This window comes from Microtus oregoni, unplaced genomic scaffold (assembly GCF_018167655.1).
Source record: "Microtus oregoni isolate MIOR12 unplaced genomic scaffold, Mior012 000030F_ref0000283, whole genome shotgun sequence".
Lineage (NCBI taxonomy): Eukaryota > Metazoa > Chordata > Mammalia > Rodentia > Cricetidae > Microtus > Microtus oregoni.
The window spans coordinates 29,195,167-29,267,255 of record NW_024543089.1 but is presented as its reverse complement, the minus strand read 5'-3'; the positions used below and the strand labels follow the sequence as shown (position 1 = coordinate 29,267,255).

General features: G+C 37.2%; 4 protein-coding genes and 1 pseudogene across 5 annotated transcripts; 3 read left to right on the top strand and 2 right to left on the bottom strand.

Annotated features, from left to right (window-relative positions):
* The first annotated feature begins 23,525 nt into the window (after positions 1 to 23,525).
* Positions 23,526 to 24,443, top strand: LOC121465401 (olfactory receptor 5AC1-like). The gene has a single exon (XM_041678642.1). It carries the CDS (start codon positions 23,526 to 23,528, stop codon positions 24,441 to 24,443), a length of 918 nt encoding a protein of 305 aa, XP_041534576.1.
* Positions 24,444 to 34,819: 10,376 nt separating this feature from the next.
* LOC121465385 (olfactory receptor 5AC1-like) lies at positions 34,820 to 35,740 on the top strand. Its single transcript, XM_041678625.1, has one exon. It carries the CDS (start codon positions 34,823 to 34,825, stop codon positions 35,738 to 35,740), a length of 918 nt encoding a protein of 305 aa, XP_041534559.1. The 5' UTR covers positions 34,820 to 34,822.
* A 5,993-nt stretch (positions 35,741 to 41,733) lies between these two features.
* Positions 41,734 to 42,637, bottom strand: LOC121465323 (annotated as a pseudogene).
* A 7,972-nt stretch (positions 42,638 to 50,609) lies between these two features.
* Positions 50,610 to 56,322, top strand: LOC121465374 (olfactory receptor 5AC1-like). 2 transcript variants are annotated; one of them, XM_041678611.1, is made up of 2 exons: positions 50,613 to 51,497; positions 56,311 to 56,322. In XM_041678611.1, exons 1-2 carry the CDS (start codon positions 50,613 to 50,615, stop codon positions 56,320 to 56,322), a joined length of 897 nt encoding a protein of 298 aa, XP_041534545.1. The 2 variants fall into 2 exon arrangements, with proteins under 2 accessions (XP_041534546.1, XP_041534545.1); XM_041678612.1 differs by lacking the exon at positions 56,311 to 56,322 and having other exon boundaries at positions 50,610 to 51,530.
* Positions 56,323 to 65,109: 8,787 nt separating this feature from the next.
* Positions 65,110 to 66,033, bottom strand: LOC121465371 (olfactory receptor 5AC1-like). Its single transcript, XM_041678607.1, has one exon. It carries the CDS (start codon positions 66,028 to 66,030, stop codon positions 65,110 to 65,112), a length of 921 nt encoding a protein of 306 aa, XP_041534541.1. The 5' UTR covers positions 66,031 to 66,033.
* Between the last annotated feature and the right edge of the window lie 6,056 nt (positions 66,034 to 72,089).

Below are 72,089 nucleotides of genomic sequence, written 5' to 3'. Positions count from 1 at the left end.
CCAGTAGGAAGATAAGTAAGTGACTGGACTCCCAGCTGCCCCAACTTCCAGACCCAAATACATCCTGTGCCCTTTCTGTTACCAGGGTTTCCCTGTCAAGAACTCCCTGTCCCAAATAAACATTCAGAAACTTAATAATAATTGCATACGCATGGAGGATAGCTCATGCTTATTACTTACTAGTTCTTACAGCTCAAGCCATTTCTATTAATATATGTTATGTTCATGGCTTTTATTTCTATCCCATTTTGCATGTCCAATTCATTCTGCATCTGGTTGGCCGGTTCTCTGATGCTGGCTTTCCCATTCCAGCATTTTTAGTTTGGTTATCCTGCCTGGCTACGAGCTAATCAACTTTTATTAAATTTAAGAACAATACATATTTATAGTGTACAAAAAATTGTTCCACAACATTTACCCCTTTTCTTCTAATTAAAATGAAAGGTTTTAAATTTAACATAGTAAAATTATATTAAAAAAAACAGTTATCAACTAAGACTAACAGTCTCAATATCCAATACATTTGTGCTTGGCAAAATCAGAGTAAATATTTGATAATCTTTCCTATTTTTGTGAGTTCAAAGTCATAAACCTAATATGCTTTATTACTTAACTAAGAAAAACTGTAAGTTTAACTATTTATTCTATAACTGAATTAAAGACCCCAGAAAGATGAAATGTTACCTAATGAAAAGGAACACCAGAGTGCTTGGATGGTCGCCCACAGTTCCTCTGCAATGTGGAGGCATTCAACTCTGTCTTACAGGCCTAGCATATCTGACAGACTTTCTTGTTTAGCGGAAAATTCTGAAGGATTGTCTTATCTTGTTTTGGCAAAGTTCATCAGTCACCTTTCTTGCATACTACTGATCCATGTTGGGTAATATATTGGCAGCAATTGAGGCAAGAGCATATTTTTGTTCAAATGGATAGTTTTGTTGTAAAGAAAGCAAATCCCATACAGAGGTTCTTCAATACTCATCATCTTCCTTTGAAGTAAATTAAAGCTACCAGGATAAGATGTGTCTCCCTGTCATAAAAAGTCTTAGGTTATTAAGGATATTAAATGTCATATTTTATAAGTATTTCAAGTGTTTTAAGACCATTTATCTATCTAAATATATCTGTGCATGGTTTTGAATATATACTTAACATGACTATCAGTTTTACTGTTATAGATGACTATTATGATTTATTTTAGATTATACCTTAAATTTTTTATTTTATTTTATAAGAAAACAAAATCCTGGTGCCACTGCTAGTGACCCTGCAGTCTTCCCAAGCCACACAACTGTCACCTACCTCTCAGGGTGTCTAGTTTGGTCCTATGCTGATTCCTTCCCTGTGCAGCTGTATTGTACTTGGTGAGATCCCATTAGCTCAGGTAAACTGATTCATTGGGTGTCCTCATTATGGCCTTTACCTCTTTGCTGATATCCTCACTCCTCCCACTCTTCATCTGAACTTTCAGAGCTCAGCCCAGTTCTCCACTGCAGATGTCTGCCTCCTTTTCCATTAGTTGTTGTGTGAAGGTTCTATGGTGATATTTAAGATATTCATCAGTCCGATTACAGAGCAAGGCCAGTTTGGGCACCATCTCCTCTATTGCTTAGGGTATTAGCTGGGGTGGTCCCTGTAAATTCCTGGGAATTTTTCTAGGGCCAGGTTTCTTGTTAACCCCGTAATGGCTCACTCAATCAAGATATCTCTTTTCTTGCTCTTTTCTCTGTCGTTCCTCCATATCGACTATCCCATTCCCTCAACTTCTCCACCCCATCCCCCTTCTACTCCACTTTCCCCCTACAACCCTCCCTTTTAACCCCATGCACGTATTCCCAATTTTGTCAAGTTATCTTGTCTATTTTGACCTTCCAGGTGAATCTCTGTATGTTTTTCTTGAGGTTCACCTTTCTTAGCTTCTATAGGATCATGAACTATAGGCTCAATATCTTTTGTTTATAGCTAGCACCCACTTATGAGTAAGTATATACCATATTCATCTTTTGGGATCTGGGTTACCTTACTCAGCATAGTGCTTTTTAGTTCCATCTATTTGCATACACAATTCAAGTTGTCATTGATTTTTACCACTGAGTAGTATGCTAATGTGTAAATGTGCCACATTTTTTTTAACAATCCTTCAGTTCAGGGGCATCTACATTGTTTCCAGGTCCTGGCTATTGCTAAATAATACTTCTATGAACATAGCTGAATAAATGTCTTTGTAGTATAATTGACCATCTTTTGGGTATATGGCCAAGTCTGGTATTGCTGGATCCTGAGATAAGTCGATTCTGAATTTTATGAGGAACTGTCATACTAATTGTACAAGATTGTACAATAAAAGTGATTGTATGAGTTTGCATTTCTTCCAGCAATGGATGAGTGTTCCCCTTACTCTGCATCCTCTCCAGTATTTGGATCTTAGCCATTCTGACATGTGTAAGATGGAATCTCAAAGGTTTTTTTTTATTTCCATTTCTCTGATATCTAAGGATATTGAACATTTTCTTAAGTGCCTTTTGGCCAATTGAGATTCTTCTGTAGAGAATTCTCTATTTAGTTCTGTACTCCATCTTATAATTGAGTTATTTAGAATTTTTATGTCTAATTTTTTAGTTCTTTATATATTTTAGAGATCAGTTTTTTGTCTGATATGGGGTTGGTTAAGATATATTCCTATTGAGCAAGCTGCCTTTATGTCTTATTGATTGTGTCCTTTTCTTTACAGAAGCTTCTCAGTTTAAGGGGGTCCCATTTATTTATTGTTGCTCTCAGTGTCTGTGAACTGGTGTTATATTTAGGAAGTGGTCTCCTGTGCCCATGCATTAAAGGCTACTTCCTACTTTCTCTCCTATCAGGTTGAGTATGGTCAGATTTAAATTGAGGTCTTAATCCATTTGGATTTAAATTTTGTGCATGGGCATAGATATGGCTCTATGTGCATTCTTCTATATCTTGGCATACATTTATGCCAGCATGATTTGTTGAAGATGCTTTCTTTGTTACCTTATATAACTTTTGCTTCTTTGTCAAAAATCAGGTGTTCATAGGTATATGGATTAATATCTAGGTCTTTTATTTAATTCCATTTGTCAATCTCTCTGTTTTTATGTCAATACCAAGCTGTTTTTATTACTGTAACTCTGTAATACTGCTTGATATCAGGGCTAGTGATGCCTCCAGAAGTTCCTTTATTGTACAGAATTGTTTTGGTTATTCTGGGTTTTTTGTCTTTCCATATGAAGTTGAGCATTGTTCTTTCAAGTTCTGTGAAGAATTATGTTGGGATTATAATAGGAATTTTGTTGAATCTATAGATTGCTTTTGGTAGGATTTTCATTTTTATTATGTTGATTCTACCTATCTAAGTGCATGGGATCGATATTTTTCCATTCTCTGATGTCTTCTTCAATTTGTTTCTTCTAAGACTTAAAGTTATTGTCAAATGGGTCTTTCACTACTTTGGTTAGTGTTACCACAAGATATTTTATGTTACTTAGACTATTGTAAAAGGTGATGTTGCTCTGATTTCTTTCTCAGCTTCTTTATTATTTGTATATAGGAGATCTCCTGAAATTTTTAGTTGATCTTGCATCCTGCCACATTACTGAAGGTATTTATCAGCTGTAGGAGTTCCCTAATAGAGTTTTGGGGGCCACTTATGTATATTATTATATCATCTGCAAATAAGAAATTTGACTTCTTCCTTTCCATATTGAATCACCTTCTTCTCCTTTTCTTGTCTTATTGCTATAGCCAGAACTTTTAGAACAATGTAGAATAGATATTGAAAGAGAGGACAGCCTTGTCTTCTTCCTGATTTTAGTGAAATCGCTTTGAGTTTCCCTGTATTTAATTTAATGTTGGCTGTTGGTTTGTGCTATATTGCTTCTACTATGTTTAGATATGTTCCTTGTGTCCCTGATCTCTCCAAGACCTTTATAATGAAGGAATTTTCGATTTTCTTGAATGCTTTTTTAGCATCTTATGATATGATTGTATGTTTTTTTTTCTTTCAGTTTATTTACATGATGGATTATAATTATATTTCATATGCTGAGCCAGCCCTGCATCTCTGGGATGAAGACAACTTGATCATAGTGGATGATTTTTCTTTATGTGTTCTTGGATTCAGTTTGCCAGGAATTTATTGTGTAATTTTGCATCTATGATCATGAGTGAGATTGGTCTGTAATTCTCTTTCTTGGTTCAGTCTTTGTGTGGTTTCGGTATTAGGGTATCTGTAGCCTCATAAAAAAAGAGTTTGACCATGTTCCTTTTATTTCTATTATGTGGAACACTTTGAGGAGCATAGGTATTCACTCTTCTTGGAAGTTCTGATAAAATTCTCCACTAAAACCAACCAGCCCTGGGCTTTGTTAGGTTGGGAGGCTTTTGATGACAGCTTCTATTTTATTGTAGTTTATAGGTTTGTTTAAATTGTTCACCTGGTCTTAATTTAACTTTGGTATATGCTATCTATCTAGAAAATTGCCCATTTCATTATGTTTTCCAATTTTCTGGAGTGCAGGTTTTTGTAGTATGGCCTAATGATTTTCTGGATTTCCTTAGTGTCTGTTGCTGTGTCCCCCTTTTCATTTCTGATTTTGTTAATTTGTATGTTTTCTCTCTTCCTTTTGATTAGTTTGGATAAAGATTTGCCTATCTTGTTGATTTTCTTAAAGAATCGATTGTTTTTTCTCATAGATTCTTTGTATTTTTTTTGTTCTATTTCATTGATTTCAGCCCTCAGTTTGATCATTCCTGTCTTCTACTCCTTCTGGGTTCATTTGCTTCTTTTTGTTCTAGATCTTTCAGGTGGGCTGTTAGGTAACTAGTGTGAGTTTTATCCACTTTCTTTATGTAAAAACTTAGTGTTATGAACTTCCTTCTTAGCACTGCTTACATAGTGTCCCATAGGTTTGGGTATGTTGTGCTTTCATTTTCATTGAATTTTAGAAAGTATTTAATTTCTTGTTTTTATTTCTTCTTTGACCCAGGGGTTGCTCAATATTTCACTGTTCATTTTCCATAAGCTTGTAGGCATTCTGAGAGTAGTGTTCTCATTAAATTCTAACTTTAACTCATGGTGATCCAATAAGATACAGGGGGTTGGTCCAATTTTTTGTGTCTCTAGAGGTTTGCTTTGTTACTGAGTATGTGGTCAGTTTTAGAGAATGTCCTATAAGGTTCTGAGAAGAAGGTATTTTTTGTGTTTTTGTGGAATGTTCTATTGATGTCTGTCATGTTCATTTGAAACATGACCTCTGTTTTCTTAATTCTCTGTTAAGTCTCTGTCTAATTGACCAGTCTATTGGCAAGAGTGGAGTGTAGAAGTCTCCTACTTTTGGTGTGTAGGGTATGATGTATTATTTAACCTTTGGTAATATTTCTTTTACATATGTGGGCACACTTGTATTAGGGGCATAGATATTCAGGATTGAGACTGCATCTTGATTGATTGTTTTTGTTTTGAGTATAAAGTGTACTTCTCCATTTCTTCTGATTGATTTTATTTAGAAATATATTGTGCTAGACATTAGGATAGCTACACCCACTTGTTTCTTAGGTCCATTTGATGGGAAAATATTTTCTCAATCATTACTCAGAGGTAATGTTTGTCTGTGAGGTTGGGGTGTCTTTCTTGTATATAGCAAAAGGATGGATCCTGTTTTATATCCATTTTCTTAGCCTTGGTGTGGAGGTCCTTCTGTCTGTGTGTTGCTTTTATTGGTTAATTAATAAAGAAACTGATTTGGACCTCTAGCAGTGTTTTTAGCAGAACTTAGGTAAGCAAGGAAGATGGAACTGAATTCTGGAAGGAAGAAGGCAAAGTCAGAGAGATGCAATGAAGCCACTGACAGAGTCAGACATGCTGAAACTTTGCCGGTAAGTCACAACCTCATGGTATTATACAGATTACTAGAAATGGGATAAATTAAGATGGAAGAGTTATCCAATAAGAAACTAGAGCTAATGGGCCAAGCAGTAACTTAAATGATATGTTTTCTGTGTGATTATTTCAGGTCTAAGCTAACCAGGCAGGTGGGAAGAACAAGCAGTCTCCCTCCAACATAGCCTGAGTCTTTTTAATAAGTGAATTGAGTTTATTGTTATTAAGAGATATTATTGACCAGTGATTGTTAATTTCTGGTGCAGGACAATTGTCTATATTCTGTCAATTAGGTTTTAAATAAACTCTGATTGGCCAGTAGCCAGGCAGGAAGTATAGGTGGGACAACCAGACAGGAAGTAGAAGTGGGTCAGTGAGAACAGGAGAATTCTGGGAAGGATGAAGCCCATTCCTCTTTAGTCCTGTCTCAACCACAGAAGAAGGAAGATGTGATTGCCCCACTAAAAAAGGTACAGAGACCAAGCCATGTGGCTAACATAGATAAGAATAATGGGGACCAGGCGGCACTGTTTATGTACTGAGGAGTTCCATCTGGACGGGTGAGTGTGTGCTATCCAAGGGCAGATTGTCCCGGAAGAGAGCACAAACCCCCCTCCCCCAGCTCCTTCTGCAGGGCCATCTTTCTTACACATGACCCTCCCCCCACAAGCCTGCGTTTTCTGCTAGGTCCTTTGCTCAGGAACAGTTCTCTGCTCCTACACTAAGGCTACCCACCCAGAGTGGTGAGTGCCTGCCTACTGGGCAGGCCTCAAGGACCCCTGAAATGGAGCCCAGGCACCTTCAGCTTGTGCTCCAGGGGTGCCTATGCTCTTCTGGATATTGCACCGCCTGCCTGGTTTTTCCTTTTGTCCCCGGATCATCGGGCTACCAGGTGGCTCTATTTAGGTACTGAGGAGTTTCATCTGGATGGGTGAATGTGTGCTATCCAGGGGCGGATTGTCCTGGAAGAGAGCACAAACCCCCCTTTCCCAGCTCCTTCTGCAGGGCTGTCTCTCTTACACACGACCCCCCAACACACACAAGCCTGGGTTTTCTGCTAGGTCCTTTGCTCAGGAATAGTTTTCTGCTCCTACACTAAGGCTACCCACCCAGAGAGGTGAGTGCCTGCCTACCAGGCAGGCCTCAAGGTCCCCCCGAAAGGGAGCATGCACACCTTCAGCTTTTGTGGCAGGGTGTGAAGTAATAAGGGTGACTGCGGCTGCATTCCCAGCACCCCGGCTGCCTGCTCAGCTAGCTTATGCCCCGAAATAACAACACACAAACTATATTCATTTAAACACTGCCTGGCCCATTCTCTTCTAGGCTAATTCTCACATATTAATTTAGCCCATTTATAATCATCTGTGTGTAGCACCCCAAGGTGCGCTTACCAGGGAGATTCTAGCCTAGTCCATCCTGGGTCAGAGCTTCATCCCGGGAGCGGGGGCATGGCGTCTCTCTCTGAGGCGTCTGCTCCCGAGAGAGCTGTGGAGTCTCTGACCTTACTTCCTCTTCCTCCCAGCGTTCTGTCCTGTTTTCTCCTCCCACCTATCCTCTAACCAATAAAATGGGCCAGGGCAGTGCCTTTATTAGCCAATGACCTTCCTCCATCATTTCCCCTTTTTCGGTTTAAACAAAAAAAAGGCTTTAACATAGCAAAATTACATATAACAAAACAGTTATCAAGTAAAAGTTACAATAATGTTTATCATAACTAAGGAAAACTATAACTATAACTAACTATTCTTAACTCCATCAAAGACTCCAGAAAGATATATTACCTAAGTAAACAAGAACTAAGAAACTTCAAACTCTAGAAATGACAAAGACATCTCGCTGCCTGGACAGTCACCCAAAGTTCTTTTGTACCGTTGGGGCATCCATCTTCAGCCTTCAGGCCCATGGTATCCAGCAGACATTTCCATAAAGCAGGAAAATTCAAAGTCAGTTCAGTCACTATCTGTTGTGTCCTGCAGAATGTCTTGCAGACTCTTTCAAAATGAATCAGGAACCCCGAAAGATCATCTCACCTTAGGCAAGTTCAGTAGTCCTCCCTCTGCGGGTTCTCTGTGTCCAGTTTATGCAATAGTCCAGGCAAGAGCAGTTTCTTGCCCAAATGGCTATCAAACTCCATAAGGTGCCTCTTCGATGCCCATCTTCCTCTTGAAGTAGATTGGTGCTGCCAGGAGCAGAGTGTCTCATTGTCATGAAAAGTCCTCAGTTATTAAAACATTAAATGTCCTATTCTGTAATCTTTGAAAGACATGAAGAATGTCTATCTAAAATATATCTCTATATATCTAGAAAATCTAATTAACATGACTACAAGCTTTACTATTATCGATGATTATCCATTAACAACCTATATTTCTTAATTATACAGTACATATTTAAATGAACTACACAATCACAATACCTTAATCAAAATCAGAAACACTTATACATATAACAAAATTGACCTTAAATCTCTATCAATAAAGCAAAATCTATACTAACGCAAATTATTCATATCTATATCATACCCCCCTTTAAATGTAAAAGAACGTTTATAAACCATATTTGGGAATATGGGCGCAGTTATTTCTCTCCAAACTGCTTCCTGCTGAATGGGGGCGTCGTTAATTAGGTCTTTCATGGTATAACCTGTGTGCTAGTTTCATCTCAGTTGGCAGTTGAGTGAAGCAATTTTCTGAAGGTGTTCACACCAACCCTTCAGGAGGGCGTGGTCTATCATACCATATCGGGATAAATGCAATCCACAAGGTCTGATCCTCTGTGAAAACAAAAGAAGAATCTCTTTTCCAAAGTATCATATCCTTAGATCCAAATTCTGAAATCATACCCTCATGATATCCGTTCTGGTTCCACTTGGCAGCCCATATAATGAAATGTCTCTCTGTACTTAGCTCCTTCACAGTCAAAAATTTTAAAGAAAACACAATGTACATAATCCAGACTCTCTGTGAATTTTCCATTTTTATGTGGCTTATTTTTCTTTATTTCTTTTAATCTCTTAACTATCTGTACTCTGTCTCTTTAAAGACTTTACTTTTACTTTTTTAAACCATTAACTTTATTCTCTATATTCTTTTTCTTCTCTCTCCCAAGCCTACGTACATTCATCCACAGTGTGACTCATTTAGTGGTCTGAATCTGTCCTATTGTGAATCTGCAATTTTTTACTATCCAGGGGCACTTTTGATTTGCGCCTTTAAATCACTAGGCGCTTTAGAATCTAAGCTGTGGCATTCCTAGGTTAACTTTTTGCTTTTTGAGCGTATATCTTTGACCTGGAATATCTCTGTAGACCAGGCTGTCTTTGAACTCTCAGAGATCCGCGTGTCTCTGCCTCTCAGGCAGTGGGATTAAAGGTGTACACTACTACACCTTGAACTCACAGAGATCTGTTTGTCTCTGCCTTCTAGGCACTGGGATTAAAGGCATGTGCTACCACACACAACAACTCTCTTCCTTTTTTTATGTTTTTTACTTTAAGAACTTCAACTTTTAGTCTGCATATATTTTTAACACACTTCAAACCATTTAGAAATTTTCTTTGTCTTTGAATCTCTCTTTACTGTATATCTCTCTTTTTCTGACCACACGAGTCTTTAATTTACCAAGCAATATCAGTAGGATTAAAGGCGTGGCTTTGCCAGCTGGATCCAGCCCATTCCTTAGCTTTTCAGCCTCATGGCTGAGGTACTGGCTGTAGCCAGCAAGCGAGCTTCAGCAGCCTGTGCTTACAAACTGCACAAACCGCCTGCGTAAAAGAGTCAGAGTTTGTCCTGGCAGGACAGCCCAGAAAGCCGGCATTTTTAAATGGCGCAGCTTTTTTCCTGCTACGGCTGAAAACCGAAAAGCATGCATTCAGCTTTTCGTCAACACCATTTAAGTGTTTCGTGGCAGGACCTCTTAATGAGCTGTAGGATTTTGCAGCTGAAGCTGAGTCAGGAAGCCTCTCTTAGATGAGGTGCTTTCTTGCCTCTAGCAGGAAGAATAGAACCGAGAAATTGCTGCTACCAAGAAACCAGGCACAATGATTTCATTTTGTTCTATAATTATTTCCCAAGCTGTCTCAGGCTTTATGTGGAAGCAGTTGTCCACGTGGGCGCCATATGAAGTAATAAGGGTGACTGCAGCTGCATTCCCAGCACCCCGGCTGCCTGCTCAGCTAGCTTATGCCCCGAAATAACAACACACAAACTATATTCATTTAAACACTGCCTGGCCCATTCTCTTCTAGGCTAATTCTCACATATTAATTTAGCCCATTTATAATCATCTGTGTGTAGCACCCCAAGGTGCGCTTACCAGGGAGATTCTAGCCTAGTCCATCCTGGGTCGGAGCTTCATCCCGGGAGCGGGGGCATGGCGTCTCTCTCTGAGGCGTCTGCTCCCGAGAGAGCTGTGGAGTCTCTGACCTTACTTCCTCTTCCTCCCAGCGTTCTGTCCTGTTTTCTCCTCCCACCTATCCTCTAACCAATAAAATGGGCCAGGGCAGTGCCTTTATTAGCCAATGACCTTCCTCCATCAAGGGTGTCCTGTGTTCTACTCGTCCCTGCCCTGCCCCTCAAGTTCTCCCTTTTGTCCGCGGGTCATTGGACTACCAGGCATCTATGTTTCGGTGCTGAGGAGTTCCATATGGACCGGACGGTTCCTGCTTCTACACTGAAGAGTTACACCCAGAGAGTCAGTCACAGCAAAGACTGGACCAAGACACCAGGCCTCTCCTGGCTCCATTTGAAGGAAGAGATGGGAAGGCACCAAGGCAAGAAATACTCCAACAACCTGAAAGGCAACATGACATTACCAGAATCCAGGGATCCCGAAATAAGAAGAATTGTACACTGTACTCTAGAAGAATTAGAAGAAATCGTCTCAAAAGTGAATTTTTTGAAAATAATAGAAGACCTTAAACAGGAGGTGAAAAACTGCCATAAAAATTAGAGATCAAAAACAAAAAGGTAGAGGAAATGAATAAATCACTCAAAGATACCCAAGAAAACCAAGAGAAACAAGAAAAAGCAATCAAACAGGTAAGGGAAGCGGTTCAAGACATGAAAAATGAAATGGAAGTAATGAAGAAAACACAAACCGAGGGAAGGATGGAGATGGAAAATCTGGGTAAATGAACAGGAAATACAGAGACAAGTACTACCAACAGATTACAAGAGATAGAAGAAAGAATTTCAGACACTGAAGATACCATAGAGAAAATAAACACACTGATCAAAGAAAACAGCAAAGCCAAGAAATTCTCATCAAAAAACATTCAGGAAATCTGGGACACAATAAAGAAAAAAAAACTAAGAATAATTGGGATAGAAGAAGGAGAAGAAGTACAGCTCAATGGTCCAGAAAATATATTTAATAAAATTATAGAAGAAAACTTTCCCAACCTAAAGAAGGATATTCCTTTGAAGGTTCAAGAAGCATACAGAACACCAAATAGACTGGACCAAAAAAAAAATCTCCTCGTCATATAATAATCAAAACACAAAACATACAGAATAAAGAAAGAATATTAAGAGCTGCAAAGGAAAAAGGCCAAGTTACTTATAAAGGTAAACCTATCAGACTTACAACTGATTTCTCTATGGAAACAATGAAAGCCAGAAGGTCCTGGATAGATGTTCTGCAGAAACTAAGAGACCATGGATGCAAGCCCAGACTACTATACCCAGCCAAGCTTTCGTTCACTAAAAATAGAGAAAACAAAATTTTCCAGGATAAAAACAAATTTAAACAATACGTAGCCACAAATCTAGCCTTACAAAAAGTAATAGAAGGCAAATCACAAACCAAGGAGTACAACAATAACCACAATAACTCAAGCATCTAGATACCCTTTAACAGCACAACCCGAAGAAGGGATACACACAAACTCTACTACTAAAAAACTGACCGGAGTTAACAACCACTGGTCATTAATATCACTTAAAGTCAACGGGCTCAACTCACCTATAAAAAGGCACAGGCTAAGAGATTGGATACGAAAACAGGATCCAACATTCTGATGTTTACAAGAAACACACCTTAACCACAAAGACAGGCACCTACTCAGAGTAAAGGGATGGGAAAAAGTTTATTAAGCAAATGGACCTAAGAAACAAGCAGGAGTGGCCATACTAATTTCTAACAAAGTTGACTTCAAACTGAAATCAATCAGAAGAGATGGAGAGGGACATTTTATACTCATAACAGGAACAATTCATCAGTATGAAGTCTCAATCCTGAATATCTATGCCCCTAATATAAAAGCACTCGCGTACGTAAAAGAAACATTACTAAAACTCAAGGCAGCCATCAAACTGCACACACTAATAGTAGGAGACTTCAACACTCCTCTCTCACCAATGGACAGGTCAATCAGACAGAAACATAACAGAGAAATAAGAGAATTAATGAAGGTAATGAAGCAAATGGACTTAACAGACATCTATAGAAAATTCCACCCAAATAGGAAAGAATATACCTTCTTCTCTGCAGCTCATGGAACCTTCTCGAAAATTGACCACATACTCTGAAACAAAGGAAACCTCCACAGATACAAAAAAATATCAGTGTCCACCTGTGTATTACCAGATCACCATGGATTAAAGTTAGAATTCAACAACAATCCTACCTCCAGAAAGCTGACAAACTCATGGAAACTGAACAGTCAACTACTGAACCACACCGGGGTCAAGGAAGAAATCAAGAAAGAAATTGAAGTCTTCCTTGAATTTAATGAAAATAAAGGGACAACATACTCAAACCTATGGGACACTATGAAAGCAGTGCTAAGAGGAAAGTTCATAGCACTAAGTGCCCACTTAAAGAAAACAGAGAAAGCATACATCGGAGACTTAACAGCACACCTGAAAGCTTTAGAAAAAAAAAGAAGCAGACGCGCCCAGGAGGAGTAGAAGACTGGAAATAATCAAACTGAGGGCGGAAATCAACAAAATAGAAAAACAGAAAACAGTCCAAAGAATCAATGAAACAAAAAGTTGGTTCTTGGAGAAAATCAACAAGATCGACAAACCCCTATCCAAACTAATTAAACGACAGAGAGAGAACACGCAAATATTAAGATCAGAAATGAAAAGGGGGACATGGCCACGGACACAGAGGAAATTCAGAGACTCATTAGATCTTACTACAAAAGCCTGTATGCCACAAAAATGGAAAATGTAAAGGAAATGGACACTTTTTTAGATAAATACCATATACCAGAGTTAAACCAAGACCAGGTGAACAACCTAAATAGACCTGTGAGTCGTGAAGAATTAGAAGCTGTTATCAAAAACCTCCCTACCAAAAAAAGCCCAGGACCAGATGGTTTCAATGCGGAATTCTACCAGAACTACCACGAAGACCTAATACCTATACTCCTTAATGTATTTCACGATATAGAAACAGAAAAGTCATTGCCAAATTCCTTTTATGAAGCTACAGTCACTCTGATAACAAAACCGCACAAAGACTCAACCAAGAAAGAGAATTACAGGCCAATCTCACTCATGATCATTGACGCAAAAATCCTCAACAAAATACTGGCAAACCGAATCCAAGAACACATTAGAAAAATTATCCATTATGATCAAGTAGGCTTCATCCCAGAGATGCAGGGCTGGTTCAACATATGAAAATCTATCAATGTAATCCCTCATATAATTAAACTGAAAGAAAAAAACCATATGATCATTTCATTAGATGCTGAAAAAGCATTTGACAAAATTCAACATCCCTTTATGATAAAAGTATTGGAGAGATTAGGGATACAAGGGTCATACCTAAATATAATAAAAGCTATATACAGCAAGCCGACAGCTATCATCAAATTAAATGGAGAGAAACTCAAAGCCATCCCACTAATCTCAGGAACACGACAAGGCTGTTCACTCTCAACATACCTCTTCAATATAGTGCTTGAAGTTCTAGCAATAGCAATAAGACAACATAAGGGGATCAAGGGGATTCGAATTGGAAAGGAAGAAGTCAAACTTTCGTTATTCACAGATGATATGATAGTGTACATAAGCGACCCCAAAAACTCCACCAAGGAACTTTTACAGCTGATAAACAGCTTTAGTAATGTGGCAGGATACAAGATCAACTCCAAAAAATCAGTTGCCCTCTTATACACAAAGGATATGGAAGCAGAGAGGGAAATCAGAGAAGCTTCACCTTTCACGATAGCCACAAACAGCATAAATTATCTTGGGGTAACTCTAACCAAGGAAATGAAAGATCTATTTGACAAGAACATTAAGGCATTGAAGAAAGAAATTGAAGAGGATACCAGAAAATGGAAGGACCTCCCCTGCTCTTGGATTGGAAGGATCAACATAGTAAAAATGACAATTCTACCAAAGGCAATTTATATATTCAATGCAATCCCCATCAAGGTCCCATCAAAATTCTTCACAGATCTTGAGAGGACAATAATCAACTTTATATGGAAAAACAAAAAACCCAGTATAGCCAAAACAATCCTATACAATAAAGGATCTTCTGGAGGCATTACCATCCCTGACTTCAAACTCTATTACAGAGCTACAGTAATGAAAACAGTGTGGTACTGGCATAACAACAGAGAAGTCGACCAATGGAATGATATAGAAGACCCAGATTTTAACCCACAAACCTATGAACACCTCATTTTCGACAAAGGAGCTAAAAGTATACAATGGAAGAAAGAAAGCATGTTCAACAAAAGGTGCTGCCACAACAGGGTGTCAACATGTAGAAGAATGAAAATAGCCCCATATCTATCACCATTCACAAAACTCAAGTCCAAATGGATTAAAGACCTCGATATCAGTCTGAACACACTGAACCTTATAGAAGAGAAAGTGGGAAGTACCCTACAACAGATGAGCACAGGAGATCGCTTCCTATGTATAACCACAGAAGCACAGACATTAAGGGCAACATTGAATAAATGGGACCTACTAAAACTGAGAAGCTTCTGTAAAGCAAAGGACACTGTCACTAAGACACAAAGGCAACCTACTGACTGGGAGAAGATCTTCACCAACCCCGCAACAGACAAAGGTCTAATCTCCAAAATATATAGAGAACTCAAGAAACTAGACTTTAAAATGCTAATTAACCCAATTAAAAAATGTGGCACTGAACTGAAAAGAGAATTCTCAACAGAAGAAGTTCAAATGGCTAAAAGACACTTAAGGTCATGCTCAACCTACTTAGCAATCAGGGAAATGCAAATCAAAACAACTTTGAGATATCATCTTACACCTGTCAGAATGGCTAAAATCAAAAACACCAATTATAGCCTTTGCTGGAGAGGCTGTGGAGGAAGGGGTACACTCATCCATTGCTGGTGGGAATGCAATCTTGTGCAACCACTTTGGAAATCAGTGTTTCTGTTTCTCAGGAAATTCGGGATCAACCTACCCCTGGACCCAGCAATACCACTCTTGGGAATATACCCAAGAGATGCCCAATAATATGACAAAAGCATTTGTTCAACTATGTTCATAGCAGTATTATTTGTAATATCCAGAACCTGGAAACAACCTAGATGTCCTTCAATGGAAGAATGGATGAAGAAAGTGTGGAATATATACACATTAGAGTACTATGCTGCGGTAAAAAAACAATGACTTCTCGAATTTTGCATGCAAATGGATGGAAATAGAAAACACTATCCTCAGTGAGGTAACCCAGACCCAAAAAAGATGAACATGGGGATCTACTCACTCATAATTGGTTTCTAGCCATAAATAAGGGTCACGAAGTCTACAATTGGTGAACCTAAAGAAGCTAAGTAAGAAGGTGAACCCAAGGAAAAACATATAGTTATGCTCTTGCCTATGGGAAGTAGACAAAATTGCTGGGGAGAAGAGTGAGATCTTGGGGTGGGGTGGGTTGGGGGTAAGGGGAGATGGGGAGAGAAAAGTGAGAAGGGGAGGATGGGGGGAACTTTGGGGAAACGGGATGATTGGGATAAAGGAAGGCTGGATAGGTGGGCACAGAAGCACAATTCTTAGTTAAGGGAGCCACTTTACGGCTGGCAAGAGACTTGACCCTAGAGGGGCTCCCAGGTGCCCAAGCTGAGGTCCCCAGTTAGTTCCTTGGGCAGATGAGGATAGGGAACCTGAAACGACCCTATCCTATAGCAATACTGATGAATATCTTGCATATCACCATAGAACCTTCATCTGGTGATGGATGGAGATAGAGACAGAGACCCACACTGGAGCACTGGGCTGAGCTCCCAAGGTTCCAATGAGGAGCAGCATTTCAGAGCCCAAACCTCCCTCAATCATCTTAGGGGATTCATACAATACAGTCCACCTTATCACAGACACCCACTGACACCCAGCAAATTCTGTCCTAACTACATCTGCTCTTTCATCCTAATAGCAAGGCTCTATTTCATTTTGTTAAGGCTCACCTCCAACCCACCCCTGAGGACTTAGAATTCTGAAAAATATCACTGTCTCTTGTAAAATCTGTCAAAAGTCAGATCCCAAGACCAAATACCATAATTTCCCTTTTCCCACCCACCAGGCTAGGGCTCCCTTCCAGGAACTGACTAGCAGTTGGATTTTACTCATATATACATGGTAAGAAGAGTTAAATATCTCCTGGTTTTGGTGGAAACAATGTCTGGGTGGATGGGAGCCTTCCCCACCACTAATAAGAGGGTCCAGACAGTTTCCCATGTTCTTCTCCAAGAAATCATTCCCTGGTGTGGAATGATTAGTTGTTTGTGGATCCCTAATTGAACCCTGTAAAGGAGTCTTAAAGGCAAAACCCTTTAAGGCTCCCATTAAAATATAATATGTATGCATTCCTAAGTAGCTTTTATACATAAAACATTGAAAAACCAGCCTATAATTCGCAACCAGAGAATCTAGACAACAAAGAGAGTCTTAAGAGAAACATACTGGAACTACATAGGAAGCCAAAAAAGATGATATCTTTTGAGGAAATTGAGATTGTGAGGGTCATTGGAAAGAAAAGAAGGGGAGAAGAGATGAAGGGAGGGGAGCAGACAAAATCTATAGCTCAATAAAAACAAGAAAAAAGTTGAAATATAGTAAAAAATAAAAATTAAAAATTAAAAAATTGGGTACAGGTCTAAACAGCGAATTCTCAACAGAAGAACCTCAGATGGCCTAGAAACTTAAAGAATTGCTCACCATCCTTAAATATCAGGGAAATGCAAAGAAAATGACTCTGAGATACTATCTTACACATGTAAGAATGGCTAAGATCAAAAACACCAATGACAGCCTATGTTGGAGAAGATATGGAGTAAGGAGAACACTCCTCAACTGTTGGTATAAATTTAAACTTCTACAACCACTTTGGAAATCAGTATGATGGTTTCTCAGAAAACTGGCAATCAATCTACCTCAAGACCGAACAATACCAATATTAGATATATACCCAAAGAATGCTTAATCATACCTCAAGGACACTTGATCAATTCTGCTCATAGCAGCATTATTCACAGTATCCAGAAACTGGAAACAACCTAGATTCCCCTCAACTGTGGAATAAATAAACAAAATGTGGTATGTTGATTGATGTTTCTGTCCTGCCTGGTCCCGCAGCCATTCAGTTCCAAAGAAACACACAAAGGTCTACGTCAATTATAAACTATTTGACCTGTTATCTCAGGCTTCTTATTAACTAACTCTTACATCTTTTTTTGTTTGTTTGTTTGTTTGTTTTTTGTTTTTCGAGGCAGGGTTTCTATGTGGTTTTGGAGCCTGTCCTGGAACTAGCTCTTGTAGACCAGGCTGGTCTCGAACTCACAGAGATCCGCCTGCCTCTGCCTCCCGAGTGTAACTCTTACATCTTACATTAACCCATAACTCAGAGACTTGGTACCTTTTATCAATAAGGCATTCTCATCTTGCTTCCACTGTTTCTGAGTGATGACTGCAGACTGAGCCTTTCCTCTTCCCAGAATTCTCCTGTTCTGGTCACCCCACCTATACTTTCTGCTTGACTACTAGCCAATCAGCATTTTATTAAACCAGTAAAAGTGATAAATCTTTATAGTCTATAACACCATTGTTGCACAGAACTTCCCACTTTGTTTTTAAAAACAAAAATTCTGAATCTAATCTCCTTTGTTTAGGTTTTTTCCTGACCATTATCCATAACAACTTGTACTTAGTACACTAAACAAAGACAAACATTCATAATCCATTTTGGGGGATGTGGGCATAGTTTTCTAGGCTACTTCCTGCTGATTGGGGTGCTGATAATATTATAGGGACCCTAAAGAAGATTTAGAGTTATGGTCAAGTCCTGAATGAAATATTCTGTAAGGCTTGATCTTCACAGCCAGTAATCTTGCGGTTATTCTCCATGTAGAAGTCAGAGGAAACTCCAACAGATGTCCTTTGAAATGTTGGATCATCTGGGCCATCTGTTCCTATTGGAGATTTCTTCAGGAGGGTCTTCCTTAATCAAACCTGAAGTTTTTAACCCAGAATGAATCCACAGCCTCTCATTTCCTGTGGAAAAAAAGTAAAAACCTCTTCTGCAAAGTAACATATATTTTGACTTAAATTTTAATGTCAAGGCAATTTCTAAAATATATTGGTTGGATTAATCTAGCAATACTTATAATCAAATGTCTTTTAGCAGCTGTTGCTACTTCCTCAGCCATCAAACAATTCAAAGACAACAAAATAACATATAGTATCCAGATTCTCTGTGTATTTTCCATCTTTTGTGGCTTTAGTTTAAGTTTACTTTTTTTGAGACAGGGTTTCTCTGTATATCTTTGTCTGTCCTGGAATTTAGTTTACAGACCAGGTTCTCCTGGAATTCACAGAGAACCACCTTCCTCTGCCTCTCAAGTGCTGGGATTAAAGGTGTGTGCCACCATAGTGTTACATTTACACAATGGAGTGTTACTCGCAATAAAAACAATGACATCATGTAATTTGCAAGAAAATGGATGGAACTAGATAAAGTCACCTTGTGTGAGATAAACCAGACCCAGAAAGACAAACATGGTATTTACTCACACATAAGTGAATATAGATATAATGCAAAGAATGACCAGACTACAATCCACATCCACAGAGAAGTTAGGTAACAAGAAGGACCCTAAGAAATTAACATGTATTCTTGAGAAAAAGAAATAGAAGAGATCTCCTGGGTAATAAGAAGGACTCTTAAGAGATTCACATGTATACTAGTGAAGGGAAAATAAAAGAGATTTCCTGGGTAAACCAGGAGTGGGAGGATGGTTGTGGAGAGGAAGGAATGGGGGCATGGAAAGGAGATATTCATTGGTCATGTTGTGGGAAGGACAGAGGGGAGAGTACTAAAATAAGTATGCATCTAGAAGGAGGCATTTTAGGGTTAACCCAGTGCCAGGGAATCTCCCTGGAATCCATATTGATGACCCCAGCTAAAACTCCTAGCATTAGTGGATAGGGATCTTGAACTGGACTTCTCTTGTAATCAGATTGGGGTCTACCTACCATAATTGTCATCAGAGGCCCTTCATGCTGTAATTGATGGAAGCAAATGCAGATACCCATAGTTAAGTACTGGACTGAGCTTCACAATTCAAGTTGAAAGGAGGAACAAGAGATTTATAAGGAAAGGGATTCAAGAACATAATGGGGAAACCCACAAAGACAACTGGACTAAGGTAAAGAAAGTTCATGGAGTCTGGATCGACAGCTAGGGTCACTTCATGGGATCAACCTAGACCCTCTGCATATGAATTACAGTTGTGTAGCTTGGTCTTTGCGGGGGCTAGCAATGGGAATAAGACCTGTCCCTGGCACATGAGCCAACTTTTAGAAATCTATTCCCCATATTGAAATCCATTGCCCAGTTTGTGAAGGCTGTAGAACTTGATATTGCCTCAACTTCATATGTTATGCTTTGTTGATTCCCATTGAAACCTGCCATTTCTGAACAGAGGAGGAATGGATGGAGTAAGGAGGTGAGGGTAGGAAGAGGAAGAGAGTAGGGAGGGTAAACTGTGGTTGGTATGTAAAATAAAAGGAAAAATATTTATTTTTGAATGCAACATCTTCATTGCTTAAAAGTAAATTTAGATTGCTATTATGTTACATTATTTAGAAAATATGAATGGGCCAAACTTTTCATTTGACTTATAATTAATTAACCTATATCTTTAGTTTTTGAAAGAAATAGAGCATATGTAAGGATATCTATAATATGTTACTAGTTTTGATCTGCTAATTAGTGAACAATGCCCAGAAGACTGCATTTATCCTACAGGGGGTTTTAACCAGCATTTAGGGAATTTCAGTGTTCATCTCAAAAACAGGATTGAAGGCAGAAAGAAAGAAATATGATTCCCTCACAACTGTTTTTGTTAAGGAAAATTGATGCAGAAAGAGCAATTCTTGATACCCTTCTTCCCTCACTTAAACTATTCTACATGAGGATTTTTTTCTTACATCCATGGGTGAGAGATAATTTTTCTTATTTTCATTTCTAAAAAGTGAAATGAAGTCCATATCAAATATGAAGACTTCCCCAGTATATTTAACAATATATATGGAAATATCATTTAAGGGGATTTATCTAACAAATAGAACACAAAGCAGTTCCAACTGAAAGAGCTAAATCCCTATGGCCTCACAGGTACTTGTTTGTGGACCAATGATTTGATCTCCATTGTGTGGTTTTGTGAAATCTTTGTAGGTAAACTTTACACTGTGCTTCTTATTAATAACACTAAGGGGTTTAGCTTCGTAAACTACCGAGGGGTATTGCATCATAGAAACCTAGTATGCTATGGTAAAACCACAAACCAAACTTCGTAAACTTTTAAATGAATTACAATAAGTCAAAGGTGGAGTGGAGACTCATATGTTTTGAAAATTAGCATTGTGTTTCCTTAATTAAGATAGCCAGAAAGTGATGGCACATGCTTTCAATCCAGCACTTGTGAGACAAATACAGATAGACCTCTCTGAGTTTGAGGCCAGCCTGGTCTACAGAGTGAAGATACGTGACAGGATCCAAAGCTAGATAGAAACCCTGTCATAAAAAGAGAAAAAGAAAAAGATAATGTAAAAAAACAAATATATCAAAATTTCAGTTAACTTTATAATGAATTTTATTTTAAAAATATCCTGGAAATCAAGTTAAATCACTCAGAGGATTGTAAAAACTAGACAGTGTCTGCCTGATTCCTCGCCTGGTTCTTGGTTCACATAGCACTCCTGGAAGCATGAAGAAAGACAATTCCACCACACAGCAACATCGGTTACATTAGTAAATTTTTAGCAGGTAACAATTATAACGTTACAATTTTTGGAGATCAGATGTTTTAATTTATTTCAAACATACCAGCTTCTATTAATGTCTTTACAAACTTAAAAACTACAAACAATTCCTTTTATCTATTCACAGTAAGAATGGAGAAGATAACACTTCCCAGAATACTGTCTTCTATTTAAGTGAAACAAAGCCCCTAGGTAACTTTTTATGTAATAATCAAGTTCCTCATATTATTACTTTTTAAAGTTAATCATAGTCACCATGCTTTTTATTTAACTCTATATTCCAACAATTTTCCATTTTCTTTTGGTTTGTAGTGATGATTCTTGGAATAAAATACTTTCAGGAGACCACCCATATGAGCTTGGGGTCTATAGTTAAATACATAATGAAATGGTAAAGTAAAAAATTAAAAAATATGTATTGGAACACACCTATTTGTCTGGTCTTTTAGCAATCCATGACTGTCTATTGTTTAGAGATTCATGCCTGCTGTTGACAGTTGACCTGTTCCTATTTTAGTTTATCAATGCAGTGTTGTGTATACACAAACACATTATGTGCAGGATTCTGCATATTTTATCATTACAGAAGTGCCATGTGATGGTGATGTCTTAATTTTCCTCCTCCTTGGTTTATATTGGATCAATCTTCACCCCACGGCTTATTGCACTCATGGATACATGTTGACCTTTGTTTTTTTCTTCTTGTCTGTTATGAATATAGTCACTATTAATCAATTTGTTTCTGAAATTTGTCATATTATTTTCTATTTTTTCTTTTTTTCTTGGCTACATTGTAGCGAACTGTGAAGGTGGACACCCTATCTCCCAAGAGCAGACATCAGGGGTTTAGGTATTCACAATGATCATCTGTGCAGGGTCACATAGTAGTAATCTGAGCATGGGTTCTCCATCGTGTGTGCAGCACAGCCCACATCCCTAGTGACTTTTCTAGTCTCTGTATTCAAATGCATGGTGAGATGCAACTTATGGAAGGAATGATTTTCTTCTTAAAAATAACTTGAATTTACTCTTTTGTGCCTTTGAGTGTTTGCCTGCTGGATATCTGTGAATCCCATGATGTGCCCCTTGAACTCAATGCCTGAGGAGAATGTCAGATCCTCTAGATCCAGACTTACATATGGCTGTAAGCTACTATGATGCTGCTGGGAACTGAACCAGGATCTTTTGGAATAGTGGCTACTGCTCATAACCACTAAGCCAATTTCCCAGCCCCTCCATTTCTTTCTATCTCATTGCATTTCTTTCAGCGCTTAAATTATATATAGCTGTTGAAAAATTTGGCGTTTCTTTTCACTGTTGTTTCTTTTGTAATGTTATATAATCTGCCTTCACTTTCAAAATCTCACTCATGAAATTGAAAGGAATGCAGTGTTTTCTACCATAATTTTGTTGCAAAGAAATAAAAAGGTCTACTAGAAAGCAATGATGGTATAAGGAGCCAAAAAATCAGAAATAAGATTTCAAATTGCTATCTTATTACTTGACATTTAGTATGTAATTATAAAAGGATTATGCACATAAGTAATACCAAAAACATATTTACATACTTTTACCATATAATATTTTAAAGATGTATGTATATACATAAAATGAAAGTAGAAAGGATATCATCAGGAAGAAGAAAGATTAGGAAAGGGAGAAAATGTGATATTTCTTAGTTGTATTTTCAAAGCACATAATACAAAATAATGACATTATATAAACTATAACTTTGTATAATAATTATTAATAATAAAATATAGTATTTTGTAGGAAACTGTAAAAGACTTTTTAAATTGAGATAATGTCTCTTTAAGACATTTTATTATAAGCCTGAAATGATGACATGTACCTTTAATCCCAACACTCTGGAGACAGAGGCAAGTAGACCTGAGTTTGAGGCTAACCTTGCCTGAATGTTAGCACCAGGACAGCTTGGGCTACATAGATAAACCCTTTCTCAAAAATACGAAAACAAACAAGTAATCACTTATGACATTTTAGTATAAAAAGGATTATATATTTTTCATTCTAATGTCTTTATGCCACCTCTCTCACACACACACACAAAGTCACACACTTTATAACTGATTAAGATATGCATGAGAAGGTAAATTAGTGTGATCGGACTCATTATTTATCTTTCAGATAAGTGGGTCTGAAAGTTTGTACATTAAAATTGTTCAGAAAATATTTTGTTTCTGGCATGATTAAAAAGAAGAAACAAGACACATTCGTATCTATTGACTGTGGAATGCCTGAAGCACACAAAAGTAGTCTCAATACAATCTTATTCTACTGGGTCTTACTTACACTGAAAAAACTCTCCCCCCTCCTTGCAGTGAGCAGTCTGAGCAGATGTGATGGAAGGAAATTGGACCCAGTTAGCTGAATTTTTTCTTCAAGGAATAACAGATCATCCAGAGCTACAAGTCCCTCTATTCCTGGTGTTCTTTTCCATCTATGTCATCACCATGGTGGGCAATCTTGGCTTAATTTTTCTTGTCTTGAAGGATCCCCATCTTCACACTCCCATGTACCTTTTCCTTGGAAGTTTAGCCTTTGCTGATGCCTGTTCTTCAACCGCTGTGACTCCAAAAATGCTTATGAAATTTTTAAATAAGAACGACATGATATCACTGGGTGAGTGTTTTTCGCAATTTTATTTTTTTTGTTCAAGTGCGACTGCGGAATGTTTCCTACTGGTAGTGATGGCCTATGACCGCTATGTAGCCATATGCAACCCTCTGCACTATGCAGTTGTAATGTCCAAAAGACTCTGTGTTCAGTTCATAAGTGTATCATATCTAATTGGACTTCTACTTGCCTCGATTCATGTAGCATTATTATTTAGGTTAACTTTTTGTAGTTCCAATATAATAGATCATTTCTTCTGTGATGTCATACCACTCTATACAATTTCTTGCACTGACCCATTTATTAATGCCTTGGTCCTTTTCATTTTTGCTGTTTTCGTAGAAGTGAGTACTTTTATGAGCATTATAGTTTCTTATATCCATGTGCTTTTTGCCATCCTGAAAACAAAGTCTAAGAAGGGCAGAAGCAAAGCCTTCTCCACCTGCAGTGCCCACCTCATGTCTGTCTCTTTGTTCTATGGCACCATCTTTATAATATATGTGATATCTGTATCAGACACAGAAAATTATCAAGGTAAACTGTATTCATTATTCTACACCGTTATCATTCCTCTACTGAACCCCTTTATTTACAGCCTAAGAAACAAAGAAGTTTTAGGTGCATTGAGAAAACTCAGAAAATAATCACTTTTTTCTGAAAATCTTAAAGTGTTTTCTATCACTAGATTCTCTCTTTTTAATTTTATCATAATATTTGGCACTGTATATTGCAGGGATAATGTGAATTTTTTACATAATGTTAGGTAGAGCAATAAAGCATAGATAAAATGCCTCTTATTATTATTGTTGTTGTTGTTGCTGTTAAAATAGTGAAGTCTTTAAGGGATAATAGAGAATAAACTGTTTTTGAATTCAAACTCAAACGAGAACATGAGTTATCTGCAAATTATTTTCTTCATAAGATTAATACATTCTTCTTTTTCTAATATATGTTTGTATATTATTGAAACAAAAATTCCATGTGTATGCATTCAACTTCTATTTTTCATTTATTGATTTTTCTTTTATACATAAATACATTGCAAATGATCATAACTAACATCCACCGTCCCCTCTCATCCTCTTCCCATACACCTGCTGATTTTCTTCTTACTGTCAAAGGGAGCCCTTCCCTAATCTCATGTTTTTTCACACCTGCTGTATTTAACACAGTCATTGCAATTATGGACATACAGCTGTGGAGGACGCTGCACAAAGAACACTGCACTCTTGATCCAAAACAGGGAAAAAAGGGCTGGAGTCAAGCTAGAACCTCTCTCTCTGATGAGTAGCCCTAGCCCTTGAGTACCAGAGAATGCTACAGAGTCCCTCTTCTTCCTCTGGCGTTTACATTTCTTCTGCTCACACTTCTATCATGTCCCTTAGGCCTTGGAGCAAATGCAATAGTTGTCCCCTTCAGGACTGAGGACTCTAGAGTTACTTATTTTCAGCACATTAACCATTTTATTAAAAAATGTGGTTTTTGAAATTTTTATATATAAATACAGTATTTATGGCATTTCCACACTTTTGTTTTCCCCCTCCAATTATTCCTGTCACATTTTCTCACATTCTAAAGCTCTGTTATGAGTCTCTGTGTTAATCATTGTCCTTCACAGTAAGAAGCTTCTGTAATCAAGGGTGAAAACTATGGCTAATAATACATCTGTTTGGAAAGTAGTCTAACCACATGTCCATTTAGCATGATAATAAGTAGTGAATCCTAAACCACAAGATTTGTGGCTGCCATGGTCAGGTGCTTTTAGTCATGTTTACAGTACCAGGTATACATGTCTTTCCATGGAGTAGGTATGAAATTCAATCAGTTTGCCATTGATTAACCCCTAAGAATTGTGCTCTCACTGAATCAGTGGGAAGGAGTGCCCGACAGATGCCAGGGCTATCAATGAGTGATCTCCCCCTATAGCCTCAATATCACCTACTGGTAGTCTGAGGGCCAGGTCTACTCAGCGGGGAGAGAGATTCTAACTTGACTCCAGTATGTTGCCTCACTGTTATGGGTCAAGAGTGAACTGCTTTCAGTAATAGAGTTTTACCATGTGTTTCTGTTAGGCATCCAAAAGAAAATTGCAAAAACTTTGCCTTGGGATGCTCTGTGGCTTCACAATTAACACGCAGGGAATTGTCCCACACTTGATAATGGTATTTTCCTTAAAAATACTAGAGATTCTGGTATCAGAATTCGCCAACATGTCAAAGACCTCAGTTTGAATTTCCTTTATCAAAGCTATCTATATCGTTTAATATTGTAAACTAGCTATCAAAGTAGTAGTTCCCCTTTTTACTCAACTAAAACCTATTTCAAATCTTGATTGATTATATAAAATTTCCTGAAATGTGATTACATAATTGTAAACAATAGGGATATTTTTATTTTTATAACCACTGCATATTACACACATGATAATGTATTGAAACTCAGTAAAAAATAAAAAATATTTGCAGTAACCTTGAATATTCTATTGTAAGTACCAACATCAGACATCAGCTATTATATACATTTTTTTCATTTGACAGTGGTTGACCTTGCCATTTGTCTCACAATGCAATTTTCTATATTTCTTTTAAGCTATAGTTATGATAATTACACACACACACACACACACATATATATATATATATATATATATATATATATATATATATATTTCATCCCGTTACCCTCTTTTCTTCCATTTCTCTCTCTCTCTCTGGATACATTCTTCCTACCTACTTACCTTAAAGCAGATGGTTTATTGTTTGTGTTTTACTGTCCCCACAAGACTTCATTCAAATCCCCACGTCCTGTGGCTCCTCTCTTATTTTCTTGACTGTAAAGATACTCTCTCAACCTTATTAACAAAAATAAAATAATCTCAAAAATAAGTTTATCAGTGAGGAGTAAGATGTAGCATTTGTCAATTTCCCTTAATTATGTCCCTTAATATAATATCTTTAGTTCTACTGATTTTCCTTGGTATTTCAATAATTTATTTTGCTTAACTTTAATAATTCAGTTCAGCTAAGCTTGGTCTCATGATATGTCTTTTTAGCTATTTGAGAAGCCTGTGTACTGGCTTCCCTGGTTGTTGCATAAGTTTACAGTCTCTCCGAGTGATCATGATGGTTCCTGCTTCTCTATGTCATACCAGCATTCATTTCCTTACTAAAGTTGATTTTTTTCTCTTATAATTCCAGAGATGTAATACAAAATGTACTTTGTTCAAATTACTTTCATCATTCTCCCCTATTATCTTCGATCTCTTACCAAGTACCTTCTCCTACCAAAGCTGATGCCAAGAAATATTGGCAAACTGAACCTAAGAACACATCAAAAAATAAATCATCCACAATGATGAAGAAGACTTCATCCCAAAGATGCAACACAGAAAATTCTGTCAATGTAATCCACTATATAAACAAACTGAAGAAAAAAATGCATGATCATCTCATTAGATACTGAATCAGACTTTATCTAAATTCAATAGCCCTTAATGATAAAGGTCTTGGAGAATTCAGGGGTACAAGGAGTGTATATAAACAATAAAATCAATATACAGCAAGTCAAGAGCCAATGTAAATGGAGAAAAATCAAGGTGATTCCACTAATATCAGATAAAATATCCACTCTCAATATTTATTCAATATATTACTCGAAAATCTAGCTATAAATCAACAATAAATCAGCAAAGGGAGATTGGAAAGAAAGAAGTCAAACTTTTTGCTATTTTCACATTATATAATATTCACAGTGACCAAAAAATATTCTACCAGGGAACTCCTACAGCTGACAAACACCTTCAGTGATGTTGTAGTTACAAGATTAACTCAAAAAAACATCAATATCCCTCTTATATACAAAAGATAAATGGACTGAGAATAAAATCAGAGAAACAATACCCTTTACAATAATCACAAATTGTATAAAATATTTTGAGGTAACTCTAACCAAACAAGTGAAAGATATGTATGACAAGAAATGAAAGTCTCTGGAGAAAGAAACTGATGAAGATATCTCAAAATGAAAAGATCTCCCATGTTTATGGAGTAACTCTGCCATGCTGGACTGTGCTGAGTGACTGTGCTGAGTGAGCAGGAAGTACTATATATATACGATTCCATTGGTCGACTTCTCTGTTTTTATGCCAATACCACACTGTTTTCATCACTGTAGCTCTGTATTAGAGTTTGAAGTCAGGGATGGTAATGCCTCCAGAAGTTCCTTTATGCTATAGGATTGTTTTGGCTATCCTGGGTTTTTTGTTTTTCCATATAAAGTTGATTATTGTCCTCTCAAAATATACTGAAAGAAAAAAACCATATGATCATTTCATTAGATGCTGAAAAAGCATTTGACAAAATTCAACATCCCTTTATGATAAAAGTATTGGAGAGATTAGGGATACAAGGCTCATACCTAAATATAATAAAAGCTATATACAGCAAGATGACAGCTAACATCAAATTAAATGGAGAGAAACTCAAAGCCATCCCACTAAAATCAGGAACACGACAGGGCTGTCCACTCTCTCCATACCTCTTCAATATAGTGCTTGAAGTTTTAGCAATAGCAATAAGACAACATAAGGGGATCAAGTGGATTCGAATTGGAAAGGAAAAAGTTAAACTTTTGTTATTTGCAGATGATATGATAGTGTACATAAGCGACCCCAAAAACTCCACCAAAGAACTCCTACATCTGATAAACAGCTTTAGTAATGTGGCAGAATACAAGATCATCTCCAAAAAAATCAGTCGCCCTCCTATACACAAAGGATATGGAAGCAGAGAGGGAAATCAGAGAAGCTTCACCTTTCACGATAGCCACAAACAGCATAAATTATCTTGGGGTAACTCTAACCAAGGAAGTGAAAGATCTATTTGACAAGAACTTTAAGGCATTGAAGAAAGATATTGAAGAGGATACCAGAAAATGGAAGGATCTCCCTTGCTCTTGGAATGGGAGGATCAACATAGTAAAAATGGCAAGTCTACCAAAGGCAATTTATAGATTCATTGCAATCCTCATCAAAGTCCCATCAAAATTCTTTACAGAAACTAGCATTTCTAAATCAGCAAACCAGAAACATCCTAATACAGATAAATCAGAAGAAAACAACATTAAAATTAACTTTAAGAAGAGATAGAGGCCCTTAAAGACAATCTGAAAATTTTACTTGTTTAAGTAAAGAAAAAGATAAAAAAAAAAAGGAAGAAATTCCTTAAAGAAAGCCAAGAAAAACAATCAAACCGGTGAATAACACAGTTCAAGTCATGAAAACTGAAAGAAAGGCAAATATAGGGAATTATGATGAAAAATCTTGGTAAACAATTAGGACCTACAGATACAAGCACAAACAACACAATACAAATAATGGGAAAGAGAATCTCAGGTGTGGAAGATATAATAGAGAAAATAGATTCAGCACTCAATGAAATTGTTAAACACAACAAATCCTTGACACAAAATATCCAGGAAATCTTGGATACCATGAAAAGAGCAACCCTAAGAATAATAGGGAGAGATGAAGAGAACTACAGATCAAAGGCACAGGAAATATATTCAACAAAATCATAGAGAATAACTTTCCCAACCTAAAGAATGACAATGTCTATTAAAAACAAAGAAGATTAAAGATTACCAAATAGACTGGACAAGAAACATTCCCTTGCTACATAATAAGCATACAGAATAAAGAAAGAACATTAAAGCTGCAAAGAGATAAGCTCAAGTAACATATATATAAAGCAGACCTATCAAAATTACACTGGACTTCTCAATGGATACTCTGAAAGCCAGGAGGTCCAGAAGGACATTCTGCAGACACTAAGAGACCACAGATGCCAATAAAGACTGGGATACCCAACAAAGCTTTCAACTACCTTGGATAGAGAAAGCAAGATATTCCATGACAAAACCAAATTTAAACAATACCTATTCACAGATCTAGCCCTACTGAAAGCACTAGAAGGAAAGCTAGTTTCCAACCCAAGAAAACTAGCTATACAGACAATAGATAATTTCACACCAGCACTACCCAAAGAAGGAAAACAAACACACACACAATACCACTATCAACATTAAAACCAAAATTAACGGGTACTAACCATCACCAGTAATTAATATCTCTTAATATCAATTGTCTTAATTCACCTATAAAAAGACACAAGCTAACTAAGTGGATATGAAAACACAATCTATCCTTCTGCTGAATTCAAGAAAGACTCCTCAACTTCAAAGAAGGACATTATGTCAGAGTAAAGGGTTGGGGAAAGATTTTCCAATCAAATGGACCTAAAAACAAGTAGGTATAGCTATAGCAATACTGACAAATATCTTGCATATCACCATAGAACCTTCATCTGGTGATGGATGGAGATAGAGACAGAGACCCACACTGGAGCACTGGACTGAGCTCCCAAGGTCCCAATGAGGAGCAGAAGGAGGAAGAACATGAGCAAAGAAGTCAGGACCACGAGGGGTGCACCCACCCACTGAGACAGTGGAGCTGATCTATTGGGAGCTCACCAAGGCCAACTGGACTATGACTGAAAAAGCATGGGATAAAACTGGACTCTCTGAACATGGCGAACAATGAGGGCTGATGAGAAGCCAAAGCTATCCTAATATCTAACAAAACTGACTCCAAACTAAAATTCATCAGAAGAGATGAAGAAAGATATTTCATCATTTTTACATGGTAAATTCATCAAAATGAAGTCATAATTCTCCAAGGGCACACACATTTGCAAAACAAATATTAAAGTTGAAATCACACATCAAACCCTATTCACTAATAGTAGAAGTTTTCACACCCCACTCTCACCACTGGACAATACTGACAAAACAGAATCTTATCAAAGAAATAAGGGAATTAACAGATGTCATGACTCAAATGAACTTAAAAAACAACTATAGAACAGTCTACCCAAACACACACACAAACTATATATACATATATATGGAATAACCTCCTGTATCTTATTGAATCACTATAACTTAAAGTTAGAATTTAACAACAACATTAATTGTCGAAAGCCCACAAACTCATGGAAATTAAACAGTACTCAATTGAATCAACCCTGAGTAAAGGAAGAAATAAAGAAATTAAAGACTTTCTAGAATTCAAGGAAAATGAATACACAAAATATCCAAACTTATGTGACAGTGTGACAGCAGTGATAAGAGGAAAGTTCATGCCACTAAGTGCCTACATAAAGAACCTGAGCTTGATTCTGCCTCGACTTGATATATTATGCTTTTTTTTTTTTTTTGGTTTTTCGAGACAGGGTTTCTCTGTGGTTTTGGAGCCTGTCATGGAACTAGCTCTTGTAGATCAGGCTGGTCTCGAACTCACAGAGATCCGCCTGCCTCTGCCTCCCGAGTGCTGGGATTAAAGGCGTGCGCCACCACCGCCCGGCTCTGGAACTAGCTCTTATAGATCAGACTGGCCTCGAACTCACAGAGATCCGCCTGCCTCTGCCTCCCGAGTGCTGGGATTAAAGGCGTGTACCACGCCGCCCAGCTTATATTTTGCTTTCTTGAGTCATGTGAGGCTTGACTCTTTCAGAACAGAGGAGCAGTGGATTGTGGGAATACAGGAGGTGATGGTAGGATATAGAAGAGGGATGGAAAACTGCGGTTGTTATGTAAAATAAATGAAAAAAATTTTTAAAAATAAATACTTTCCAATGTAGGATAGCTTGGCTGTTGCTTAGAAGTAAATTTAGAGAGAAAATCTATTATATCACTGAAAGAATATTGATCGAGTAAGCATTTTATTTAACTTATAATTAACCTATATTTTTAGATTTTGAAAGAAATTGACCATATGAGGACAATTACAATACAGTTATTAGTTTTGATCTGTTGATTAGTTAATAATGCCCAGCAGATTGGATTAACCTACTGGGAGTTTTTGCCAGCATTTGGGGAGTTTCGCTGTTCATCTCACAAACAGGATTGAAGATGGGAAGGAATAAATATCACTCCCACCAAACTGTGTTTCTTACGGAAATTTGACACAGAAAGAACAGTTCTAGATACCCTTGTTCCTTCATTTCAAGTATTCTTCATGAAAATTTTGATATTATATTCAAGGGTAAGAGATTATTTTTTCTACTTTCTTTAAAAAAATTTAATGATGCCCATGTCAAATACAAAGGCTTTCTGAAATATATTAGACAACATTTGTGGAAATAACTTTCTAGGGGATTTATCTAATAAAAATAATGCAAAGCAGTTTCTATTGAAAGAGCTAAATCCCTAGGACGCACAGGTACTTGTTTGTGGACCAGAGATTTGACCTCCACCATGAGGTTTTGAGAAGTCCTTTCAGGTAAACTTACACTGGGATTCTTATTAATAACATTGGCATTTTTTTTACTACTGAGGTCTTTTGCATCACAGAAAACTTAGTACACTGTGGTGAACCCTTAAATCAAACTTCATAAATTTGTATATAAGTTATAGTAAGTCAAAGATGAAATTGAGACTCATGGGTTCTGAAAATTTATGTTCTGTGTCCTTAATTAAGACAATGTAATAAAACCAATCTGTCAAAATTTCAGTTAGCGTTTAAATGAATTTTAATTTAAAATGTCCTAGCATCCAAGTTAAATCACTCAGAAGTGTGTGACATCTAAGCAGTATCTGTCTGGTTCTAGGTTCACATTTCTTTCCTAGAAACATGAAGAAAGGAAGAGTCCACCACACTGGGAATATCAGTTACATTTGTAAATTTTTGACAAATGACAATCATAGTGTTAAAGTTTTTGGAGATCAGATGTTTGAATTTATTTCAAACATATCAGCTTCCATTTATGTATTTACAAGCCCAATAAAACCACAAACAGAATTTCTTTCTCTATTTCCAGTAAGGATGGAGAAGGAAATCCTTCCAAGAATATTGCCTCTATTCAAGAGAAACAAAACCCCTTGATAACTTTCTATGTAATAATGAAGTTCTCCATATTTTTACATCCTGAAGATTTTTCTTAATCAATGTGCTTTTAAATCAACTTTATATTCCAATAATTTTCCATTTTTCTTTCAGTTTGTAATAATGATGTAATTAATGATAATTCTAAAATTACTTGTAGGAGTCCACAGACATTAGCATGACATCTTTAGTTAATTTCATATTGAAATGGTAAAGTAAAAAAATAAAAAATATGTATTGGCACAAAACTATTTGTGTAGTCTTTTAATAGCCCATGACTGTCTGTTGTTTAGACATTCATGCCTGCTGTTTTAGTTTACCAGAGAAATGTTAATGTACACAAACACATTATGTGCAGAATTCTGCATATTTTGGCATTCCAGAAACGCAATGTAGTGGTACTGTCGTCACTCCTTCTCGGTTTCTACTGGATCAATCTTCACTTTCTGGCTTATTGCACTCATGGATTTATTTTGATCTTTTTTTCTTCTTTGTTCATTATGTATATAGTCATTATCAATCAATTTGTTGCAGAATTTCAGTATATGATTTTCTTTTTTTTTTTTAGGCTACTTGTGATGAACTGTTAGAGTGGACATCCTGACAAGAGGAAATATCAGAGGTGTGGGTGTTCACAACAATCATCTGTGAAGATTCACATATTGCATCCCATGAAAGCACATTCTTGCGGTAATTTGAGCATGGGCTCTCCATTGTGTGGGCAGCACAGCCCACAAACTTAGTGACTTTTCTAGACTGTGTGTTCAAAAGCCGGATAAGAAGCAACTTAAAGAAGGCAGGAATTTCTTCTTAAAACATATATTTTTATTGTTTTATGTTATTTTACCCACTGGATGTCTTAGCTGGGCACTGAACTAAGATCCTTTGGAATAGTGGCTAGTGCTCTTATCCACTAAGTCATTTTCCTGTCCCCCTCTATTTCTTTCCATCTCGCTGTTTTTCTTTGTATCCTTCACAAATTTCAACACTTGAATTACATCCAGCTGTTGAAATCTTTAGCCTTTCTACTGTTGTTTCTTTTTTAATGTTTAATTTTGCCTTAATGTTGAAAATCTCACTCAGAAAGTGAAATGAAATGTTTTTTAACATAATTCTCTTGAGAGGAAATAAAAAGGTCTACTAGAATCTATGATTTTGAAAGGAGCATAAATAAGGAAATGCATAAATAGGGTTTTAATTGTTATCACTTGACTATTAATATGTTAAGATTAAAGAATTATGCACAGGAATAATATCAGAGATATGTTAAGTAGCTTTACAACATAAAACTTTTGAAAGATATGTGAGTATATATAAAATATATATATATGAAAGTAGAAAGAATATCATCTGGAAAAAGAAAGATTACAAAAGAGAGAAGAATGTGAGATACTCTTCATTGTAGTTTCAAAGTTTGTAATACAATAAAATAAATATGACATGTAAACTATTACTTTGTATGATAATTATTTATTAATAAGAATATATAAAATTTTATGGAAAAAAGCAAAAGACTTTTTAATTTGAGTAGTGTCCCTTTAAGACAGTTTTTAATATACCTGGAATGATGAGACATGCCTTTAATTCGAGACAGAGACTGGTAGATCTGAGTTTGATGTCACTCTAGTCTGAATACTAGGACCAGCCTGAGCCATACAGATAAAACCTGTCCCAATAAACAAAAATCAAAAATGACATATTTGTACAAAAAGAATTATGTATTTTTATTCTAAATTCTGTATAAAATCTCTCCCCTTTCCCTGTCTCTCTCCCCCCCTCACACACACACACTATTTATTATTGATTCAGGTATGCATGAAAACGAGTAAATTAGTGCCTATTATCTCATTATTTACCTTTAGAATAATTGGATGTAGAAAGTTTATACATTAAAACTGTTCATAAAATATTTTGGTTTCAGACATATTTAAAAGGCAGAAACATGACACCTTCCTGTCTATTCACTGCAGAGCACCTGATGCACACAAAAGTGGTTTTAATACAACCCTATTCTTACTGAGACTTAGTAACATTTTAAAAAAATCTCCTCCCTCCTTGCAGTGAGCAGTCTGAGTGGGTGTGATGGAAGGAAACAGGACCCTGCTGACTGAGTTTGTCCTCAGAGGAATAACAGATCGTCCAGAGCTGCAAGTCCCCCTGTTCCTGGTGTTCTTCTTCATCTATGTCATCACCATGGTGGGCAACCTTGGCTTAATCTTTCTCATCTGGAAGGATCCCCATCTTCACACTCCCATGTACCTTTTCCTGGGAAATTTAGCCTTTTCTGATGCCTGTACTTCATCCTCTGTGACTCCTAAGATGCTTATGAAATTTTTAAATAAGAATGACATGATATCACTGGGTGAGTGTTTCTCCCAATTTTATTTTTTTTGTTCAAGTGCAATTGCTGATTGTTATCTCCTGGTAGCGATGGCCTATGACCGCTATGTAGCCATATGCAACCCTCTGCACTATGTAGTTATAATGTCCAAAAGACTCTGTGTTCAGTTCATAAGTGTGTCATATCTAATTGGACTTCTATTTGCCTTGCTTTATGTAGGAATGTTATTTAGGTTAACATTTTGCAGTTCCAATATAATAGATCATTTCTTCTGTGATCTCATACCACTCTATACAATTTCTTGCACTGACCCATTCATTAATGCATTGCTCCTTTTTATTTTTGCTGTTTTTATACAAGTGAGTACTTTTATGAGCATTATAGTTTCTTATATCCGTGTGCTTTTTGCCATCCTGAAAACAAAGTCCGAGAAGGGCAGAAGCAAAGCCTTCTCCACCTGCAGTGCCCATCTGGTGTCTGTTTCCTTGTTCTATGGCACCCTCTTTGTCATATACGTGCTCTCTGGATCTGACACAGAAAATTATCAGGGTAAATTGTATTCATTATTCTACACCATCATCATTCCTCTTCTGAACCCCTTTATTTATAGCCTAAGAAACAAAGAAGTTTTAGGTGCTTTGAGAAAACTTGCAAAATGATGACAGTTTTCTGAAAACTTCAAGGTGTTTCCTATCACCAGATCCTCTCTTTTTAAGTTCATCATAATATTTGACCCTGTATTTTTTACAGAATAGAAATTTTTTACATATTATTAAGTAACACAATAAAATGTGACTAAAATGTCTGTGTTTATTATTATTATAAAATAGTAAAGTCTCTAAGAAAAGATACACCATTAATTGTTTTTGAATTCACACTCAAAGATCATGGATTATCTGAAAATTATTTTTTTCATAAGTTTAATGAATTCTTCTTTTTCTAATACATGTGTTTGTATATCATTGTATGAAAATATCCATGTATAAGAATTTAAGTATTTTTTATTTATTATGTTTTTACGTTATCCAAGACTGTACTGGATGTGATCACCACACTCATCTGTTGATTTTTTTCTTACTACCAAGTAAAGCCCTTTTTTACTCTCGTGTCTTTGTTCTTCTGTATTCTACTTGGTCATGATAATCATGAACATTCAATTGTGGAGAAGGCTTACACAATGAACAATGCACTCTTGATCTCAAGCAGTGAGACAACAGACTGGAAGCCAGCTTAAATCTCTCTCCTTGCTGAGTAGCCCTAGCCCTCAGAGTATTAGAACCTGCTAATGTAGGTAGAATGGTTAGATGATATCATGAGAGGCCCGCATTTTTCTGAAGGAAAAGAGAAGGAGTGAATTAGGGAAAGGAAGAATAGGGGAGGTTGAGGGGAGGGACTGAGAGAAGAGGATGGAGGAACAAGAAACTGATCAGACTGGAATTAATTAATCAATTAATTAATTAAAAAACATTTATGGACTTATTTTAGGGGGTTTTAAAAGTTTTGTCAAAACTTCCACACTCAGGGAGTACTGCAGGAGAATGGACATGTACTTTGTAAAAATACAAGATCAGGGACTTGGCTGTGAGGTTGTGCCTCCTAGTAATACCAGAAGCAATATCTATAAAGTCTAACAAACATTGTCAGGCAAATGTGACATAAGTAGGAATTACACTAATGAACTTGCTAAACAACGTGCAGTGAAGCCCATGAGAACTCAACCCTACAAGAAGAACTATAGTCTATTTAGGAGAGAGGAGTATGATCTTCCCCAGGGAAGAGCACACCAATTGATTGTCTAGGGTCAAATGATGAGCCCTGAGAATGTACATACAGTAAGCATTATATGGAATGAACAGGTCCATATGCTATAACAATTTTAATATGTTGTGTATGTATGAATGTATGTGTATGTATATATGTATGTATGTATATATGAATGCAATAGTAATTTTGAAAAAGAGATCATGAATTTAAAAGAGAGTACAGAAAGCTATACGGGAGTATTTAGAGAAAGGAAAGGAAATAGAAAAATATTGTAATTAAATTGTAGTCTCAAAAAATGTTTTATGACTTTCTCTAATCTTAAAGTTCTAAAATTGAAAAGCATAGCATCCAAATATGTTTATATTATTATAAATGTTGTCTTACACTTTTGCAACAAACCTGGATCTAGAGAAATTCCCAGGAATCCACAAAAACGACCCCGCCTAAGACCCTAAGGAATAGAAGAGAGGGGGCCCGATCTTGACTTGCCCTGTAGTCAGATTGATGATTACCTTAAATATCACTTTAGAACCTTTGTTCAACAATGGATGAAAACAGAGGCAGAGACCCACATCAGAGCACTGGACTAAGATCCCAAGGTCCAGTTGCAGAGTGGAAGGAATGAGAATATGAGCAAAGAGGTCAAGACATAATGGGTTCATCCACTGAAGCAGTTTGCCTGAGCTAAAGGGAGCTCACCAACTCCAGCGGGACTGAGATGGAACAAACATAGTACCAAACTAGTCCCTCTGAATGTGGTTGACAGTTGCATGGCTGAGACAGACTGAGGGGCTACTTACTGGCTGTCACATGGAAATTTATCTGTACTGCATGTACTGGCTTTTTGGGATCCTGTTCTCTTTGGATTGGATGGATACCTTGCGCAGCCTAGATATAGTAGGGAGGGCTTTGGACCTTCCACAAAGCCATGTGCCTTACCCTCTCTGAGGATTAGGTGGAGATGGGGTGGGGGATGAAAAGGGGAATGGGAAGAGGGAAAAGAGTGAGAATTTGGATTGGTATTTTTTTAAAAAAAATCTAATAAAATTTTTAATAAAAAAAAAGAGAAACTCTTGTCATTGGTGGCAGAAGATAAAGACACATGTAATGGTGACATGAATTGTATAGGTAGTTGTTTTACTTGCTCATAAATGAACATGCCTATCTCTTTTGCAAGAGAGTAGAGTTTGGGGAGAACAAAACTGAATTAAGATGTTTGCTTTTTACTGGAAGTTTAATTTAACTCTGTACAAAGGGCAACTTTTGTGTTTGGGGGAACAGGTGGTTCCAGATAGAGACTGTCTGTGTAAAAACCTTGTCTCTCCTAAAACTCATTGTATAGACCAGGCTGGCTTCCAACTCATAGAGATCTGCCTGCCTCTGTCTCTAATGCCCTGGGATTAAAGGTTCATGCCACTATGACCAGCTTGCAACTTTTAAACATACTTCATTCCATCTTATGTTGACATAGAGAACAGAAAGACATTTAGATGGAGTAAAGGAAGGAAAAATATACAACAGGGATGGTCCGTTTTTAAGAGATCACTTCCATTTTTAATGATAATGATGACATTTCACAACTGAGTCGATCAGACTGCAATATTAAGCCACAGACATTTTCTTCCTAACTACAATACAACTTTCAAGCCTGACCACCACTATGTCATCTTCTATGGTTTTCACAAATTTTCATTTACAAGATCCATTTGAGTCTTTTCTTTTTAATAACTCTCTTTTTCATCAATATTACCTTAGTTTCATTCTAGTTACTGTAACAGAATACACTATCAACTTCTGAGAAAAAGGATAGTTTGGGAGTCATAATTTCATGGTGATACATTACTTCATGGCAGGAAGGTCAAACCAGAGTTTGAAGCAGCTGGCAAACTGCACCCACAGTCAGGAAACAGCAATAACAGAGAGTCGGGCCAGGTTAGAGAACTTCAAAGGCATATTATCAGTGACCAATTTCTTCCAGCAAAGTCTGAATATTCTAAAATTCCATGATCGTTCCGATAGCAGCGCCAGCTAGGAAGAATTTTCAAATCCATGACCCCATACTGAACAATTCCCATCAAACTAAAGCATTCCACTCCTGGTCTCTATGGTCCACTCATGGCCGATTCATGAAGTGAAAAGGAATCAGTATAACTTTAGTGACCCCATTGTCTTAATAAGTCACAATACTAGCAAAAGGTCTAAAATCTCAAGACAAATTCTCCACTAATGACATATGCAATGTAAGTTCTTAACTGTAACCCAAGTAAAATAAAATAAAAATATATACTTACATCATACAGAGTAATCATCCCCATTCCAAAAAAGAATAAGGACATAGCAAGGAAATATTGGCCAAAGCAAAGCCAATATCCAGTAGCACAAAACACCAAATCTTGCAGCTCCATGTCCAGCCCATAAAACTGAAAAGGAATCATCTCAGCTGAAAAGGGCTTGGGGGCCTCATCTCTGAAACTTTGCTGTTTGTGGCATATACAACCACTGTGCTGGGCCAACTCATCTTCATGTGTGCAGCTGTCCTCAGCAGAACTCCCATGGTTCTGTAGTTCCAAATCTCTCAAGTCTCAATTGCTTTGCCTTCATTACTTCACACAAAATGTGCTCAGAACTTCCTTACATGGATTCTGAACCTTCCACACATTGTCTGGACAGAAATGCTTGCCATATTGTCTGAGCAGAGATGCTTACCATGACTCTCCCTCAATTTTGCAACTTTAATTCCTTCAAAAGTAGTACCAGGGCCAATGCTGGCAAGTTCTGCTGGCAGCTTTAGGTGTAGACTTTGACCCGGGCATCACAGCTGCTTTAGCTTCTTAGCTTTGAGGAAACACTCTGCTATACAGTTACTTTATAGGATTACTACAGTACTTCTTCATTGTGAGCTTAGGGTCTCTGGTTTCAAATATATTTATATTTTCCCAAATAACCATCTTTGATGGATGGATTTTTGCTCTTCTCAAAGCATCTTTCTTATTGTTCCAGTGTAGAGGACCAGGTTTTAGTTTAATGGAACTAATTCCTTTATCATTTACAGGTACTACACAGTCTATGTAGAAAACTTGAATTTTACTCACACACATTTCTTACCATAGTCACATATTTGTATCTTTTTTACTCTTCTCTCTCTCTGTCTCTCCAAGTCTGAATGAGAACAGTGATAAATAACCAAAACACTGTCCTCAATTAACATTTCTCACTGTCCTCACTTAACAGCACTATCCTCCCTTTACAATGTTGTCCTCTTTTAACAACCCTGTCCTTACTTAAAATTTCCAGTATGAAACATATTGGGCCAGTGATTTTCAATTAAGTCCCATTTAGTGTTTAGAGGCACCAAGAGATTCTTTACCACAGTATACCTTGAGATACTTCTAGGTCATCCTTACTCTCCTCAGTAACATCATGAGGCAAGGTTAAAGGTGCCATATATTTTCTCTAACTCCTGACATTCCAAAATCCCATTAGAATGGTCTATTAACTTCTGCTTGTATCAATTGAAGGTTTCTCTTACTCGAAGTTTCAAACCATCCCATGTTCCTCAGTTAAGGACTTCCAATAACCTAAGAACCACAGGTCAGGACAATCACAGTAACAACACTGCCTGCTGCCAATCTTCTGTCTGAGCTGCATTGTGTAAAATGTAAAGCATGAAGTAGGTTTGTGGTTCCTGGAGAAAACAGTCTGTTAGACTGAGGTTAAACAGTGGGCACACTGTATACACACTGAAGAAGAACAACAAAAAAAAATGTGAATGGGGTTATAGAGACTCAGTCCTTCTTGTGCTGATCCACCTCCTCCAGCAGGGCTGAATCTCCAAAAATTCCATAGTCTTCCCACATAGTGACACCAGATTGGAACTAAGTGCCCTCCATAGAGTTTCTGGGGCCTTTTCACGTTCCCTGTAACAGAGTTGTTCCTTTCCCTTTAAAAGTCTGTAAACAGTATAGTCATGTTTTCATGTATTCTACATTATGATGTTTGCAGCTGATACTGGTCAACGTGTTTCCTTCTTTTTCATATTGTTTCAAAACCCAGAGAAATTATAAACAGTCATAACAAGAATATATCTGAATGACGCTGTTGACTTCATGTGGCTCAAGATGTGAAGTACAGAGCAACTGTTCACCTTACTCCTAATGAGATGTATTGGAGATTTTAGCTAGAAGATGCACCCAGGTGTATGATTCAGAGTCAAAGAAATAAGTGAAAATGAAAGACAGAAAGATATCAAAAAGATAGATGTTTGTATAACTTAAAATTTTCTGTTTATGCTACATTAAAAAATTCTCATTTTCACTTTCAATACTTTAGCTTTGAGAACTTTCAATGAGTATGACATAAATATTTATCTCTTTCCAATTACTCTTAAATCTCAAGAAATTACCACCTTTAAGTGTTTGATAGGTATTCCTTGTCACATGTTAAATAATTATTATTTACCTATGTATGATAATATAATAACAGACTATAATTTAAATGTAATTTCTTCTAGAATTATTAAAAAGGGATAATAAGTTTTAAACAAATAATTTAATAACCTAAGTTTGGTTCTCAATAAAAATAAACTCAAAGATTATTAATATATATCTTAAACCCTAAAGTTTGTTAATCTAATGAAGAAATTAATGAGGTAACTTTTCACAGTGAGTATGAATTTCAAAACAACGAATAACAGAAATTAGCTATAAAATTCTTGTGAACAGTTATATAATCATATTACTAAGACAGCCATTCACAGTCCAAATTTTTATTATTTAATTAACAGAACATAAAATTTCCATTATGCACATAACACAAAATCAAATATTATGATGTATTGCAAAGGACAAGAAAAGGTAGTAGAATGAACTATGAAATATTCTGAAAATGATTATAATTTTATGACTTTTTTCAGAGCACCCAAAATTTCCTTGTTTCTTAAGCTGTAAATAAAAGGGTTTAGAAAAGGAATCAAAACTGTGTAAAACAGTGAATACATTTTATCCTGGGTTTTACCTGGTCCAGACCCATGGCTCACATACATGAAGAGAAGAGTGCCATAGAACAAAGAGACAGAGAGCAGGTGCGCACTGCAGGTGAAGAAGGCTTTCTTTCTGCCACTCTTAGACTTCATGTTCAGGACAGCAAAAAGGACACGGGCATAAGAGATTACAATGGTCACAGAGGTGCTGATTTTTATGGAAGAAGCACAAATAAAGATGATAAATGCATTAAGTGATGGATCAGTGCAAGAGAGTGTATAGAGTGGCAAGATTTCACAGTAAAAATGGTCAATTATATTGGACTTACAGAAAGTCAATCTAAATAATAAGCCTACATTAAGTCTAGCGTTTACAAAACCAATTACATATGACATACTTATTAGCACAGTGCAGAGTCTTTTGGACATCACCACAAGATAGAGCAAAGGGTTGCATATGGCTACATAACGGTCATAGGGCATCGCTACCAGGAGGAAAATTTCACTAGTTACATTGTAACAAAAAAATATAAAATTGGGCAACACACTCACCTAGAGATATTGTGTCACTCCTATTTAAAACTTCATAAGCATCTTTGGAGTCACAGAGGATGAAATAAAAGCATCTGTAAAAGCTAAAATTCTAAGGAAAAGGTACATGGGAGTGTGAAGATGTGGGTCCTTCCAGATTAAGCCAAGGTTGCCCCACCATGGTGATGACAAAGATGAAGAAGAACACCAGGAACAGGGGGACTTGCAACTCTCAAATTTCTTTGAGAAAAAAGTCAGTAAACTGGGTCCTGTTTCCTTCCATCACACCCACTCAGGAATCTCACTGCAAAGAAGGAAGGGACACAAAATTTGAATAAAATTGCTGAGAATGGCATCACATTCTAGTCACAAAATATGAGAGTGTAATGTTTCTGCATTAAATGGCATACGGAAAACACAAAGTATTTTCTAACTTTTGAGACGCAATATTTTTTTCCATTTTTTTTATTGAGAAAAGGAGAAAAAAAACAAGTTTCCACCTCCTCCCATCCTCCAATTTCCCTCCCCCTCCTCCCTCCCTTGTCCCCCTCCTCCCACCCTTCTCCCCCTCCCCCCACTCCTCTCCCCCTCCCTCGCCAGTCCAAAGAGCAGTCAGGGTTCCCTGCCCTATGGTAAGTCCTAGGTCCTCCCCTCTCCGTCCATTCCTAGGAAGGTGAACATCCAAACTGGCTAGGCTCCCACAAAGCCAGCACATTACGTAGGTTCAAAACCCCATTCCATTGTCCTTGGCTTCTCATCAGCCCTCATTGTTCGCCATGCTCAGAGAGTCCAGTTTTATCCCATGCATTTTCGGTCACAGTCCAGCTGGCCTTGGTGAGCTCCCAATAGATCAGCTCCACTGTCTCAGTGGGTGGGTGCACCCCTTGTGGTCCCGACTTCTTTGCTCATGTTCTCCCTCCTTCTGCTCCTCATTGGGACCTTGGGAGCTCAGTCCAGTGCTCCTGTGTGGGTCTCTGTCTCTATCTCTATCCATCACCAGATGAAGGTTCTATGATGATATGCAGGATATTCGTCAGTATGGCTATAAGATAAGGTCATTTCAGGTTCCCTATCCTCAGCTGCCCAAGGAACTAACTGGGGACCTCGGCTTGGGCATCTGGGAGCCCCTCTAGGGTCAAGTCTCTTGCCAACTCTAAGATGGCTCCCTTAACTAAGAATTGTGCTTCCGTGCTCCCCTATCTAACCTTCCTTTATCCCAATCCTCCTTTTTCCCCAAGTTCCCCCCATTCTCCCCTTCTCCCTTTTCTCTCCTCATCTCCCCTTACCCCCATCCGACCCCACCCCCAAGATCTCAATTTTCTCCCCGGCAATTTTGTCTACTTCCCATAGCCAAGAGGACAACTATATGTTTTTCCTTTGGTTCACCTTCTTACTTAGCTTCTTTGGGATCACCAATTGTAGACTCCGTGACCCTTGTTTATGGCTAGAAACCAATTATGAGTGAGTACATCCATATTCATCATTTTGGGTCTGGGTTACCTCACTCAGGATAGTGTTTTCTATTTCCATCCATTTGCATGCAAAATTCGAGAAGTCATTGTTTTTACCGCAGCATAGTACTCTAATGTGTAGATATTCCACACTTTCTTCATCCATTCTTCCATTGAAGGGCATCTAGGTTGTTTCCAGGTTCTGGCTATTACAAATAATACTGCTATGAACATAGTTGAACAAATGCTCTTGTCATATGATTGGGCATCTCTTGGGTATATTCCCAGGAGTGGTATTGCTGGGTCCAGGGGTAGGTTGATCCCGAATTTCCTGAGAAACAGAAACACGGATTTCCAAAGTGGTTGCACAAGAATGCATTCCCACCAGCAATGGATGAGGGTACCCCTTCCTCCATAGCCTCTCCAGCAAAGGCTATATTTGGTGGTTTTGACTTTAGCCATTCTGACAGGTGTAACATGATATCTCAAAGTTGTTTTGTTTTGCATTTCCCTGATCGCTAAGGAGGTTGAGCATGACCTTAAGTGTCTTTTGGCCATTTGAACTTCCTCTGCTGAGAATTCTCTGTTCAGTTCAGTGCCCCATTTTTTAATTGGGTTAATTAGCATTTTAAAGTCTAGTTTCCTGAGTTCTCTATATATTTCGGTGATCAGACCTTTGTCTGTTGTGGGGTTGCTGAAGATCTTCTCCCAGTCAGTAGGTTGCCTTTTTGTCTTAGTGACAGTGTCCTTTGCTTTACAGAAGCTTCTCAGTTTCAGGAGGTCCCATTTATTCTATGTTGCCCTTAATGTCTGTGCTGCTGGAGTTATACATAGGAAGCGATCTCCTGTGCCCATCTGTTGTAGGGTATTTCCCACTTTCTTTTCTATCAGGTTCAGTGTGTTTGGACTGATATTGAGGTCTTTAATCCATTTGGACTTGAGTTTTGTGCATGGTGATAGATATAGGTCTATTTTCATTCTTCTACAGGTTGACATCCAGTTATGCCAGCACCATTTGTTGAAGATGCTTTCTTTCTTCCATTGTATATTTTAGCTATTTTATCAAAAATGAGGTGATCATAGGTTTGTGGGTTAAAATTCTGGTCTTCTATATGATTCCATTGGTCGACTTCTCTGTTTTTATGCCAGTACCACACTGTTTTCATTACTGTAGCTCTGTAATAGAGTTTGAAGTCAGGGATGGTAATGCCTCCATGTGATCCTTTATTCTATAGGATTGTTTTGGCTATCGTGGATTTTTTGTTTTTCCATATGAAGTTGATTATTGTCCTCTCAAGATCTGTGAAGAATTTTGATGGGACCTTGATGGGGATTGCATTGAATATATGAATTCCCTTTGGTATAATTGCCATTTTTACTATGTTGATCCTCCCAATCCAAGAGCAAGGGAGGTCCTTCCATTTTCTGGTATCCTCCTCAATTTCTTTCTTCAATGCCTTAAAGTCCTTGTCAAATAGATCTTTCACTTCCTTGAAATATCTTTACCCCAAGATATTTTATGCTGTTTGTGGCTATCGTGAAAGGTGAAGCTTCTCTGATTTCCCTCTCTGCTTCCATATCCCTTGTGTATAAGAGGGTGACTGATTTTTTTGGAGTTGATCTTGTATCCTGCCACATTACTAAAGCTGTTTATCAGCTGTAAAAGTTCCTTGGTGGAGTTTTGGGGGTCGCTTATGTACACTATCATATCATCTGTGAATAACGAAAGTTTGACTTCTTCCTTTCCAATTCGAATCCCCTTGATCCCCTTATGTTGTCTTATTGCTATTGCTAGAACTTCAAGCACTATATTGAAGAGGTATGTTGAGAGTGAACAGCCTTGTTGTGTTCCTGAGATTAGTGGGATGGCTTTGAGTTTCTCTCCGTTTAATTTGATGTTAGCTGTCGACTTGCTGTATATAGCTTTTATTATATTTAGGTATGACCCTTGTATCCCTAATCTCTCCAATACTTTTATCATAAAGGGATGTTGAATTTTGTCATATGCTTTTTCAGCATCTAATGAAATGATCATATTTTTTGTCTTACAGTTTATATGATGGATTACATTGATAGATTTTCATATGTTGAACCAGCCCTGCATCTCTGGGATGAAGCCTACTTGATCATAATGGATAATTTTTCTAATATGTTCTTGGATTTGGTTTGCCAGTATTTTGTTGAGGATTTTTGCGTCGATGTTCATGAGTGAAATTGGCCTGTAATTCTCTTTCTTGATTGAGTCTTTGTGCGGTTTTGGTATCAGAGTAACTGTAGCTTGGCTGGGTATAGTAGTCTGGGCTTGCATCCATGGTCTCTCAGTTTCTGCAGTACATCTATCCAGGACCTTCTGGCTTTCATGGTTTCCATGGAGAAGTCAGATGTAAGTCTGATAGGTTTACCTTTATAAGTGACTTGGCCTTTTTTTTGCAGCTCTTAATATTATTTCCTTATTCTGTATGCTTTGTGTTTTGATTATTATATGGTGAGGGGATGTTTTTTTTTGACCCAGCCTATTTGGTGTTCTGTATGCTTCTTGGACCTTCATAGGTATATCTTTCTTTAGGTTGGGAAAGTTTTCTTCTATAATTTTATTAAATATATTTTCTGGACCATTGTGCTGCACTTCTTCTCCTTCTACTCCTATTATTCTTAGGTTTGGTCTTTTTATTGTGTCCCATGTTTCCTGAATGTTTTATGATGAGAGTTTGTAGGACTTGCTGGTTTCTTTCATCAGTGTGTTTATTTTCTCTATGGTATCTTCAGAATCTGAGATTCTTTCTTCTAACTCTTGTATTCTGTTGGATATATATATATATATATATAGATAGATAGATAGATAGATAGAGAGAGAGAGAGTTTGAACATATATATATGTTCTTCTCAGCACTTCATGAAACCTTATCCAAAATTGACTACATACTCAGTAACAAAGAAAACCTCACAAGTACACAAAAAGGAATAACCACCTGTATCTTATTGAATCACCATGACTTAAAGTTAAAATTCAACAACAACATTAATTGCCAAAAGCCCACAAACTCATGGAAATTAAACAGTACTCAATTCAATCAACCCTGAGTAAAGGAAGAAATAAAGAAATTAAAGACTTTCTAGAATTCAAGGAAAATGAATACACAATGTATCCAAACTTATGTGACAGTATGACAGCAGTGATAAGAGGAAAGTTCATGCCACTAAGTGCCTACAAAAAGATCCTGAGCTTGATCCTGCCTCAACGTGATATGTTGTGCTTTCTTAAATCCCATGTGAAGCCTGCCCCTTTCTGAACAGAGGAGACATGGATTATGGGAATGCAGGCGGTGATGGTAGAATAGAAGAGGGATAGAAAACTGCAGTTGCTATGTAAAATAAATGGAAGAATATTTTAAAAATAAATACTTTCCAATGCAGGACAGCATGGCTATTGCTTAGAAATAAATTTAGAGAGAAAATCTATTATATCACTGAAATAATATTGATGGAGTAAGCATTTTATTTAACTTATAATTAACCTATATCTTTAGATTTTGAAAGAAATTGACCATATGAGGACAATTACAATACAGTTATTAGTTTTGATCTGTTGATTAGTTAATAATGCCCAGCAGATTGGATTAACCTACTGGGAGTTTTTGCCAGCATTTGGGGAGTGTCGCTGTTCATCTCACAAACAGGATTGAAGATGGGAAGGAATAAATATCACTCCCACCAAACTGTGTTTCTTACGGAAATTTGACACAGAAAGAACAGTTCTAGATACCCTTGTTCCTTCATTTCAAGTATTCTTCATGGAAATTTTGATATTATATCCAAGGGTAAGAGATTTTTTTTCTACTTTCTTTTAAAAAAAAAGTATAATGATGCACACATCAAATACAAACTCTTTCTCAAATATATTAGACAACATTTATGGAAATAACTTTCTAAGGGATTTATCTAATAAAAATAATGCATAGGCATTCCTATTGAAAGAGCTAAATCCCTAGGACACACAGGTACTTGTTTGTGGACCAGAGATTTGACCTCCACCATGAGGTTTTGAGAAATCCTTTCAGGTAAACTTACACTAGGATTCTTATTAATAACATTGGAAGTGTTTTTTTTTTTTACTACTGAGGGCTTTTGCATCACAGAAAACCTAGTACACTGTGATGAACCCTTAAACCAAAATTCATAAATTTGTATATAAGTAATAGTAAGTCAAAGGTGTAATTGAGACTCATGGGTTCTGAAAATTTTGTTTTGTGTCCTTAATTAAGACAATGTAATAAAACCAATCTGTCAAAATTTCAGCTAGCATTTAAATGAATTTTATTTTAAAATGCCCTAGTATCCAAGTTAAATCATTCAGAAGTGTGCGACATCTAGGCAGTATCTGTCTGGTTTTGGTTCACATTTCTTTCCTAGAAACATGAAGAAAGGAAGAGTCCACGACACTGGGAATATCAGTTACATTAGTAAATTTTTGACAAATGACAATCATAGTGTTAAAGTTTTTGGAGATCAGATGTTTGAATTTATTTCAAACATACCAGCTTCCATTAATGTATTTACAAGCCCAATAAAACCACAAACAGAATTTCTTTCTCTATTTCCAGTAAGGATGGAGAAGGAAATCCTTCCAAGAATATTGCCTCTATTCAAGAGAAACAAAACCCCTTGATAACTTTCTATGTAATAATGAAGTTCTCCATATTTTTACATCCTGAAGATTTTTCTTGGTCAACATGCTGTTTATTCAATTTATACTTCAATAGTTTTCCATTTTTCTTTCAGTTTGTAATAATGATGTAATTAATGAGAATTCTAAAATTACTTGTAGGAGACCACAGACATTAGCATGACATCTTTAGTTAATTTCATTATGAAATGGTAAAGTAAAAAAATAAAAAAATATGTATTGGCACAAAACTATTTGTGTAGTCTTTTAATAGCCCATGACTGTCTGTTGTTTAGACATTCATGCCTGCTGTTTACAATTGAACTCTTCCTGTTTTAGTTTACCAGAGAAATGTTAATGTACACAAACACATTATGTGCAGAATTCTGCATATTTTGGCATTCCAGAAACGCAATGTAGTGGTACTGTCTTCACTCCTTCTCGGTTTCTAGTGGATCAACCTTCACTTTCTGGCTTATTGCACTCATGGATTTATTTTGATCTTTTTTCTTCTTTGTTCATTATGTATATAGTCATTATCAATCAATTTGTTGCAGAATTTCAGTAATATGATTTTCTTTTTTTTTTTAGGCTATTTGTGATGACCTGTTAGAGTGGACATCCTAACTGACTAGAGGAAATATCAGAGGTGTGGGTGTTCACAACAATCATCTGTGAAGACTCACACATTGCATCCCGTGAAAGTACCTTTTGCAGTAATCTGAACATGGACTCTCCATCGTGTGTGCAACACAGCCCACAAACTTAGTGACTTTTCTAGTCTCTGTGTTAAAAAGTCAGGTAAGAAGCAACTTAAAGAAGGCAGGATTTTCTTCTTAAAACATATATTTTGTTTATTGTTTTATGGTTTGTGGTATTTTACCTACTGGATGTCTTTGCTGGGAACTGAACTAAGATCCTTTGGAATAGTTGCTAGTGCTCTTATCACTAAGTCATTTTCCTGTCCCCTCTATTTCTTTCCATCTCACTGTTTTTCTTTGTATCCTTCACAAATTTCAACACTTGAATTAAATCCAGCTGTTGAAAAGTTTAGCCTTTCTACTGTTGTTTCTTTTTTAATGTGTAATTTTGCCTTAATGTTGGAAATCTCACTCAGAAAGTGGAAGGAACTTACTGTTTTTTAACATAATTCTCTTGAGGGGAAATAATAGTACTTTCACTAGAAAGCTATGGTGGCAAAAGGAGCAAAAATAAGAAAAATGCATAAATAAGGATTCAAATTGTTATCACTTGACTATTAATAAGTTAAGATGAAAGAACTGTGCACATGACTAATACCAAAGATCTGTTAAGTATCTTTACCATATAAAACTTTTGAAAGATTTATGAGTATATGTAAAATGAAAGTAGGAACAATATCATATGAAAAAAGAAAGATTACAAAAGAGGGAAGACTATGAGATACTCTTTGTTGTATTTTCAAAGTACATAATACAACTAAATAAATGTGACATATGTAAACTATTACTTTGTATAACAACTTTTATTAATGAGAACGTATAAAATTTTGTGGAAAAATGCAAAAGACTTTTTAATTTGAGCTAGTGTCTCTTCAAGACAGTATTTTATTTACCTGGAATAATGAGACATGCCTTTAATCTGAGACAGAGACTGGTAGAGGTAGATCTGAGTTTGATGTCACTCTAGTCTAAATACTAGGACCAGGACAGCCTGAGCCACACAGATAAAACCTAAGAAACAATAAACAAAAATAAACAGAAAATCAAAAATGACATATTAGTATAAAAATTATGTATTTATTATTCTAAATTTTGTATAAACTCTCCTCTCTCTCTCTCTCTCACTCACACACACACACACACACACATACACAATTTATAAGTGATTCAAGTATGCATGAAACGAGGTAAATTAGTGTCTATTATCTCATTATTTACCTTTCAGATAATTGGATGTGAAAGTTTATACATTAAAACTGTTCATAAAATATATTTGGTTTCTGGCATATTTAAAAAGCAGAAATATGACACCTTCCTGTCTATTCACTGCAGAGCACCTGATGCACACAAAAGTGGTTTTAATACAACCCTATTCTTACTGAGACTTAGTAACATTTAAATAAATCTCCTCCCTCCTTGTAGTGAGCAGTCTGAGTGGGTGTGATGGAAGGAAACAGGACCCTGCTGACTGAGTTTGTCCTCAGAGGAATAACAGATCGTCCAGAGCTGCAAGTGCCCCTGTTCCTGGTGTTCTTCTTCATCTATGTCATCACCATGGTGGGCAACCTAGGCTTAATCTTTCTCATCTGGAAGGACCCACATCTTCACACTCCCATGTACCTTTTCCTGGGAAATTTAGCCTTTTCTGATGCCTGTACTTCATCCTCTGTGACTCCTAAGATGATTATGAAATTTTTAAATAAGAATGACATGATATCACTGGGTGAGTGTTTCTCCCAATTTTATTTTTTTTGTTCAAGTGCGACTGCTGAATGTTATCTCCTGGTAGCAATGGCCTATGACCGCTATGTAGCCATATGCAACCCTCTGCACTATGTAGTTATAATGTCCAAAAGACTCTGTGTTCAGTTCATAAGTGTGTCATATCTAATTGGACTTCTACATGCCTTACTTTATGTAGGAATGTTATTTAGGTTAACGTTTTGCAGTTCCAATATAATAGATCATTTCTTCTGTGATCTCATACCACTCTATACAATTTCTTGCACTGACCCATTCATTAATGCATTGCTCCTTTTTATTTTTGCTGTTTTTATACAAGTGAGTACTTTTATGAGCATTATAGTTTCTTATATCCGTGTGCTTTTTGCCATCCTGAAAACAAAGTCCGAGAAGGGCAGAAGCAAAGCCTTCTCCACCTGCAGTGCCCATCTGGTGTCTGTTTCCTTGTTCTATGGCACCCTCTTTGTCATATACGTGCTCTCTGGATCTGACACAGAAAATTATCAGGGTAAATTGTATTCATTATTCTACACCATCATCATTCCTCTTCTGAACCCCTTTATTTATAGCCTAAGAAACAAAGAAGTTTTAGGTGCTTTGAGAAAACTTGCAAAATGATGACAATTTTCTGAAAACTTCAAGGTGTTTCCTATCACCAGATCCTCTCTTTTTAAGTTCATCATAATATTTGACCCTGTATTTTTTACAGAATAGAAATTTTTTACATATTATTAACATAATAAAATGTGACTAAAATGCCTCTGATTATTGTTATTATTATTATTATTATAAAATAGTAAGGTCTCTAACAAAAGATAAAGCGTAAATTGTTTTTAATTCACACTCAAAGTTCATGAATTATCTGCAAATAATTTTTTCATAAGATTAATAATTTTTTCTAATATATGTGTTTGCATATTATTGAAAGAAAAGCTCCATATATAAGGATTTGACTACTATTTTTATTTATTATTTTTTATTTTACATGAATGTACTGCACTCATCTGCTCATTCTCTTCTTACTACCAAGTAAAGGCCTTCCCTCCTCCCATGTCTTTTTTCTTCTGTATTCAACATGGTCATGGCAATTATGAACATTCATTTGTGGAGAATGCTTGCACAAAGAGCAATACACTCTTGATCTCAATCAGTGAGACAACAGACTGGACGCAAGCTAAAATCTCTCTCCCTGCTAAGTAGCCTTAGCCCTCAGAGTATTAGAACATGCTAATGTAGGTAGAATGTACAAAACTTCTCTTCTTTCTCTGGTTTTTACATTTCTTCTGCCCACTCTTCCATCATATTCCTTAAGCCTTGGAACAGGTATTATAGTTGTCCCATTAAGGACAGAGAACTCTAGAGTTGCTTATTTTCAGCATTTTTGTCATTTATTCTTTAAAAATACTATGCTTTTTGAAAATTTTATACATAAATACAGTATTTGCGGCATTTTCATTTCTCTCCCACCTCCAATTTTTCTGTCACCTACATCCTTTCACATTCAAAAGCTCTGTTTTGAGTCTCTACATTAATCATTGTCCTTCGCAATAAGAAGCTTCTCTGATCACAGCTGAAAGCTGCACTATGGATAATAATACACCTGTTAAGAAAGTAGTTTGGCCACATCTCAATTTAACACAATAATAAGTTGTAATTCCTACCCAAGAGGACACATAACCACACTCGACAGGTGTTCTTGGTCATGTTTACAGTACCACATTTCCTTCCTTGGAGTCCGTATAAGATCCAATCAGAGCTCCTTCTTGGGCTCTTTGCAGGGACTCTACTCCCTGGGTGCTGCCTCTTTCTTCCTGGCCCACCCAGCTTCCATCCAGAGCCCTCCCCACTTCGGCCCCACTGCCCTCTTTTGGCGCGTGGCATCGCCCAGCCCAGCCTATCTGGGCGCTGGGTCCGAGTACTCGGGGCTCCCGGGCAGGCAGCAGTTCCTTTGTTTCTGGGGCCTGCCTGCACCAAGCGGGGTAGGCGCTTTGTCTGCGAGCTGCCCAACCAGCACGGAGGCCTGATCTTTTGGCGCCAGGAGACCCAGCATTGGGGTGAGTTTCTGGCCCACGGCGCCAGCCTGGGACGGGGAGCTCGGGGGTTTCTTGGCCCCCTGTCCTTCTTGGGCTCTCTGCAGGGCCTCTACTCCCTGGGTGCTGCCTCTTTCTTCCTGGCCCACCCAGATTCCGTCCAGAGCCCTCCCCACTTCGGCCCCACTGCCCTCTTTTGGCGCATGGCATCGTCCAGCCCAGCCTATCTGGGCGCTGGGTCCGAGTACTCGAGGATCCCGGGCGGGCAGCAGTTCCTTTGTTTCTGGGGCCTGCCTGCACCAAGCGGGGTAGGCGCTTTGTTTGTGAGCTGCCCAACCAGCACGGAGGCCTGATCTCTCGTCGCCAGAGAGCCAACATTGGGGAGAGACAGCATTTGGTAGGCAAGGAGACCTGATCTGGTAAAAGAAGATCCATAGGGAGCATTTGGAAGAAGAGATGGGCCGACGTCAAGGCAAGAATTCGCCCAACAAGCTGAAAAGCAACATGAAGCCACCAGAAACAAGCGACCTCACAACGGGAGGACAAGAACCCCTTAATCAAGAGGAAGGAGAAAAGATTGACTTCATGAAAGTGATTGACACCCTTAAACAGCATGTAAAAAACGCCCTTATAGAAATGGATGAGAAATATAACAGAAAGTTTGAAGAATTGAATAAATCAGTGAATGATACCCTAGAAAACCAAGGAAAAATAATCAAACAGATAATGGAAACAGTTCAAGACCTGAAAACTGAAATGGAGGCAAAGAAGAAAACACAAACAGAGGGCCGGCTGGACATGGAAAATCTAGGTAAACGAATAGAGACTATAGAAACAAGCATAACCAGCAGAATACAAGAGATAGAAGAAAGACTCTCGGGTTCTGAAGATACCATAGAGAAAATAAACACACTGATCAAAGAAAACAGCAAGTCCAACAAACTCTTATCACAAAACATTCAGGAAATATGGGACACAATAAAAAGACCAAACCTAAGAATAATAGGAGTAGAAGAAGGAGAAGAAGGGCAGCTCAATGGACCAGAAAATATATTTAATAAAATTATAGAAGAAAACTTTCCCAACCTAAAGAAAGATATTCCTATGAAGGTGCAAGAAGCAAACAGAACACCGGATAGGATGGATCAAAAAAAAAAAAACATCCCCTCTCCATATAATTATCAAAACACAAAGCATACAGAATAGGGAAAGAATATTAAGAGCTGCAAAGGAAAAAGGCCAAATTACTTATAAAGGTAAACCTATCAGACTTACACCTGACTTCTCCATGGAAACCATGAAAGCCAGAAGGTCCTGGATAGATGTACTGCAGAAACTGAGAGACCATGGGTGCAAGCCCAGATTACTATACCCAGCCAAGCTTTCATTCACTATAAATGGAGAAAACAAAATTTTCCAGGATAAAAACAAATTTAAACAATACGCAGCCACAAATCCAGCCTTACAGAAAGTAATTGAAGGAAAATCACTAACCAAGGAGTCCAACAATGACCACAATAACTCAGACATCTAGAGACCCTTCACCAACACAAAGCAAAGAAGGGAAACACACAAACTCTACGACTAAAAAAAAAATGACCGGAGTTAACAACCACTGGTCATTAATATCACTTAATGTCAATGGACTCAACTCACCTATAAAAAGGCACAGGCTAAGAGATTGGATAAGAAAACAGGATCCAACATTCTGCTGTTTACAAGAAACACACCTCAACCACAAAGACAGGCACCTACTCAGAGTAAAGGGCTCGGAAAAGGCCTATCAAGCAAATGGACCTAAGAAACAGGCAGGTGTGGCCATACTAATCTCTAACAAGGTTGACTTTAAACTTAAATCAATCAGAAGAGATGGAGAGGGGCATTTTATACTCATAACAGGAACAATTCATCAGGATGAAGTCTCAATCCTGAACATCTATGCCCCTAATATAAAAGCACCCACGTACATAAAAGTAACATTGCTAAAATTCAAGGCAGCCATCAAACCGCACACACTAATAGTAGGAGACTTCAACACTCCTCTCTCACCAATGGACAGGTCAATCAGACAGAAACCTAACAGAGAAATAAGAGAATTAATGGAGGTAATGAAGCAAATGGACTTAACAGACATCTATAGAACAATCCATCCAAATAGGAAAGAATATACCTTCTTCTCTGCAGCTCATGGAACCTTCTCAAAAATCGACCACATAGTCGGTAACAAAGCAAACATCCACAGTTACAAAAAAATATTAGTAACCGCCTGTGTCTTATCAGATCACCATGGATTAAAGTTAGAATTCAACAATAATGCTACCCCCAGAAAGCATACAAAGTCATGGAAACTGAACAGTCAACAATTGAACCATACCTGGATTAAGGAAGAAATAAAGAAAGAAATTAAAGTCTTCCTGGAATTCAATGAAAATAAAGAAACAACATACTCAAACTTATGGGACACTATGAAAGCAGTCCTAAGAGGAAAGTTAATAGCACTAAGTGCCCACTTAAAGAAAACAGAGAAAGCTCACATTGGAGACTTAACAGCCCACCTGAAAGCTCTAGAAAAAAAAGAAGCAGACTCACCTAGGAGGAGTAGAAGACTGGAAATAATCAAACTGAGGGCTGAAATCAACAAAATAGAAACACAGAAAACAATACAAAAAATCAATGAAACAAAAGCTGGTTCCTGGAGAAAATCAACAAGATTGACAAACCCCTATCCAAACTAATCAAACGGCAGAGAGAGAATTTGCAAATTAATAAGATCAGAAATGAAAAGGGGGACATAACCACAGACACAGAGGAAATTCAGAGAATCATTAGATCTTACTACAAAAGCCTATATCCCACAAAACTGGAAAATGTAAAGGAAATGGACACTTTTTTAGATAAATACCATATACCAAAGTTAAACCAGGACCAGGTTAACAATCTAAATAGACCTGTTAGTCACGAAGAATTAGAAGAGGTTATCAAAAACCTCCCTACCAAAAAAAGCCCAGGACCAGATGGTTTCAATGCGGAATTCTACCAGAACTTCCAAGAAGACCTAATACCTATACTCCTTAATGTATTTCACAATATAGAAACAGAAGAGTCATTGCCAAATTCCTTTTATGAAGCTACAGTTACTCTGATACCAAAACCGCACAAAGACTCAACCAAGAAAGAAAATTATAGACCAATCTCACTCATGAACATCGATGCAAAAATCCTCAACAAAATACTGGCAAACCGAATCCAAGAACACATCCGAAAAATTATCCATTATAATCAAGTAGGCTTCATTCCTGAGATGCAGGGCTGGTTCAACATACGAAAATCTATCAATGTAATCCACCATATAAATAAACTGAAAGAAGAAAACCATATGATCATTTCATTAGATGCTGAAAAAGCATTTGACAAATTCAACACCCCTTTATGATAAAAGTCTTGGAGAGATTAGGGATACAAGGGTCATACCTAAATATAATAAAAGCTATATACAGCAAGCCGACAGCTAACATCAAATTAAATGGAGAGAAACTCAAAGCCATCCCACTTAACTCAGGAACACGACAAGGCTGTCCACTCTCGCCATACCTCTTCAATATAGTGCTTGAAGTTCTAGCAATAGCAATAAGACAACATAATGGAATCAAGGGGATTCAAATTGGAAAGGAAGAAGTTAAACTTTTGTTATTTGCAGATGATATGATAGTGTACATAAGCGACCCCAAAAACTCCACCAAAGAACTTTTACAGCTGATAAACAGCTTTAGTAATGTGGCAGGATACAAGATCAACTCCAAAAAATCAGTCACCCTCTTATACACAAGGGATATGGAAGCCGAGAGGGAAATCAGAGAAGCTTCACCATTCACGATAGCCACACACAGCATAAAATATCTTGGGGTAACTCTGACCAAGGAAGTGAAAGATCTATTTGACAAGAACTTTAAGGCATTGAAGAAAAAAATTGAGGAGGATACCAGAAAATGGAAGGACCTCCCTTGCTCTTGGATTGGGAGGATCAACACAGTAAAAATGGCAATTCTACCAAAGGGAATTCATATATTCAATGCAATCCCCATCAATGTCCCATCAAAATTCTTCACAGATCTGGAGAGGACAATAATCAACTTTATATGGAAAAACAAAAAACCCAGGATAGCCAAAACAATCCTATACAATAAAGGATCTTCTGGAGGCATTACCATCCCTGACTTCAAACTCTATTACAGAGCTACAGTAATGAAAACAGTGTGGTACTGGCATAAAAACAGAGAAGTCGACCAATGGAATCGTATAGAAGACCCGGATTTTATCCCACAAACCTATGAACATCTCATTTTTGATAAAGGAGCTAAAAGTATACAATGGAAGAAAGAATGCATCTTCAACAAATGGTGCTGGCACAACTGGATGTCATCCTGTAGAAGAATGAAAATAGACCCTTATCTATCACCGTGCACAAAACTCAAGTCCAAATGGATTAAAGACCTCAATATCAGCCCGAACACACTGAACCTGATAGAAGAGAAAGTGGGAAATACCCTACAGGAGATGGGCACAGGAGATCGCTTCCTATGTATAACCCCAGAAGCACAGACATTAAGGGCAACATTGAATAAATTGGACCTACTTAAACTGAGAAGCTTCTGTAAAGCAAAGGACATAGTCACTAGGACAAAAAGGCAACCTACTGACTGGGAGAAGATCTTCACCAACCCCGCAACAGACAAAGGTCTGATCTCCAAAATATATAGAGAACTCAAGAAACTAGACTTTAAAATGCTAATTAACCCAATTAAAAAATGGGGCACTGAACTGAACAGAGAATTCTCAGCAGAGGAAGTTCAAATTGCCAAAAGACACTTAAAGTCGTGCTCCACTTCCTTAGCAATCAGGGAAATGCAAATCAAAACAACTTTGAAATATCATCTTACACCTGTGAGAATGGCTAAAGTCAAAAACACCAAGGATAACCTTTGCTGGAGAGGCTGTGGAGGAAGGGGTACCCTCATCCATTGCTGGTGGGAATGCAATCTTGTGCAACCACTGTGGAAATCAGTGTTTCGGTTTCTCAGGAAATTCGGGATCAACTTACCCCTGGACCCAGCAATACCACTCCTGGGAATATACTCAAGAGATGCTATTTCATATGACAAAAGCATTTGTTCAACTATGTTCATAGCAGTATTATTTGTAATAGCCAGAACCTGGAAACAACCTAGATGCCCTTCAATGGAAGAATGGATGAAGAAAGTATGGAATATATACACGCTATAGTACTACGCTGCGGTAAAAAACAATGACTTCTCGAATTTTGCATGCAAATGGATGGAAATAGAAAACACTATCCTGAGTGAGGTGTCCCAGACCCAAAAAGATGAACATGGGATGTACTCGCTCATAATTGGTTTCTAGCCATAAATAAGGGCCACGGAGTCTACAATAGGTGAACCTAAAGAAGCTAAGTAAGAAGGTGAACCCAAGGAAAAACATATAGTTATCCTCTTGGCTAAGGGAAGTAGACCAAATTGCCGGGGAGAAAATTAGGATCTTGGGGGTGGGGTGGGATGGGGGTAAGGGGAGATGGGGAGAGAAAAGGTAGAAGGGAAGGAGGGGGGACTTGGGGAATCAGGAGAATTGGGATAAAGGAAAGGTGGATAGGGGAGCACGGAACCACAATTCTTAGTTAAGGGAGCCACTTTAGGGTGGGCAAGAGATTTGACCCTAGAGGGGCTCCCAAGTGCCCAAGATGAGGTTCCCAGTTAGTTCCTTGGGCAGCTGAGGATTGGGAACCTGAAATGACCCTATCCTAGAGCAATACTGACGAATATCTTGCATATCATCATAGAACCTTCATCTGGTGATGGATAGAGATAGAGACAGAGACCCACACATGATCACTGGACTGAACTCCCAAGGTCCCAATGAGGAGCAGAAGGAGGGAGAACATGAGCAAAGAAGTCGAGACCACGAGGCGTGCACCCACCCACTGAGACAGTGGAGCTGATCTACTGGGAGCTCACCAAGTCCAGCTGGACTGTGACCGAAAAAGCATGGGATAAAACCGGACTCTCTGAACATGGCGAACAATGAGGGCTGATGAGACACCAAGGACAATGGCAGGGGGTTTTGATCCTACTTAATGTGCTGGCTTTGTGGAAGCCTAGCCAGTTTGGATGTTCACCTTCCTAGATATGGACGGAGGGGGGAGGACCTAGGACTTACCACAGGGCAGGGAACCCGGACTGCTCTGTGGACTGGAGAGGGAGGGGGAGAGGAGTGGGGGGAGGGGGAGAAGGGTGGGAGGAGGGGGAGAAGGGTGGGAGGAGGGGGAGGGAAATGGGAGGCTGGGAGGAGGTGGAAACTTGTGTTTTGTTTATGTTTTTTTTCTTCTTTTCTTAATAAAAAAAAAAAAACACCAAAAAAAAAAAAAGAATTTCCTGACTAGGATAATCATTAAACTTAATGAGGATTTAGGAATTGGGGAAGAATAAAGCACTGTAAGATATCAAAAAAAAAAAAAACGATCCAATCAGAAAACCATTGAAACAGTAGTCACAAGTTGTCTGACAAGTTTCAGGGCCATTGATGAGTTGTTGACAGAGCTTTCTGTCCTACCTGGTCCCATAGCCATTCAGTTCCAAAGAAACACACAGAGGCCTACATTAATTATAAACTGTCTGGCCTATTAGCTCAGGCTTCATATTAATTAACTCCTACATCTTACATTAATGCATAATTCTTTCCTGTGTTAGCCATGTGGCTTGGTGCCTTTTATCAGTGAAGCATTCTCATCTTGTGTTCTCTGCATTTAGGTGATGACTACAGACTGAGCCTTTCCTCTTCCAAGAATTCTCCTATTCTGGCCACCCCAACTATGTTTTCTGCCTTGCTACTGGCCAATTAGCATTTTATCAAACCAATGCAACTGATAAATCTTTATAGGGTACAACACCATTGTCCCACAATACTTCCCTTTTTTTTTCAAAACAAGAACTCTAAATCTAATCTCCTTTGTTTAGTTTTTGGCCTGACCATTATACATAACTGTTGTGGGACAATGGTCTTTTATCCTGTCACTTGTATTATTTTTAATAAAATGCTGATTGAGCAGTAGCCTGGCAGGAAGTAAAGGTGGGGTATTGAGAATGCTGGGAAGAGAAAAGCACAGTCTGCTGTTGTGACCCAGACTCAGAGGAAGCAAGATGTGACTGCCTCACAGAAAAATGTACCAAGCCACGTGACTAACATAGACAAGAAATATGGGCTAATATAAGTTATAAGAATTAGTTAATAAGAAGAGCCTAAGATAGTGGGCCAATCAGTTTATAATTAATGAAGACCTCTATGTGGGTTCCTTGGGACTTAATGACAGCAGGAACTGAGCAGGACAGATGTTAGGCAGGACAGAAAACCCCTGTCAACTCAAAACAACTTATAACCAACACTCTAAACAAAGACAAATATCCATAATTCATTTATTGGAAATGTGGGTGTAGTTTTCCTGGATACTTCCTGCTGTTTGGGAGTACTAGTAATCTTATGGGGACCAAAAGAAAATTTAGGATTATGGTCAAGTCCTGACTAAAATATTCTCTGTGGCTTGATCATCTCAAACAGCAGTCTTGAGGCTGTTCTGGGTATAGAACTCAGAGAAAATTGCAAGAGAGGTTCTCTGAAATGTTGATTCATCTGAACCATCTGCCTCTATCAGATTTTTCAAAGGGTCTTGGTCTATTAAACAACATTAGTCTGGAAGGAATCCACAGGTTCTCATCATCTGTGGAATCAAAAGAGGAACTGCTTCCAAAGTAACATATCCTTAGACCCAAATTTTGGAGTCAAGATACCTTTAAAATATATATATATATATATATATATATATATATATATATTGGTTTAGCTTAGCAGCTCTTACAATGAGATGTCTCTCTGTACTGAGATAATTTACAGTCAAAAAATTCAAAGAAAACACAATAATGCACATAATCCAGACTCGCTGTGTATATTCCATCTTTATGTAGCTTATTTTTCTTTTTACTCCTTTAATCTATAAATGATTGTACTCTGTCTCTTTAAAGGCTTTGTTTTATTTTTTAAAGCCATTTACTTTTTTTTCAAACTATTTCTTACATCTCCCAAGCCTAAATACATTTATCCAACGCTGTGACTCATTTAGAGGTTTTTTCAACTGAATTTGTCTTTATTGCATATCCGTAACAAATTTCTGACCAGGAGTGCTTTTTTCAGCAGCTTGGTTTCAGTGGCCCTGGATGCTGACTCCACCTCTCTCAGGCTTTCCCTATGGAAGAGATAGTTTACCACCTGCTCTGGGGCTGCTGGGTGGGAGCCATCCTCACCACCTTGACTCTGCATGTGTAGCATATAAACCCTTTTTATCTGAGTAAAAGCTAATTCTGCTATGTAGTGCACTGCACAGCCTGGAAATATTTCTGTTTATGGCTGTAGGATTCACCATGCTCTACTCCCTATGCATGCCCAAATCCCCCACCTGCCCAGGCAGGGAGTGCTGAACATGGTCTCAGTTACTTTCCTTCCGACCCTGAATGGGCACATAAGCATCCAGACCTGAAGTGGGTGGCCAGCATCAGCCCCCCCCAAAAGAGCCAGAACTGTTCCTGTAACTACAAAGAACCAGGAAGACTTCACTTAAAGCAATCACATAGTTCTTTCCACTAAAGCTGAGTGAAGAAACCTCTTAAAGAAGCCATGTCTCTGCTTGCCATCAGCAAACAGAGACTATCTGAAAGAAAAAAAAGGACAACTTCCAAGAATCTGTGCTAAACTCTGTTTTCGTGTGTGTGTATCTGTGTATGTGTGTGTGTGTGTGTGTGTCTATGTGTCTAGAATTCTCTCCCAAACTCTCTCAGGTTTTAACTGGATTTAGTTGGCCACATTGGTACCAATTTTGACAGAGGTTTCTGTTTTTTTCTGGTCCCACCGCCTTTCAGTCACAAAGAAACACACAGAGGCCTATATTAATTATAAATTGGCTGGTATATTAGCTCAGACTTCTTATGAACTAAGCCCTACATCTTACATTAACCCATAATTCTTGTTTGTGTTAGCCATGTGGCTTGGTACCTTTTATCAGTGAGGTATTCTCAACTTGTGACCTCTGTGTCTGGGTGACAACTGGAGACTGGGGCTTTCCTCTTCCCAGTATTCTCCTATTTTTGTGGTCCTGCCTATACTTCCTGCCTCGCTGATAAAAGGTGAGACCAGGCAGGTCCTGTTTGGGTATTCTTGGTTTTTTGTTTTTCCATATGAAGTTGAGTATTGTTCTTTCAAAGTCTGTAAAGAATTGTGCTATGATTTTAATGGGGAATGTATTGAATCTGTAGATTGCTTTTGGTAAGGTTGCTATTTTCATAAGTGACTCGAAAACTTCTACCAGGAAACTCCTACAGTTGATAATCACCTTTAATAATGTAGCAGGATGCAAGATTAACTAAAAAAATCAGTAGCCCTCCTACATACAGATGATTAACAGTATGAGAAAGAAATGAGAGACACATTACCCTTCACAGTAGCCACAAACACATGAAATATCTTGGAGTAACTCTAACCAAACAAGTGAAAGATCTGCATGACAAGAAATTTAAGTCTTTGAAAAATTAAATTGAAGAAGATATCAGAAAAATGAAAAGATTTCCCATGCTCATGGGTAGGTAGGATCAGCATAATAAAATGGCAAAGCACTTCTGTACAATAAAGGAACTTCTTGAGGCATCAACATCGTTGACAACAAGATCTACTATAGACCTATAGTAATGAAAGCAGCTTGATATTGACATAAAAACAGATAGGTAGACCAATGGAATCTAACTGAAGAAACTGACATAAATCTGCATACCTATGAACACTTATTTCTTGACCAAGAAGCTAAAGTTATACAATGGAAAAAAAGAATAGAAAGTCTGAAGTAGCTTTGAACACATTGGCACAGGAGACCCCTTCCTGAATATCACAGCAATAGCACAAACACTGAGAGCAACAATTAATAAATAAGACCTCTTGAAACTAAAAAGCTTCTGTAAGGTAAAGGACATGGCCAACAAGACAAAATGGCAACCTACTAAATGGAAAAATATCTTCAATAACCCCAACTTCTGACAGAGGGTTGATCTCCAAAATATATAAACAACACAAGAAGCAATACATCAAAATACCAAATAATCTAGTTTAAAAATGGGGTACAGATCTAAACAGAGAATTCTCAACAGAAGAATCTCAAATGGTCTAAAGACTTAAGAAATTGACATATTATCAGTGACCAATTTCTTCCAGCAAAGTCTGCACATCCTAAAAGTTCCAAAATCATTCCAATAGCACAACCAGCTGGGAAGGAGTCAAATCCCTGACCCCAAACTGAACATTTCCCATCAAACCAAAGCATGTCACCACTGGTCCGTATGTTCCACTCATGGCCGATTCATGATGTGAAGGGGATTCAGTATAACTTTAGTGGCCCCATTGTCTTAATAAGTCACAGCACTAGCAAAACGTCTAACATCTCAAGTCAGATTCTCCACTAATGACATATGCAAGGTAAGTACTTAATGGTAACCCAAGTAAAATAAAATAACAATATATACTTTATTCACACAGTGATACAGAGTAATCATTCACATTCCAAAAGAGATTAAGTGCATAGCAAGGAAATGTGGACCAAAGCAAAGCCAATATCCAGTAGCACAAACACCAAATCCTGCAGCTCCATGTCCAGCCCATAAAACTGAAAAGGAATCATTTCAGCTGAAAAGGGCTTGGGGGCCTCATCTCTGCAACTCTGCTGCCTGTGGCACATACAACCACTGTGCGGGGCCAACTCATCTTCATGTGTGCAGCTGTCCTCAGCAGAACTCCCATGGTTCTGTACTTCCAACTCTCTCAGGTCTCCATTGCTTTGCCTTCTTAACTTCACACTGAGTGTGCTCAAAACTTCCTTACATGGATTCTGAACCTTCCACACATTGTCTGGACAGAAATGCTTGCCATATTGTCTGAGCAGAGATGCTTGCCATGACTCTCCCTCAATCTTGCAACTTTAATTCCTTCAAAAGTAGTACCAGGGCCAATGCTGGCAAGTTCTGCTGGCAGCTTTAGGTGTAGACTTTGACCCGGGCATCACAGCTGCTTTAGCTTCTTAGCTTTGAGGAAACACTCTGCTATAGAGTTGCCTTATAGGATTCCTACAATACTTCTTCATTGTGAGCTTAGGGTCTCTGGTTTCAAATATATTTATATTTTCCCAAGTAATCATCTTTGATGGATGGACTTTTACTCTCCTCAAAGATTCTTTCTTATTATACTAGTGTAGCGGACCAGGTTTCAGTTTAAAGGAACTAATTCCTTTATCATTTACAGGTTCTACACTATGTTGAAAACTTCAGTCTTACACACATTTCTTACCATAGTCAAATATTTATATCTTTTTTTACTCCTCTCTCTCTCTCTCTCTCTCTCTCTCTCTTTCTCTCTCTCTCAACACTGTGTGAAAACAGTAATAAATAACCAAAACACAACCACAATGCTGTCCTCACTTAAAATTTCCAGTATGAAACATATTTGTCCAGTACTTTTCAGTTCAGTCTCATTCAGTGTTTAGAGGCACCATGAGATTTTTTTGCCACAGTATACCTTGAGAGATCATTAGGTCATCCTTACTCTCCTCTGTAACATCATTAAACAGGGTTAAACGTGCCGTATATTTTCTCTAAATCCTGACATTCCAAAATCCCATTAGAATGGTCTATTAACTTCTGCTTGTAGCAATTGAAGGTGTCTCTTGCTCAAAGTTTCAAACTATCCCATGTTTCTCTGTTAAGGACTTCCAAAGACAAGGTCAGCACAATCACAGTAACAACATTGCCTGCTGCCAATCTTCTGTCTGAGCTACATTATGTAAAATGTAAAGCATTAATTAGGTTTGTGGTTCCTGAAGAATAGGGATTAGCTTTAAATTTCCTGTTAACTGTTAGATAATCATATTACTAAGACAGCCATTCACAGTCTAAATTTTTATTTTTTAATTAACAGTACGTAAAAATTCAATTATGTGCATAATACAAAATAAAATATTATGATGCATTGCAAAAAACAAGGGAAAGTAGTAGAACTATGAAATTTTCTGAAAATGATTATAATTTTATGACTTTTTTCAGAGCACCCAAAACTTCCTTGTTTCTTAAGCTGTAAATAAAGGGGTTTAGCAGAGGAATCACAACTGTGTAGAACAGTGAATACATTTTATCCTGGGTTTTACCTGGTCCAGACCCAGGACTGACATACATGAAGAGGAGAGTGCCATAGAACAAAGAGACAGAGAGCAGGTGCGCACTGCAGGTGAAGAAGGCTTTCTTTCTGCCACTCTTAGACTTCATGTTCAGGACAGCAAATAGGACACGGCCATAAGAGACTACAATGGTCACGGAGGTGCTGATTTGTACGGAATTAGCAATAATAAAAGTCACCAATGCATTAAGTGATGGATCAGTGCAAGAGATTGTATAGAGTGGCAAGATTTCACAGTAGAAATGATCAATTACATTGGACTTACAGAAAGTCAGTCTAAATAATAAGCCTACATTAAGTGCAGCGTTTACAAAACCAATTACATATGACATACTTATTAGCACAGTGCAGAGTCTTTTGGACATCACCACGAGATAGAGCAAAGGGTTGCATATGGCTACATAACGGTCATAGGCCATCGCTACCAGGAGAAAAATTTCACTAGTTACACTGTAACAGAAAAAATAAAATTGGGCAAAGCACTCACCTAGGGATATCATGTCATTCCTATTTAAAAATTTCATAAGCATCTTTGGAGTCACAGAGGATGAAATAAAAGCATCAGTAAAAGCTAAATTTCTAAGGAAAAGGTACATAGGAGTGTGAAGATGTGGGTCCTTCCAGATGAGAAAGATTAAGCCTAGGTTGCCCACCATGGTGATGACATAGATGAAGAAGAACACCAGGAACAGGGGGACTTGCAGCTCTGGACGATCTGTTATTCCTCTGAGGACAAACACAGTCAGGTGGGTCCAGTTTCCTTCCATCACACCCACTCAGGAATCTCACTGCAAAGAAGGAAGGGACATAAAATTTGATTAAAACTGCTGAGAATGGCATCACATTCCAGTCTCATGTGCTGCATTTGTTTCGTAATCATGAAATATGAAAGTGTAATGTTTCTGCATTTAATCCATACTGAAAACACAAAGTATTTTCTACTTTGATGTACAAAGTTTTAACACGCAGTTGTCTGAAAATTAAAAGAGTAGGCCTTGGAAACCAATTTTTGATTTGACTTTATGCTTATTAGTCTCAATTACTATAAATGGTGCACATACATGTGACAGATAGGTTGTATACATAATTTACAGGGAAAATGTATAGTACATTTTATACTAAAACATCTTTAAATACTAATTGAATGTGAAAAGTCTCTTTTTCAATTCCGTATAAAATGTTTTGTTGTATTTTAATGAGGCTATACAATGTAGTGTTTTACCTAACGGCATTTTCACTGAAGTGTAAAATGCTCACTGAACATACTCATTTCTCAAAAGACTCTTCCATTTTTCTTCCCCCTCCATCTAATCTCATTTTCCTCCTAAAATATGCCATTTCTACTTTAATTTCATATAAAACTTTCAAATATTTTATGTAAGACTGAAAGTTATCTTTGTTATTATGTGCGTTATTCTGTCATCTAAAGACATTGTCAATTAACAAGATAATGATAAAAACCTTATGTTGTTTTTTTCACTTGCTATTGTGTTATCTGATACATATTCATAAAAACAATAACAGATTAAAAGAGACACATGCATTATATCAATGAATTTATATGAGTGAGATTACCAAAGATCAGATGAGATGGAACTCAATAATAATAAAGTATAGATACAGTGGTTAGGATTTTCAATATCTGAAATCATCTTAAAAGTCAAGTTATAATTTTTGCATAGAAAACAAATGAGGGAAAATGAAACAAATTGAATATTAATGACTATAGATATAATTGAGAAGAGAGAAAAATTTTCAGGCTCAATTGGTACCTACATATGTAACAAATAAAGGACGTTAGGATAGATAATGTAGAAAACCACAAAGGAAGAAATTCTAATCAACACCATAATATATTTCTGCCATGATAAAATATGCATATTCTAGACATAGAATGATCTATACGTTGACATCCCTTACTTCTGATTTAAAATAAGAGTTGGGAAATAAAAAGGGACAGCTTAAGTGACTAAGGGCTATTAATTTACTAATAGGACTAGCCAGATTATTTTGAAAGATATTGATCTGTCATGTGGCTGGTCTACAAACTTAAACTTTTAGATTTATCATAGTCACCAATTCTTTACACAATTGACTAATAACCTCATGCCCAAATATGTGATTCCAAACAACTAATTTTCTCAAAACATTTTTGTTTTACTTTTAAAAACAAAACTAAGCCAAGCAGTCGTGGCACAGACCTTTAATGACAGCCCTTGAGAAGCAAAGGCAGACGTATATCTGTCAGTTCATGGCCAGCATGGTCATGACCAGCCAATTCCAAGACAGGTTTCAAAGATGCAGCAAAACCCTATCTTGAAAAAATGAAAAAATAATAAAATAATAAAAATTAAAATAATGTCAAATTTAATATAGAGTTTATGGAGGAACATATGTACACAAAATATAATTTCAGATTATTTAAATATGAAGCCCTGAAATATTTCATAGAAAGGTGTGTGATATTTTTGTTCCACTTAAATAACAAAACTTTTTAAGAGGTGTGTTCTCCTTTATCTTTATAGGGACTAAGAAAAAAAGAAAAATTGTTCAAGTTTTATTATTCATCTAAACACATTAACTGAGAAACTGATGTCTGTGTAATAATTTTGTAAAAATTATCAGTATACATTTCTGTCAGAGAGTACTGACAGAGTCTTACTTTGCTTTTATTTGTTTGTAGTGATTTTTGGGTTTGTATTTCTGTAGAGATATTTTTATATGGAAAGAGAGACAAAATAATGTTTATATCTCTGATGTTCTTAAAAGGTCTCATTCATTCAAAAACACTATGTAGTCGACGACTCTGAAATAGCCTGTGGGGTTGAATTCTGTTTGTCTTGATCCATTATGTCAGAAAATATCATTTTTATTCATTAGACTCTCTAAGTGTGGAACCCTCAGAACTCAGCTCATGGCATAGTCCTCTCCAGGATTCTTCCAAAAGCCTGGAACTACTTACATCATTAAAATTGATTGTATGAATACTTTCACTGAAAAATAAAAGTATTAGTTTTGGATCCTGTGGCTGGTACATCAAAATGTAATTTAAAACAACCTAAATGTATTATTTGACCTCTCAGAATGTCAGGAGTCTATCATCAGCATCACTGGTGGACACTCAACACTGTGAGTCAGATGTGTTCCCTTTAGAATTCCATGAGAAAACCCTTTCTTTACCCTTCTGGCGTCTAGTAGCTGTTGTCACACTTCATTCTGTACTCTAAACTTTGCCCAAGATTCTAGGAATCATTCCCTCTGTATGTATCTTTTTTATGACTTTATTAATATTTTGATATTATAATTTAATCTCAAGATTTCTCCCTTCCCTTTGCTCACTCCAAACCTGCTCAAATAGCTCTCTCTACAATTTTTCAAATTCAAGGTCTCTATTTTCAAAAATTTTTACTCCAAGCATATGTGTAGACAAGTATACACATACTTCCCTAAATATAACCTATTCTGAAGATGAAAGTTACAAAATAATCCCACACTAGCTTAGAATTGCGTATAATAAAGGGTTACTTATTTAGGGGTAGACTCACAGATCACAGTTCTCTGCATGAACGGGAACAGGAACCAAATCCAAAAGCCAGGAGAGAAAGAGATCAAGCACCTGCTTTATGTTGACATTTATAATATAAGACGCCATGCTCAAGTTGGCTGGCTTCTTAAAGGCTACTGGCTGAAGGAGTTCCTTCAGCACTGTTCAATATGGGTGTTACTTGTATGTACTTTTCAGATCTGACCATTTGAGACTGGAAAACTGCTTGCTGTTCTCTTCCATTGGGAGGAACATCTCTCCTATTTCCAGCTTTCCTTGGCAGCTTATAATTCTTTGTGTAGGGGTGAGGCCTTGTGGACTTTCCTCTGTGCCAATTTTTTTTAAAGAGACAGGAAGAAAAGCAATAAACTTGGGAGGTAGGGAGAGGGAGAGAATTTAGGACGAGTTAAGAAAAGGGAAAAAACCTAATCAAAATATACAATATGGAAATTTATATAAAATTTGAAAAAAAACTGATAAAGCTAATGCAGTAGATATGGCAAACTTCCTTATTCATATTATGGAAAATACAGAAACCTAGAACCAGCTGAGGAAGCAGGTGCAAACATCCTAACAAGTCACATATGACAGGCAATGGTTGGTGTATGCCTTTAATCCCAGCACTCGGGATGCAGAAGCAGGTGGATCTCTGTGAGTTCAAAGCCAGCCTAGTCTACAGAGTAAGTTCTAGTACAGTTTACAAAGCTACACAGAGAAATCCTGTCTCAAAAACAAAAAGAGGGAAAAAAAGGAGAAGTCACGTACTTTTATAACTCGTAGTTGTAGAAAGTATTCCTGATTCCGGAAGACTACTTCTAAAGACTCAGAAAGTATGCTTTATGTAATAAAATATTCATCAGGTCAATTTTACAACACTATCTGAATAAAGGATTTGTATCACAAGTTTCAGAATCTTCCAGCCTTATTTCCATCAGTTCAGGAGCCTTGTTTTGAGGGCTTATAAAATGTGTTGAGTTTCTATGGTGTATTCTCCCAATATGCTTCTTTATTGTTACTAATGAGAATCATAGCATAGAGGTTAACCACATGAACGCTTACAAATTTACATGACTGATCTCAAATCTTCAGACCATTAACAGACAGTTGTGAGTGCATAGAAATTTAGCGAATGTATACAAAATATTTCACTTAGATTTTGAGGGAGTCTTTATGTCCCATTTGTCAAATAAGAACCCTAATAGATATTTTCATATAAATTGACATATGTGTCACTATATCACATATAAATTATAAGAAACTGTTATTATCAAAATGACCATATGTTTAAAATTACAGTAAAATAAAATATATTTGTACACAATACTATGGAAATGTGCATGGGTATAGATAGCACAAGACATATCTACATGAAGACACTTAACCTGCAGGAACAAGGGTTTCAGTGGCAAAGGTCCTTCTCACATCAGTTTTCTCTATAAATAGCAGTTTGGAGGGAATGGCATTTATTTCTTGCACTCTCAAACTCTCTTTCAGTATAAAAACTCTCTCAATGCTATCAAGAACTTCCCAAAGGATAAAGCCAATTTGTTGGGCATTGTTCACTAATCAGCAAATTAAAAATAACAGATGATTGTAACCGATGTTATTTAAGCTTTTATTGGTTTAATTATTAAGATGCCAATTAAAGAAAATAAAAGGTTTACCCCATGGAGAATCCTCGGATGAGGTACCCGGTTTTCTATGAAAACTTGAATCTGAACAACAAACATAATATACTTCATAAAAATGTTTATATGACCACATATATACATTACATGTGAATATGTATATTAATTTTCTTTATGGCAATTATCAAATTTTCCCACGTTATTTGCTACTTTAAACCAATGTTCTGAGAATTCAACATCTAACAATAGTTTAGTGGATTATTTCACACCTGCTGCTATGGAGAATAATTCTTATTTGACCATATAATATACATATGTAATCATGTCTTGAATAAGAAACCAATAAATTTAGTATGGCTCACTCAAATAGGATATTTGAAAAATATTAAAGAAAATAAAAATGTGTTAAATAAAAAATATTGCTTCAATTCTCCTGATCACTGGTGAATAAAGGCAATATTTTCATGCATGCAACTCTCACCTTCTACGTATTCATGTGTTATTTTTATTAATATAGGCAGAGATTGCTCGTTTGTTTCCCAGCTACCCAGACTCAAAATAATTGCTCTGAAATTATATTATTTGTAATACTGTTTGGCCAATAGCTTATGCATATTTTGAGCTAGCTCTTACATCTGAAATTAGCACATTTCTATTAATCTGTGTGTTGCAAAATAGTTGACTCTCCTCTATTTCTGCTTGGAATTACTGGCTTTCTCTATTCTTGCCTGTGATAGGTCCAAAGCAGTTTCTTTATTAATCATAATATATACAGAGCATACAGAGGGAAATTCCACATCATATTATTATTACTAATAATAATAATAAAATGATGACAAAATACTGTTTAAAACACGATGAAATACAACACAAAAAAATATAAAACTCAAAATGGAAAGAGGAAGTACTGTAGAGGTTTGGTTCTCGGCTCTCACAAAGTGGTTCAAAAGCACTTGTAACTCCAGTTCTAGGGGATCTAAAATCCTTTTTTTATGTCCAATGGTTCCTACATGTATGCAATGCACTTACATATACATACATCCTGGCCAGCTCACATAACATAAAATAATATTTTAATCTAAGAATAAGTAAAAAACACTGAAGAAAATATACTACTTTATAGGCTATTTGTTAATGTAATTTATAAAAGGAGTTTGAATGTAGATAGCATACATGGAAGAGAGTGTTGCTCTCCAAAGACATAATTTATTAAATAAATGTTTTTGTGTTGGCCATGGGCTACTTCTTTATTCCTTATTTGTCAGAGACCTACACAGACTCTGTTCTTCATTGCCCATGTCAGTTAGACTGTAAATTCTTATTGCTGAACACAGCAAACTCTTTGATCACAGAAAACAGATAAATAATTCCTGGCCTAACAGGAAAACTTCTTCCCTGCTGGCAAACTTTCTTCATGCTGGTATGTCTTATAGAAGATACTCAGGGAGAAAGCTATCTTAACCAGCTGTGAACAATTTAAACTGATACCTACCTTCTAGGCAAAATCCTCTTATAGATGCAACAGTGGCATGGCTTTGTGAGGATTTCTTCTTTCTCGTTGGATTTTAGACCTACGCCATAAAGGAACTCATAGCTGGCACTTTACATTTGATAAGAGTATATGATGGGGAAGTCATAGGCCCTCTGGGGGAAA

Coding starts and splice junctions, on each gene's coding strand:
- LOC121465371 (XM_041678607.1), bottom strand. CDS start 66,030: ATGGAAGGAAACTGGACCCACCTGACTGTGTTTGTCCTCAGAGGAATA.
- LOC121465401 (XM_041678642.1), top strand. CDS start 23,526: ATGGAAGGAAATTGGACCCAGTTAGCTGAATTTTTTCTTCAAGGAATA.
- LOC121465385 (XM_041678625.1), top strand. CDS start 34,823: ATGGAAGGAAACAGGACCCTGCTGACTGAGTTTGTCCTCAGAGGAATA.
- LOC121465374 (XM_041678612.1), top strand. CDS start 50,613: ATGGAAGGAAACAGGACCCTGCTGACTGAGTTTGTCCTCAGAGGAATA.